General features: G+C 36.0%; 5 protein-coding genes across 7 annotated transcripts in view; 3 read left to right on the forward strand and 2 right to left on the reverse strand.

Moving 5' to 3' along the window:
* Nucleotides 1–4,432: 4,432 nt before the first annotated feature.
* On the reverse strand, nt 4,433–7,600 carry LOC121260254 (mitogen-activated protein kinase homolog NTF3-like). Of its 2 annotated transcripts, XM_041162082.1 has the most exons (4): nt 7,302–7,600; nt 6,951–7,210; nt 6,352–6,778; nt 4,433–5,416 (listed from the first exon to the last, which is right to left on the reverse strand). In XM_041162082.1, the coding sequence occupies exons 3-4, from the start codon at nt 6,772–6,774 to the stop codon at nt 4,733–4,735; spliced, it is 1,107 nt and encodes a 368-aa protein (XP_041018016.1). In that variant the 5' UTR covers nt 6,775–6,778; nt 6,951–7,210; nt 7,302–7,600; the 3' UTR covers nt 4,433–4,732. The 2 variants fall into 2 exon arrangements, with proteins under 2 accessions (XP_041018016.1, XP_041018017.1); XM_041162083.1 differs by having other exon boundaries at nt 6,951–7,600.
* A 24,445-nt stretch (nt 7,601–32,045) lies between these two features.
* On the forward strand, nt 32,046–32,510 carry LOC121260090 (uncharacterized mitochondrial protein AtMg00810-like). The gene has a single exon (XM_041161943.1). The coding sequence runs from the start codon at nt 32,046–32,048 to the stop codon at nt 32,508–32,510; it is 465 nt and encodes a 154-aa protein (XP_041017877.1).
* Nucleotides 32,511–34,201: 1,691 nt separating this feature from the next.
* On the forward strand, nt 34,202–37,589 carry LOC121260092 (transcription factor bHLH110-like). Its single transcript, XM_041161944.1, has 7 exons — nt 34,202–34,326; nt 35,264–35,942; nt 36,244–36,375; nt 36,481–36,546; nt 36,708–36,773; nt 37,195–37,260; nt 37,461–37,589. Exons 1-7 carry the CDS (start codon nt 34,202–34,204, stop codon nt 37,587–37,589), a joined length of 1,263 nt encoding a protein of 420 aa, XP_041017878.1.
* Nucleotides 37,590–45,032: 7,443 nt separating this feature from the next.
* On the reverse strand, nt 45,033–54,811 carry LOC121261612 (phosphatidylinositol/phosphatidylcholine transfer protein SFH12-like). Of its 2 annotated transcripts, none has more exons than XM_041164059.1 (15): nt 54,535–54,811; nt 54,113–54,222; nt 53,486–53,747; nt 53,165–53,264; nt 52,715–52,981; nt 52,533–52,610; nt 52,336–52,437; nt 52,207–52,256; nt 51,967–52,066; nt 51,755–51,850; nt 51,382–51,504; nt 49,823–49,946; nt 48,595–48,989; nt 45,307–45,381; nt 45,033–45,219 (listed from the first exon to the last, which is right to left on the reverse strand). In XM_041164059.1, the coding sequence occupies exons 2-15, from the start codon at nt 54,138–54,140 to the stop codon at nt 45,208–45,210; spliced, it is 1,812 nt and encodes a 603-aa protein (XP_041019993.1). In that variant the 5' UTR covers nt 54,141–54,222; nt 54,535–54,811; the 3' UTR covers nt 45,033–45,207. The 2 variants fall into 2 exon arrangements, with proteins under 2 accessions (XP_041019993.1, XP_041019992.1); XM_041164058.1 differs by having other exon boundaries at nt 48,595–48,992; nt 54,535–54,808.
* Nucleotides 54,812–71,512: 16,701 nt separating this feature from the next.
* The window catches only part of LOC121260844 (probable isoaspartyl peptidase/L-asparaginase 3), a 4,098-nt gene continuing 3,521 nt past the window's right edge, over nt 71,513–72,089 (forward strand). Inside the window, 1 exon segment of the mRNA XM_041162890.1 lies at nt 71,513–71,662. Coding sequence (XP_041018824.1) covers nt 71,606–71,662 — 57 coding nt within the window. The 5' untranslated portion in view covers nt 71,513–71,605.

The following is a 72,089-nucleotide window of genomic DNA, read 5'->3' on the forward strand; positions in this document are numbered from 1 at the left end:
TTGTATTTTAGACTATAATGATATATTATAATATATAATATAGTGATATATTATAGTATATTATAATATATAGTGATATAGTATTAGTATATTTACTAATAATAGTGATAATATATAGTTATTTATATATAATATTAAAATTTAATGTTATATTAATTAGAAAATTATCATATAATAAAAATTATTTTATATATAATTATATATGTTACATAAAAAAATTATATATAATATAAAAAATTATATAAGAAATATTTTATATGATATAAGAATTAAATATATATATATATATATGAGCCGATCCGGTCCGGTGTTAGAAAAATAAAAATCAAAACCGGATTGATTTCAACCGATTTTGAAAAAAATGAAACTGGTGTCAGACCAGACCAAACCCACTAATTCAATTCGGTTTGGTTCGATTTACCAGTTCACCAATTTTTTTTTTTCATTTTTTCACCCAAGGTATATGAATAGGAATGAATAGTATTTTTGTTTGACACTTTTATTCCATTTATGCCCTTGTTTGACTGGTTTTTATTACAGTTTTGTCCTTGACAGAGCATCATGAACAGTAAATTTTCGTTTACTATTTTTGTTTTCCTCATATGTCCCTCATTTTGTGAGCAAATGCCAATTTTTTTATATAAAAAATCATATAAAAAGTATTTTATACAATATAAAAAATAAAAAAATATATATGAACTGATCCGGTTTGATTCGGTCTGGTGTTAGAAAAACAAAAATAAGAACCGGACTCATTTCGACCAGTTTTGAGAAAAATGAAATCGGTACTGGACTGAACTGGACCAAACCAAACCCATTGGTTCGGTCCGGTTCAACTGCTTTTTTTTTTTTTTTTCATTTTTTCACCCCTAGTTATATGAACAGGATTGAATAGTATTTTTGTTTGACAACTTTTATTCCGTTTATCCCCATATATGGTTGGTTGTTATTACAATTTTGCCCTTGACTGAGTATTATGAACAGTAAATTTTTATCCACTAATTTTTCTCCACATATGTCCCTCGTTTTGTTCGTAAATTCCAATTTTGTCCCTGTTTCTGCTTTTCTTCTCTCACTCTCACCTACTACCAGCCCCATCGTAGCCGTCAAACTCGTTTCACTCAACCATCATCACACATAGAGAAGAGCTTAATGGTGTGAGGCGGTACGACTTCTAGTTCGAGGTCAGATGAACAGGAAAACGACTGTGGCAACACGGTCTCGCTGAGTTCAACCACAGGCTCTTGCACTGAGAGCTTCTTCTACATACAGTCTAGCAGTCATAGCCCAAGGTCACGCCCAAGCCCCACCTCCCTTAACCAGTTTCTCCGTCGATGACCAAATCGAGCACCATCCAGACCAAACACCCCTACTCCCTCAACCAGTTGGAGCCCAAGGTCATGCCCTGGCTGCTCGCGGTGGTTGGAGGTTGTGCATGGCGTCGCTGGAGCTACCGAGAGAGCATTTGCATGATGTCTTATACCTTTCTAATTTTAAGCACATTAATTTTTATAATCTATATATGTTTGAGAATGGTAACTACATATTTTCAGTGGTCCCGAATTAATGAGCATTAATTTTAAATTAGTGCCTCAAATTAATCATATCTCCTTATGCTTGGAAGTTATTTCACCAACTCACAACATATTTTATGGACACTAATACATATATATTATATAATTAGCTGCTTGCTACCTATCATCACATTGAAAACTTCATCGTATAGGCAAAGAAGGCCCTCAGGTGGCTCTTAAATTCCAAACAACCCAAACAATTAGAACTACCACCCGGAATTGATCAATTGGGCCAAATTCTACGAGTCCAAAGAAAAATTCTATTCATCAACTTCACATCATATATTATACATAATTTTTTTCTCTTATAAAATGTGTAGTATATGAATGATGAGTATAAGAATTCAATTAATTTAGAAAGAATAAAAAAAATTAAAAACATTTTAAAAAAAAATAAATATATAGTGTGTGGTGAATAGCACACACTTAAAAGGGGAATTGACAAAACTGAGTTTGGCACATGCATATGCAGGCCACGACTATGACACTAAATGAGTGCAATACTCTGTCTTCATCTTATCAACTTGCGTGACGCATTTGTTAAGGTTCTCTAATCGGATGGCATAAGATCTGATCTCAAATAGGAGAACCAATTTCAAAGTCCCACCTCCTGTGTGTGTGTGTGTGTGTGTGTATATATATATATATATATATATAACTTGGGTGGCGCATTCATTCTCCACGTTATAAACGTAAAAAAAAGGAGAAAAAAAAAAAGAAAAAAAAATGTAGATAATAATGACATAATGTCTTTCCTTTCCCAAAGTTGGAACCAAAAAATGCTCTTAAAATGTTGTTAGAATTACTATTCCGATAATTAGTCTGTTCCATGATTTTTGAAAAATGTTGCAACGAACTAGCTAGATGTTAAGAGTCATGAGATTATCGAGCAATCAGTGATTTTACATTAAAAAAATAATCTTAAGCTCGAACCCAAATTGCTTTTAACTCCCCTTTACAAAGAATTATATGAATTTAATCATTTAGTATGAGACAGACCCCCTTAATTAGTGATACCATGGAATAATAGTCAAATGAAAATATAGGCTTACTCAGATCATCTACTAATCTTGATGCTATATTAACCTTTTGGGGTCAAACCCCCCCCCCCCCCCCCCCCCCACACATATATATATTAAAAAAATTTATGGGTCCAACTCATTTCATAAAATCGGTTTAATAAGAGAAGATTGTTCATTATTTATAAACATACTCAAGACCTTTATCGACATGCAATATTGATTTGTTTTGTTGTTTATGGTGAAGGCTAAAAAAAAAAAAAAAAAAAAAAAAAAAAAGAGGGGGGGGGGGGGAAGAAAGCATTAGTAGTAGTTAAGTGGGAGAGTTACAAGCCAGATTGACAAAGTACTCAAGTAAGGAATTCTGATACATCCCCTAATGCACATAAGGTCATCGATTCAATTTCATCTCGATCGTGAGAGATATAATTCAAGGCGCATGCAAATCCATGCCAATCCAGTCGTGTTTTGTCGTTAACATTATCAGCACGTGCCTCATCTTGTGGTTTAGTATTGCAAGCAAAAGATTTTTTATTTTTTTAAAAAAATAAAAATAAAAATCTCCAAATTAGTTTAACTGTTCGCATTAATTTGCAATTTCATCATTCAATGCACTCTTCATTTTTTTGAAAGTCAATGCATGGTAGATGGGGAAGCTTCCATTTGGCGAGCAGATAATATATATATAATGGTTATCTTCCTAGTTATTTATTGCCCATTTTTTAGTTCATGCTTCGTATATATCTCCTAGGATAAGAACATAGACAAAAAGAGCCGATCTAAATATTGTTAGAATAAAATATTATTAAAATATTATTTTTTAATATTATTATTATTTTAAAATTTAAAAAAGTTAAATTATTGTATTTTGTATGAAAATTTATGAAAGTTATAATGATGAGATGAGATGTGTTGAAATGAACTTTCAATCCAAACAAAGCCTTATAATTTTGGAGCCACTTCACCTTCAAATTCTCAATCATTTCTCATTTTACATCCTAAAGTAGAAAAAAACTTAAAGTTAGGTCCAGATAGTGAGTTGAGATAAATTGAGATGAAAGTTAAAAATTAAATAAAATATTATTAGAATATTATTTTTTAATATTATTATTGTTTCGGGATTTGAAAAAGTTAAATTTTTTATTGTATTTTATGTAAAAATTATAATGATAAATTGAGATAAAATAAAACGGATTAAAAATGTTTCTCAATCCAAACTGAGCTTATAAACTGTGAATATGTTCAACTTAATTTTCACTAACCACCAATGTTGCTAGAGTTCTTGCAAGTCAGAAACTACACAATAGGCCGAGAAACAGAATAATAAATGATGCTAATTTTTTTCTGGTGAAGGTTCTTAAATAAGTCAGTACCTGACACTTTTGCACACAATTCTTATTGATCGAAATAGTATATCCCACAAAACACAATTACATTATAATAATGACGTATATAGAGGGAAATATTGATCAAAATATTAATATTATTGTTATGTTTTCATCTGCAGAAGAGAACAGGTGAAGATCATCAGCTAATTGAGTGGACCCTGTGATCACCAGGCTGGTGTGTACATTGAAGTTCATCCAACACGAAAGTTCAAAATGGATAAGGAAAAGCTGAAAAGATAAATTCCTATTAGTTCATGGACCTATATGGACAGATAAGAGAATGTTGGAGTCTTCATCATTAGATGGAGAGGGAAGCTTCTTTTAAATGTTAATCACAAAAGACATGCATTTTCACGTTCATGATTGCCCATGAGAATCCGAACGAATCCTTTCAAAATGATCGCCTGTGAGAATCCAATTTTCCAGAGAAAGGAAGTATAACATGGCTTGATAAAACTTATAATAAGTATTGATGCATCTTTATTTTTAAAAATGTTTTAATGGTAGTGTCATACATGCATCAAGAATTACAAAAGTGCAGATATTCTAAACTACAAATAACAAGCATTAACTATTTACAAGTTACAAGATGCATGTCTCATACTACAAAGAACTCAAACTTATAAGTAATACCTTAACCACAAAATCTTGGTTCAATCATGAAGTTTAGGAGCACACTTCTCAGAGCCATGTTTCCTGAAGGACCAACAGAAAACGACAGGCCGGTCAAGGGTACATTTTACGAAAGTACCTATGCAACGGCAGATGCTGCTTCAGGATGGTAAAGCAGCATCTCATTCAACATCATCTCCCTAATCATCTGTTCCCCCAAAGTTTCATCTATGTCGAGATTAATTGGGACCTGGGCAGGAGGATTGTTTCTTGGATCATACAGGCCTGACATGTAAGGGTGTTGGAGTGCCTCAGTGACAGTAATTCTCTTAGTTGGATCAAACACAAGCATCCTTTGTAACAAGTCTATAGCCAAAGGATCAGCTTGGGGGTATAAACGGGAAAATTGCATCCCCCTTGAAAAGGGCAGTGATTTGATGAACTTCCGGGCCTTGGGATTGTCAATGAATTCAATATCAGCTTGGTTTTGGCTGCCAAGAACATTGATAATCAATTTCAGCTGGTTGAGGCACTCTGTTCCCGGGAAGATTGGTTTCCGACCAAGAATTTCAGCAAAAATGCATCCCACAGACCACACATCAATGGAGGTTCCATAATTGTCACAGCACAAGAGGAGCTCTGGTGCACGGTACCAGCGAGTGACAACATACTCTGTCATGAACTGACCATTGCCTCCACTAGTTCGTGCCAGTCCAAAATCACATATCTTTAAGTCACAATTAGCATTCACAAGGAGGTTCCCAGGCTTCAAGTCCCGATGAAGGATGTTTGCTGAGTGAAGATATTTGAGCCCTCGAAGCAACTAGTATGTGTAATGCGAGTGGTCAATTAGTAGTAAGAACATTGATAATCAGAAATTAACTAAAGCTTTATATGGTTAGGGACATATTAGATATTAGCAATGCAAGACCAAGACCAACATTCCTCAGAGCATATTGAGTAAGATGCATAGAAGAGAATGCAGGAGGAATACTAAGAACCACTCAAGTATTGCTTGTTTGCATCATATTGGACATTAGCATTACTACTAGAGGAAGCCACTCTAGGAGCAGAGGAGCACTTGTTAATTAGTCTCCCAAAAAACAAAAATAAGTGAATCACAAAACCACCTGGTCTTTACAGTGAAAATAGGAGCATGTAAAGTAAAAAAAGCACACTTTTATAAACAAGGCTGAATTGTAGAACTGTGTATTGGTCTACTTTTCTGAACTACTTTTCCAAGAAAAAAAAAAAAAAAAAAGTTGTTTGAACTACACTTGCACTCCTACAGCATTGTAATATTATTGTTTTTTCCCTCTATAGTAGCTCCTATAAAGTATAACAGGAATCCAATGATATAAGAACTGAGCAAGGACAATCATCAAAATCATGAGCTATCATGAACCTTGATTGTAAAACAGTACTTGCTGCTTTAACACCGATATGAATCTACATGCCAATTTCAATTTCATTGTTCCTAGCACTTAGATGCCCAAATTTAATTACAATCGAATATAATCTGTCTCTATTAAATAAATTGCAGCAGAGAATGCTATTACAATTGGTTATTTTTATTAACAGCAGCATATACTTGAGCAAACTGGTACCCATTTACAATGTATATAAGAATGCAAACGCCAACATTAGGCCCTCAAAATCATGTACTTATTCGATTAAAAAGATCAAATTAATACCAACCTATTGGGAAGTCTAGCTGAAAGGACAAAAATACCATACACTTCTTGAGAGAGAACTTACCTGAAACAAGAAATATTTGCAATGATCACCAGAAAGCGGCTGTGAGGACTTAATAATCTGATGAAGATCAGTATCCATAAGTTCGTAAACCAAATACACGTCCTTGAAACTCGTCCGGTGAATAGGCATCATAACATCCTTCAAAGCAATGACATTCTCGTGTCGAATATGTCTAAGAAGCTTCAACTCCCTCAGCGTTCTCAGCGCATCAATGCGGTTCTCAAAGACATTGTTGATCTTCTTGATGGCAACTTTCTCGTTGGTTTCCCTGTTGATGGAGGAGCACACTACCCCATATGCCCCTCTACCTATGGGTTTGATCGGCACGTACTTGGTGTCGATCTCAAACAACGTTTGCCAAATTGAGTAGTAATGCTTCCCTCGTTGCCTAACTCCATTCGGAGGCTCAACCAGAGTCGCCATTGCCCTATAAATTCACCACCCCAAAAATTACAATTTACTCAGCAGCAATCAAACCAACAAAAATTATGACTAGTTCTTGGAACAACGATCCTATTAACGACAATAATCACTGATAGTCCTAGTTATAGCAATCTATACATAGATAATTATAAAAGAGTTCAAAATTCGATTCTTACTTGCGGATTAAACTTCGGCGGGGGTTTCGAATTTCTGATCTTTTGCGGTTGCCTTGTTTGCGGTCTCGCTTTCTCGTCGACTTTTCTTTCCTTACTTTATACTAAAAATTATTACTTTTAACTTTTTCCCACCAAGAAAACATTCTCAGATTACAAATCCGTAGAGCATTCGAGGCAGGAACCATTCCTGAGCTTTCACATCATTCTCGAAGCCAGTTTTCCGACAACGAAGCTCGGGATTTCACGCAATCCACGAATCACTGGATCCGAAGCAAATTCACCCACCCTTCAAAAATCACTTTCTTTTTCATTAAAAAAAGCAAAAAAATCTGGGAAAAAAAAAAGATTGACCTTTTAGGAACTGGTGATGAGCTCAGATGCAAATAGATCAGATGGGTCTGGGACTTAGGAGTGGTGGAATCGGGTGAGAGAGAGGCGAGGAAGAGATGAAAGAGAAGACGAGATGTAATTTTAAAGAGAACTAAGAAAGGTTTAGGGGAAGGAAATAGTACTAGAGGGTAGTGGTGTGAAGAGCCAACGAAGGAGAGGAGCGCAGCGCAGTTTACACGGCAATGCTTTCCGTGCAATGTAGATAAACGACAGCCACGGATCTTCCTTTGCTGTTTTTAGGAAATATCACCTCACCTATCTTTCAAACTCTCTTTCTTTCTTGCACAGACAAACGGTCAGGTAAATGGATAATTATATGTCTAACATAATTATATATTTCCTTTCATCGCGCCAAGCCGTCTCTCGTTCTCGCGCGCCTCTCATCGGCTCGATCAACTGACGGCTCACTCCCTCCCTTCTGTATAAATCATGGAATCATCAATCATGTACTTAGTTCTGGTAATTTATACGCAGTAGTTACTATTTATTCTTATATTTTATATTTATAATTTTTTTTATAAAGTATAGAAATATTTTTTATAAAATATGAGATACTTTTTATAAAATATAGAGTGTAAAGTGATGAATAGTAACTGATAAGAAAAATTTTTCTTCTTTAAAAACATAATTATTTTTAAATATTTTCAGATTACTTCGTTAAAATTAATAAAGTAAGATTATTGAGTTAGATTTATGTTTAGTGAAAAAATCAATAAATATGTTTGTGAAAGGATAAAATGTATCTATTTATTCAATTAAGCACTATACTCGTATTTTATTTCGATTTTAGATGTGACATTATCCATAATCTTGAAATCAGTTATTAGAAAGAAAATTAAATAATTAATTAATAAATAATAGCACATGAACATGAACATGAAGAAGAAATGCAATTGGAGAACATAAAAGTTATGGTATGGTGGCAGCTTGAAGCCGAGAGGTTGGGGGGCCGGGGCAGGCAAAAAGGGTTGGAGAGGGATATGGCTGGCTTTAGGAGATCAAGCTACAAATGTATAAGGTAAAGAGCCTGGCTGACTGACTGACTTTGCTTGCACTTTAGTTCATTTGGTTCACAAAATTCATTAATTCAATCATTCAATCAGTCTCGTGAAGGTAGATTTTGTACCAATAACTTGCTTTAATTTCCTCCTCAAGCAAGCAAGCAAGCGGTGCAGCACCACGTGTGGACAACATCTCACTACTATTCTAACACAAATAATTCAGTGGGTTAAGGCCGGCTGGCCTCTTTGATTTTTCTTCATTTCATCACCAACTTTAGTACTCTCTTTTAATTTAGTCTCTCTACTCAATTCGGCTGACCCATGATCATTAACTTTGACCATCTTATATATAATGTACTAATTAGGAAAATTTATTTAATTGGGCCATTAATTATGTTAATTAAAACACTTTATTTAACAAAAAAAAAAAAAAGGTTTTAATATTGCTATAGTTATTTGGCATGCACATGATGTGAATATTGCAACCTTTTTTTCCTTAAGATTCGACCTAAATGATCAAATAATTAATATATATATATATATATTGGATTATAATTTGGAGTAAGATATTCGATCTAAGATTATAATATATATATATATATATATCACTTCAAGAAAACTGTTTATTTGTGGTCAGCTATTTTTCGTAAAAATGACTACTTGTTGCCAAAAGTAGTCTATTTTCATCACAAATAGTCATTATCGTCGCAAATAATCCGTTATAAATATTTATTTTTCTTGTAGTAATGTTGCTTGATTTTATCATGCATATATCTTATTATTAATTTTTTTTTATTTTTAATATTTGAACTTATTGTCAAGATCTCAATGCATGACTAATTGCATTATTGTTTAGGGATTTTTTTCTTGGGGTAAGTTTAATTTTAGGGTTACTAATTCAAGTAATATTAGGTAATTTTTGGAAACTAGGCATTCAGCAAAGTATTATACTATGTGAAATATTTGTTATAAGGAATGTGTGAAAAGGGAAATGTAAGGAATGTGAAATCATGGGGTTAGAGCGTTTATCTTTCCTCCATGGATATAATGATAGGATGGGCCCATCACTTACATTTGAAAGCAATGTTTCTGTAATTGGTTTCTTTTCATGATGTCCGTGCAGCAAGAAAAGTGTCACATGCAAAACATGCAAAAACCGACAAATAATATGCCATGAAATATAGAAATGTCATTCGAATTAATTAATGCGTGATTCACAAAATATAAGTAAAGGATATACCCCAATATTGGAAGATCTTTACTCCAATAAATAGGGTTAATAATGTAATATTTCATTTAATTGATTGAAGAGTTTTTTACAAAACATAGTTTTTGCTCAAATAAGATCGATTATTTTATTATGTGAAAACGGCTTCCAATTGGAATAAAGCCCATATATGGTAATGGGCTTTATGTTGGGCCTATGATCTGGGAAGCAGCCGATTGCACTTGACTTTCAAGTGATAACAAATTGTGGTAAACACAGTTTGGGCTAGAAGTATAATAGTGTGGAACAAGTTGTCCCATAAATGATATAACCATTTGCCAACAAATAAAATAAAATAAAATAAAATAAAAAAATAAAAAAAAAACCTTAGCTACAAATGAATAAAATTAAACTCACAAATTGATATGGTTTGATGTGGTAAGTCAGATAAAAGTAGATCTAACGGATTTTATAAAACTAGCTACATCAGTTTGTGAGCTTACTTTGTTTAATTTATTTGTGTCTGTAGTAGTTCTCAAAAAAATATATTTATAATTTGATGTGAATGACACACGTTTTATACTATTGATATTATAGAAATTGATTTACAGAGAAGATTAAAAATTGTAGATAAAATATTGTCGCATTAAATATGAGTAATACTATCCATCATTCCTTTTATCATCATCTTCCTATCATCCCATTAAGCTATTATGTGATATTAATTGATTGAAGATGATTTATTATGTTTAACTTGTAGGCCAATCATTTAATATCACATCATGACATGTTGAGCAGATGAGAATAAAATGGTAATGATAGCCTTACACTTCATTTACTACTACTTTACTACCTAGCTTATTTTTTTTTCCTTTTGCTCTTTGAATATGGACTAAAAATCTAAGAACATGACCTTCTTGCATAATCTAGAAGAAAATAAATTCAATCAAATGACATAATCATGTAAATTGATTAAAAATAAGTTCAATTTATAAAAATTGGCATTTTTTTCCTCTAAGTCAATTTTTATAAAATTGAATTTATTTTTAATCAATTTACATGATTAAGTTGGTTGATTGAACTTATTTTCTTTTAGATTATGCAAGAAGATCATATTTTGAGATTTTCAATCCAAATTCAAATAGTAAAAAGAAAAATAAAATTGAATAGTAAATGATCAGTGATAAAGGAGGTGTAATGATATTATTACCCTAGTAAAATAGATGATAAATAAATATTTTCTTAAATATATAAAGAATGTCTTTTTCATGTGAGCTTGTTAATTGAAGACTAAAAACCTAAAAAAAAAAAATTATATATTTACTGTATATTTGCATCAATGAAAGAGTTGCTAATGCACTTGTAGCTTGTTCATGTTGTTCAAAAAGTGGTAATGAATGATATTTGTATTACTTATTTCATACATCCGACATGTTGACTGACACTATGTGTCGACACATGAGTTCGAATAATATTGTGAAACCCATACCATGTCTTTGGTGAATCTCTCTAATCTATACATTCCTGACAGTACTGTGATTATATGCTTTTTTGCTAAAACTAGGTAATTTATACCAGCAAGCATTGACAGGGATTGATGGCATTTGTTTATCAATCAAAATCATGATGGTCCAATGAATGTATGCAGCCTGCCGAATGAATACAAATTATTTTTCAATTGATTCCCTGAAAAATATGCAATTAATTACAAATTAATAAGAATATAATTGCCTTTAAGCCTGCAGCTAGCAGGGGCAACCTTAGATCAAAACCCCCCACACTTTTTCGGTGCTTATCCGCTGAAAAAATATACAACTTTCCATTAATTTTTTATTATTAAACTAACTTTTTCTTATTAAAAAAATTGAAATATTCTATATGCAAGCAGCTTGCTTATTGATACAGTTAGGCCTGATTTAGATAGTGAATTGAGATAATTTATGAATAATAGTGAGATAATTGAGTTGAGATGATATAAATTAGTATTAGTTGGAGGGGCGCCCACGTGGGGCTGACCCCTCCATGCGTTACTTGTAACGTTACAAGTAACGTTACTTGTAACGTATCTTGTGTAACGCATGGCTTAAAGCCATGCGTTACACAAGACTATTGAAGGCTGGCCTTTAAGGCCAGCCGTGCATAGGAGGACTATATATAGTCCTCCTCAATTGTGTTTTGAGGATACCTATCCAGAAAAAGAAAAATAGAAAAAAAGACTCTCTCTCTTTTTGTTCTCTCTTGATAAAATACTTAGGCTGTGGATTTGTAAGTGTTACTCTAGTTCCATACTACGTAGTACACTTTCGCCACTAAGAGGAAACGCTTGGAGTTTATCAATCTGGAAAAACTCGTGGAGCAATTCTTGAAGCTGAGCTTGAGGTACTTTTTCCGCTGTGCATTCTAACATTGGTATCAGAGCTATTTTATGAATTGCTTCCAGTTTTTTTTTCTCGCATATGCTTGAGATTTGTATGGTGTTTTTTTTATCCTCTCTTTTTTTTCCTGTTAAAAAAAAAAAAAAAAAAAAAAAAAAAAAAAAAAAAAACGCAGCAGGTGGTGCTGCGAGCACCAACGCAGTGGTGCTGCGCGCACCACCGCCAGGCGCTGCTCGCACCACAGTGGTGCAGCGCGCACCATTGCGGTGCTGCGCGCACCAGCGCGGTGCTGCGAGCACCAGCGCGGTGCTGCGCGCACCTGCGCGGTGCTGCGAGCACCAGCGCGGTGCAGCGCGCACCAGCGCGGTGCTGCGAGCACCAGCGCGGTGCAGCGCGCACCAGCGCGGTGCTGCGAGCACCAGCGCGGTGCAGCGCGCACCAGCGCGGTGCTGCGAGCACCAGCGCGGTGCAGCGCGCACCAGCGCGGTGCAGCGCGCACCAGCGAGGTGCTGCGCGCACCCCCGCGGTGCTGCGCGCAACCCCGCGGTGCTGCGCGCACCCCCGCGGTGCTGCCCGCACCACGGAGGCGCAGCGCGCACCGGCGAGGTGGTCGGCAGCACCCTGCTGCTTGGACCGATCACTTCCGCCGCCTGCGGTGCTGCGTGGGAGGCTCCAGGGTGCTGCTTCGAACGGCTACTGTTCACGTGAACAGTAGCCGAAGGAGGGAAGAAGATGACCATTAGGTCATCTGATTTCCATGGGCTTGGGCCTCATGGCCCGGCCCACTCTCTTTTTTTTTTTTTTTTCTTTTTCCTTCTTTTTAAATATGGGCTGGGCTTGGCCCAATATTTTTACTGGGCATTTTTTTTAAAACCCACCTTTGTTCAAGCCCATTTATTTAAAAAAAAAAAAAAAAAAAAAAAAAAAAAAAAAAAAAAACAGAAAATAAAATGAGGGGATGAAATTTGCTCTAAGATATATTGTTATATTAAATGTGATTTTTTATTTAATTGTTTTTAGATTAAATGTGATCACATGTGAATATATAGTTATATTCATGCTATTTTTTTTTCCATTATGTTATATTACATGTGATCTTTTATTTAATTTGTTATATTAAATGTGATAACATGTATATGTGAATTGAACATGTGGATATGTGATTATTTTTATCATCTATAAATGTTAGGCTTGAATGTTTATACATTAGTCTTTATTGATAAAAAATAGAAAAATTCCCACTAAGTAGTCTTAGTTAGAAATGTCAGTGTAGATGATAGACTGAAAAAAATTGCAGTGACCCCAGTAAGAACTGTAAATGCACTGTATAGCCAAAAGACCACAGTGACCCCAGTAAGAACTGTAAATGCACTGATGGAACAAGAAAAATGGACTGTAATGGTCTTATATGAACCATCTTTGTAGACTGGCCCAACAGGTTACTGTGGTTGAAGTAGCTGTCCTTGTAGACTGGCCCAAAAGGTTACTGCGATTTTAGTAGGTTATGTCTTTACATGTGACTAGGACTAGATGACTACTTAAGACAGTGGGAGTATGGTTGAGAATTATGATTAATTCTCCCATATTTTTTGAATTTGCGCGGGAATTAAGTTAAAAATTTAATAATTGGATATTGTGGCGCAAGAGATGATTCTGAAGCCTAGCGATTTTTCGATCTTGCGACATGTCTAAATTATTTTTTTTAACTTGGATGGACGCGGCAGATTTCTTAGGTGTGTGTGTAATATCCCTTCTTTGCGTATTGTAGTGAAATGGCATCCAAGAGTATAGTTGCCGATTTAAACAAAGGGGAGAAATTGGATGGGGAGAACTATGACATTTGGCATCGGAAGATCCAATATGTTTTAGATGAGCAAGAGGTCTTGGAGGCCTTATCTCACTCCCTTACTGAGCCCGAGGAAGGGACCTCGGAACAACACAAAATAGATCAACTAGCCTATACTCAATGGGCTAAGAAAAGTCGGTGCGCGCGCATAATAATGTTAAGCAGCATGCACAATGATCTAATGTGTGAGTTCGAGGTCTATGACACTGCCCAAAGCATGTGGGAGGCTTTGAAGTTGAAGTTTGGTGGAACTTCAGCCACTAGGTTGCGTGGGTTAACCATGAGGTTTGACTCCTATAAGATGCGCTCTGACCACACGATGAAGCAGCATCTTAGGGCTATGTCAACTATGATCCGCGAACTTAAGTCGGCAGGAAACAACCTGACTGATGAACAGCAAGTCCAGGCAGTGATAAGATCACTGCCGAATTCTTGGGAGAATATGAGCCAGAACTTGACGCATAACGAGAATATCAAAGACTTTGATGATGTCTCGCGTCACTTGGAATTGGAGGCTGAGCGCCTAGAGGCTGCCAAGCCCAATCACACGGCCTATGTGGCTGATTCTGGTTCGCGTAAGGCATCAAGGCCTAAGCGCAAGAAGTCTAAGAATGGAGTAGCTGCTGGACAAATTAAGAAGGTGTCAGGAACTTCTCAGCGCAGCAAGAGGGGCAAGCGCGGGAAGAACAAGTCGAAATTAGAGTGCTTCAACTGTGGAAAGAACGGCCACTTCGCTCGTGACTGCACTGAGCCGAAGAAGGTACACTCTGACTTTTCTCGCATTGTTTTTGTAACTAGCCATGTGATGGTTGCTCACTCCTATCCTGTGTGGACTGTTGATTCAGGAGCGACCGAACACATAGCGCGAGATAGAGTTGGATTTGTTGAGTATCGCCGGATTCCAGCTAGGAGTCGTGATATCAAGGTGGGGAATGGAGCTAGCGTTGAGGTACTGGGACTTGGTACCTACAAGCTAGACTTGCGGGGTGGCCGCACTCTTTTCCTTCACAATGTGCTATACGCTCCCGAGATCCGACGAAACTTACTTTCTGTAGTCACTCTATTAAGACTTGGTTTTCGTATTGTATTTGAAAACAATTATGTTTCCTTTTATTTGGGCCATGTGTTTTATGGCAATGCTTTTCTACAAGACGGTTTTATGATATTGAATTTAGATTATTCAAATATAAATGAGTCAATTGCTTTTCTTTCTACATCTGATAATTTGGATTCATATAAATGGCATGCTAGGCTTGGCCATATAGGGCAAGATAGAATGACTAGGTTAGCTAGAGAAGGCCTTATAGGCAATCTCGCTAAGGTCATCTTACCCACATGTGAACATTGTCTAATGGGAAAAGCTAAGAGAAAACCGTTTGGAAAAGCCACAAGGGCATCTTTTCCACTGCAATTAGTCCACTCAGACATCTGTGGTCCAATGAGTGTGAGGGCAAGACACGGAGGTGTCTACTTCATCACATTTATAGATGATTTTTCACGTTACGGTCATGTCTACTTAATCTCCCATAAGTCTGAAGCATTGGAATGCTTTAGGCGATATCTAAGAATGGTTGAGAATCAGTTAGACAAGAGTTTAAAAGCTCTAAGAACTGACCGAGGACGAGAATATCTTTCTGAGCAATTCAAAAGGCTCTGTGATGAAAAAGGAATCAAAAGACAGTTGACGATGCCGAATACGCCCCAGCAAAATGGCGTGGCGGAAAGGAGAAATCGAACACTGCTTGAGATGGTTAGGTCAATGATGGCGCAATCAAACCTACCAATTTCTTTTTGGGGGGATGCACTTTTGACTGCTGCCTACATTCTTAACCGAGTGCCCTCCAAATCAGTAACTTCCACCCCATATGAACTATGGACCGGCGAGAAACCCAATTTGAGTAACTTGCGGCCATGGGGTTCAACGGGTTTTGTTCACAATCTTTCTCATAAGTATGGGAAGTTAGGCCCTAGAGGGAAGAAGTGTATCTTTATAAGGTACTCAGAACACTCTAAAGGGTATGTATTAATAGGTGAACAATCTGATGGAAGTGTGACTGAGATTGAGTCACGAGATGTGGATTTCATTGAAGATGAGTTTCCAAGTAGAGGAGAGGTTGATAGGAGTTTAGAACTTCATGAGATTGTAGAACAAGAAGAAAGTGCTCCAAGGAATTTAGTTGAGAATGAGGAAGAAATTCTTCAAGCTCCTACAAATTATTTGAATCCGAGTGGGAGCACATCACTTGTCAATCAATCACAACAACCTCAGCCGCGTAGAAGCACACGCGAAAGTATTCCCCGTCGTCGTTTTGAGATTGAAGGGGAAGCTTTTATGGTAGCTCCGCATGATGATGACGAGCCTAGGACAATTTATGAGGCTCTCTCATCTTCTACAAAAGATGAGTGGATGAAAGCTCTTAATGATGAGATTGAGTCTATGAAGATTAACCAGGTCTGGGATCTGGTTGATCTACCAATAGGACGTAAGACTATTGGGAACAAATGGGTTCTTAAGGTCAAACGCAAGTCGGATGGATCAATAGATAAGTACAAAGCTCGCTTAGTGGCGAAAGGATATACCCAACAGGAAGGTATAGACTATGAGGAGACTTTTTCACCTGTGGTGAGGTTTGCCTCAATTCGCCTGATTCTAGCTATAGTAGCAAACATGGATTTGGAACTCTACCAGATGGACGTTAAGACAGCATTTCTCAATGGAGAACTAGATGATGAGATCTATATGGATCAACCAACTGGTTTTGTGGTCAAAGGTCAAGAGCGCAAAGTGTGCAAGCTCAAACGATCTATATATGGCCTAAAGCAATCATCTAGACAATGGTACCTCAGATTCCATCGAGCCATTCTCTCGAATGGGTTTACGATGATCACAGAGGATCATTGTGTTTATGTCAAAAGGTCTAAGAAGAGTTTCATTATGTTGTCATTATATGTTGACGACATACTACTAGCTGGAAATAATAAAGGGTTGATAGTCGCCACAAAAGAGTGGTTATCCTTCAATTTTGAGATGAAGGATATGGGTGAAGCAGAATACATTTTGGGAGTTAAGATCTACAGAGATCGCTCAAAGAGACTTTTGTGTTTGTCTCAACAGACTTACATAAAGAAAGTCCTCGAGCGCTTCCTAATGAATGGATGTAAACCCATTGACACCCCTGTTGCAAGGAGCGATAACTTGTCTAAAGTGATGTGTCCTAAGACTCAAAAAGAAAAGGAAAAGATGGCTCGTGTCCCTTATGCTAATGCTGTGGGTAGTCTGATGTACGCAATGATGTGTACTCGACCTGACATATGCTATGCAGTTGGCTTAGTGAGTCGATTCCAATCAAACCCCGGACTAGCTCACTGGAAAGCGGTCAAAAGGATTATGCGATATCTCAAGGGAACTGCGGACTATGTGCTATGCTATCAGGGTTCAGATTTGCAGCTAAGAGGTTACAGTGATGCCGATTGGGGCAGCGACCTTGATGAGCGCAAATCAACCACTGGGTATGTCTTTCTGCTCAACCAAGGCGCCATTACGTGGAGCAGCAAGAAACAACCCTGTATAGCTTTATCCACCATGGAGGCAGAATACATAGCTTGTTCTGCAGCAGTTCAAGAAGCTGTTTGGTTACGGAGGTTCCTCAAGCATTTAGACATTGGCACGGATACTTCAGATCCGGTGACAATATTCTGCGACAGCATGGCAGCTCTCGCATATGCTAAGGACTCAAAGTATCATGGAAGAACCAAACACATAGATATCAGATATCACTACATCAGAGACATGATAGCGCAAAAGGAAGTGGTTCTGAAACATCTTTCTACGAGTCGCATGATTGCTGATCCCTTAACGAAGCCTATAGCAAGAGATGTCTTCGAGGCTCATGTTAGGAATCTAGGACTGCGTAGACTATAAATGTAATTTGTGTTCCAAATGACATAAAGATGTAACATTTCCTTTGGGATATTAATACAATATGATTCAGTTCTTGTCTTTATTGTATTGTTTTTAATACGCATACACAAGATATGTCAACAGGCTTAGATCGGCTCACTCACACGAGCGATCGCCTCTAGCGCTTAAGTAGCGAGTAGAGATGAGACATTGTGTCCCTAGGTACTTGTCCAAAGGGATAAGTTGGTTGACACAAAGTTATGTCGCCTTAGTGGGAGCTAAGATGAGGTCCATTGATAGGACTATGCATGGGTTACCCCACCATCCATGTAACCTGTAGTAAGCCAGATGCGAGTTCCTCTTTGACGCCTTGGAGACGTGCAAATTGAGGAATTCGGGTTAGACGCTTAAGGAGCGGCTAGACTAAGATCTGTACGGTGTTGATATAGACATATGCTCTTTGAGAAAGAGAAATCCACCGTAGCATGTGTTTCATACTATATGTGCTTATACGACCATATGAGTAAGTGAGTAAAATATTTCCCTCTTTCTCACTGTGTGAGTCTCATTTCTTAAAAAAATGTCCTTTACTTTTGACTATGTCACGAGATGGAGGTTGTGATGTTTGCTACTTTGACATGCTGTCTATGGCCATGATTGATACGGTCTAAAGAGGCATTGTTGGGAAAGCAGTTCGATCAAAATTGAGTGATATGAGTGTAAAGGGAAGACTATTCGATATCGTATCTTCGATAGTGTTTGCTGACGTCATACAAATGACGCTACATCTTGGTAGCGGCTAAAGGTTGTGAACACATTGAAATAGTTGGAGGTAGTCAAGCATTGTTCTGAGTTTTTTTTTAAACTCAAGAGGGTTCGAAAATGCTTGATCTTGATGCGATCGAATAAGTCTAGGACATGACCAGACACATAAGGGATGTTACTATGCTGGTCTTCTCTGGGAGAGATTTGGTGTATGTACTCCCTCCTTTCTACAAATGTGCTTGGTGGTCGCACGGCCTATTTATTTGTATGAACAAGATTGAGAACATTAGAGAGATGCTGACCTGGGGTCATGCCCACTGTGTGCGAGTGGGAGATATTAGTTGGAGGGGCGCCCACGTGGGGCTGACCCCTCCATGCGTTACTTGTAACGTTACAAGTAACGTTACTTGTAACGTATCTTGTGTAACGCATGGCTTAAAGCCATGCGTTACACAAGACTATTGAAGGCTGGCCTTTAAGGCCAGCCGTGCATAGGAGGACTATATATAGTCCTCCTCAATTGTGTTTTGAGGATACCTATCCAGAAAAAGAAAAATAGAAAAAAAGACTCTCTCTCTTTTTGTTCTCTCTTGATAAAATACTTAGGCTGTGGATTTGTAAGTGTTACTCTAGTTCCATACTACGTAGTACACTTTCGCCACTAAGAGGAAACGCTTGGAGTTTATCAATCTGGAAAAACTCGTGGAGCAATTCTTGAAGCTGAGCTTGAGGTACTTTTTCCGCTGTGCATTCTAACAATTAGAAATACTTTGAATTAAAATATTTTATAGAGTTTTAGAAAAGAAGAAATAAAAAGTTGAGTAAAAATATTATAAACTTAAAATAAGAATATTATTTTCAAATATTATTTTTGTTTTGAGATTTGAAAATTTTGAATTATTTTTTGTGTTTTATTTGTAAGTTTGGAAAAATTGTAATAATTAAGTAATGATCAGATGAAAAAATTTGAAATTGAAAAGTGTTTGTGTTTGTACTGTTTAGATATTGAAATGAGATAGGATGAGATTAGATAAAATGGAAGCATATCTCTATCCAAACCAGGCCTTATTGATCTACAAGCTTGCCGTACCAGCTAGTCTAAAAAAATTAGGATAGACTTTTTTCTCAAAGGAAATTTCATTTAACCCATCAATAAATGTGACAAGTTTTAATTTATTAAACATGTGACAATCACATGCTTTTTTAAGGGTTTAATTTAAAAAATAGATATATGTCAATTAATTAAAAATATATATATATATATACTCACTCAAGAGACGCCTCAATTTTTAAAATAGATTGAACACTTCAGAAAAACTCTGTTGTAAAAAATGTGTTTTCAAGTTGAAAAATATTAGTATATCGCTTGAGTTTGTCCTCTTATTTTGACAATTTATATATTTTTTATTTATTTATATTTTATTTAATGATTAAGAAAATAATTTTTAATATATTAGTATATTTTTTATTTTTTTAAAAATATTTAAATATATTAAAAAATATAAAAAATAAGATAAAAATAAAAAAATAAAAAATAATTTTATACTAGTAACACGCCTAACAGTCAAAGCTGGAGCAGTACTCTTTCAAGTTATATAATTGTATTTACTATCTACACTCATTACCAGAAATGTATTTTTAAGATGAGACACTTGCGACTACTCGGTGGCGACTTTTTTTCGCATTTTTACAGCGATGTTAGGACTTTTTACAGTGACTTTTTATATTGGTTGACTGGCAATATATAAGTGATCATAGCGGATATAATTAATACTTAATTTGATCCATCTCCCTAAAAAAATTAAATATATATAAAAATTAGAAAAGAAAAAAAGAAAAAAGCTGTGGACCGGAAGAGTATATATATATATTATATATATAGTGCGTCCAACGTGGATTCCAATCTGTGGCTGGGTATGCAAAGTGGATTAGACAGAGACTTTCTCTTGTAATTTTATATTCATGTGTCTTAATTAATTATGTACATGATCTAATATACAAATGGCTAGCAAATGGCATCTTGGGATGCCAATGTCCTTGTCAATATAATAAGTCTTTTATATAGCACCTTCATTTTGATCGATCATGCATGCCTAGCTAGCTAGCTAGCTACACGAGAAGTTGTACATTAATTCAATATTTTTTCCCCAACATATAGTTTAAATTACTAAACTTGATCAACCGATTATAATGCTTTAGCTTGTCACCGCAACATGACCAATTTTGTCGTCTCTAATTACTCTAGTACCGACAAAATTTAAGATAAAAGACAACATTTCTCTGTAGATAATAATGCCGAAACCTTAAACCTTGATTTGTTTAGATTAACACAAGTTTAAACAAAGCGTTGATCAAACTGTTTAAAGAAAGGTTATGATCTCTTAAGAACAGAAAAAAAAAAGAAAAAAGAAAAAAAGAAATTGATCAAGGAATGGATCAAGGGGAATAAGAAAAGGCCGGCAAAAGGCAATTGTCCATGATGAGCCTGAAAAAGAAATAAAGAAAAACAGAAAAAAGAGAGAGAAAAAGAAAACGAAATTAGGATTTGAAGTTTGGAGGTGACGACAAACTTCCCGCGGCCATGAGACCTTTTTTTTTTTTAAAGAGGATTTGATATATCTATAAAGGAATTATAAAAAAATAATTTTATAATTGATGTGGCTTCATCTGATCTATTAGATATATTTTATAATAAAAGTAACTTTAAAATCTGATAAATTACATCAAGTTATGTCAGTTTGTAAGATTGTTTTTGTGACTAGAATATTTTTCTTTTCTTAATTTGATGTTAGCTTTTTTGTGGTGCTGATGATCTGATTATAATAGTCCTTGTTTTTTGCTCTTTTCACTAAAAGACAGCATAGTCGACCATTCGTTTCCAATAATTCAGCAGTACCACGAAAACCATATATATATATATATATATATATATATATATATATATATAAAACCAGTACTAATTAATTAAAAGATCGATCAGTAATTGGCCTGCCCTCTTCCTTGTAAGCTAATCTGTCGGATTCATTAATTATTATAAGAAAATGATTAATTCGATCGATGAATTAAATACACCATGTTTCTTCCTAGCTACCTCATTCCCATTCCTATATATATATATATATATTATATATTTCTTGGTGTACATTTTGGCTTTCCTTTAATGTAACATGAAGCGTCACAATAATTAGTGTAATTACATAAATAGCATGCAGTTGAAATATAGAGGGTCTCTCCTTAATTGTTTGATGAATATATTACCATCATGGCCCGCGGGTATAATTAGAGATCAGCCACTTTTTTCTGTATGATGGTACGTAGATCATATTATCCTAAATCTAGGTTTACAAGTATACGGGGTCCCTAATTAATTATCGATTCATGAGATATATGGATAAATCATGTGTGTATATATATATATATATATATATATATAGTTAGTACTTAACCGTGCATTCATACATATACATTACATATATATGTATATGTATATATATATATATATATGTATGCATGTATGTATCTATGTATGTGTGTTTTTCTTGGGCATCCTCTTCTTGCAAGCCCATTTTTAAGGGTTAGCGCATAACTGTTCACCATGTTGAGAATGAGACTAGCTAGATGTAGCTCGTTGAATATTAGTTCAAATGAGTTGGACTTTAGATTGAGTGATCTCGACAAGGGAGATCTAAAGATTATATTTAGAAGTCACGAAGATATGAGGCAAGTAGGGGTGATGATTTGTGTTTGCAGGTCGTGTCAAGTCATGGACATTTGACTATATAGGTCAATCCAAATACGACCTATTTAAATATATAATAGGTCGTGTTGTATTACTCATTTTCCCGTTTAATAATTAAATAGAAATAGGTCAACATAATGACATGACTCATTTCAACCCGTTTCACGTAAATATGTTAAAATAACCAGCATAACTCATTTGACTTGATTAACATAATTTCATATAAAAGTTAAAATTTATATTTATTAGTAGCCACAATATTTAAAACAAACTACCTACTAAAGAAAAAATATCAATATTTTTTAGATTTTAAGTTATAATTAAACCAATATTACAAACCTAACAATAACAAATATGAGCATAGGTTCAGAATTACAATTTCAACAATAAAAACATAAGCATATTAAAAAATACTAATATTATAACCCAACAATAACAAAATTTAAATGGATTATTACGGGTTAAGCGGGCTGACTCGTTTATTAATCGTGTGTTAATGAATCAACTCGTTTTTACTCGAACCAATTTATATCAAATCAAAATCTGGTAGTTTCGTATCATGTTGTATCGTGTTTGTGTTTAGTTTACGAATCGTGTCAAATATTACCACCCTTAAATGCAAGGTGTATAGCTATTAAAGGCATAAAAGAGCTTAAAGGACAATAATAACTTAAAATGGAGAGAAAACCGCAGAAAAATGCTCGGCCCTAACAGTTCGTGATATTACTCAATGTTCAATCGAGCCATTGAGTACAACTACAGAGTTCGCTGATTGTTTGGTAGATCGGAAAGGCAAATCAATATAAGAACTAGTTGTGAACAAGTTTGCTGCTCTTCGATCGAGTAAACTTTTTGAATTTTATTATTTCCATATTTTATCGCACTAATGCTATTAGAATATAATTTTTAATAAATTAGGTTTTACCTAGAGTTTGATTAGGATTAATGTTAAAGTTTTATTTTATATTGAATTATATATTTGTAAACCTATATAAACGCAAAAAGTTATGCTACATATAATCACTTTTGTATATTCTTTGCGTACTTCACTAAAGTGATTAGTCAAAGTAATTATTTTATATTAAAAAAAATGACGCAGTCAATCACATAAATAGAGTGCGTAAGGAATACGCAAAAGTGACTATACATAAAATTTTTGAAAGGCAAATATGTGGTCATGAAATCAAAAGAAGCTCTCATATACATGGGGATATTAGATCAAGCGCATGCGCGATGGTATTGAATTTATATAATCCAAGTGTACGTACGTTCCACATAACTAAGTCATGCAATCTTTAGAGCACTCCGAATGACTCTTGTAAAATATAATTTTTTGTATAATATAAAGAAAATTGGTCAAAAGTAGCTTCCAATGGGTTTTTTTCATCTTTATTTTACATTTTACAACAGTAATCCTCTACATTTAGAGAATACTATTCACACATCTAAAATATTTTTAATTATTATCTCTCTCCTTTGATCTTTTTTCCCTCGCTGTTTTTGTTTACCAGTATTCTCTCTTATTCCAGCCCCTATATTCCTTGAAGTGAAGTTGTTCATCTTCAATTCCATCACCGAAAGCACTTCAAGCTCTTCTTTAAGAGGTGCTTCCACATCATTAAATGAAAACCCTGGTTCCCACCATGAACATATCTAAAAACATCGTTTAATTTAAGTAGCCTTTATCTTGAGGGGCCAGGAAGAGAGTTTGAGTAAATTACATGTGTTTCTAGTCAAATACTCAAGGACAAGAACAAGGACTTCTCCATTGTAGGTGAACCTGCCAATAAAACAAGAAAAAGTAAGAATTTGTAGATTGCTCAAACTTTTATAAATCGCTATTGGATAACTTTGAAAAATTATAAAAAATATCTCTGAATTAAAAACTTCTTTTTCATTATTAGAGGAGAATCCGCTTCTCCTGATTGTGACCAAGAAAATAGTTGATTCTCCATGATTCTAGCTCCTATCACTGATTCACCTTAATTCTAGGAGATTGCCTTTTATTGTATATATTCAAATTATTTCCTTGTTTATAGTTGTATAAATGAAGATCACCTCATAGCATTTACGCTTGAGGCATTTCCTTTACATGGTATTAGCCAGTCGGTGAAATCCTTGCCAAGACCTTCTTTCAAGCTTTCATGGCTAATTCTTCAATGAACCAACTTTTGCTCAATATGATGGTTCACATGGTGACCATCAAACTCACTCCCACAAATTACCTCTTGTGGTGTCGTCAATTTATTCCTTTACTTGAAAGTCAAGATTTAATGGGTTATCTGGATGGATCTTCTTCGGCGCCTTCCACTCAGATTCTCTAGGGTACTGATATGGTTCCAAATCCTACTTAAAAGAAATGGCACACACATGATCGGCTTATACTCAGTCTTATTTATGCCTCTCTCACTAAGGAATGTATGGCTGAAGTTGTGGATTGGTCTATTGCTCGTGATGCTTGGCTAGCTCTTGAAGCCTCTTTTCCGCACAGTTCTAAGACTTGGGAGATTCAATTGAAAGACGAACTTCAGCTGATGCAACTAGGCTCTCATGGTGTTGCTGAATATGCTCGTTCTTTTCGCTCTCTGTGTGATCAGCTTAGTGCTATTGGCAAACCTGTTGATGACACAGATAAGGTACATTGGTTTCTTCATGGTCTTGGATCTGATTACAAAATTTTTTTGAACTCAATGTTGTCACAGTTGTCTTTGCATTCTTTCACCAACTTGGTACCGAAAGCTCTCAGCCATGAGCTTTTCTCTCGGTCCTTTCATGGTGACTCATCCTCCCAGTCGGCTCTTGTTGTCCAACGAGGTTCTTCTTCTTCGGGTGCATCTTCTGGTTGCCCAAAACCTGCCTTCTGTTCGTTCGCTTTTGGAAATCTTTCCAAGACTTCGGGAGTTACCTGTCAATGGTGTGGTAAAGAGATGCACACTGCCAAGAAATGTCATAAACTTGGCAAGTGACTAAAGAAAGCCAAGGTGGATGGTTTGAACTGGCTGATTCCGAGTCATATACGAATACTGATGCTAATTCATGTATGACGAATGATGTTGCTGCCCTTGATAATTCTATTCCTTATACTGGTAATCAGCGGGTGCATGTTGGTAACGGTACTTCCATGCCTATTTCTCGCATCGGTTCAATTTCATTCATTGTTGCTTCTCATCCATTACCTTTGTCTGATGTTCTCCTTGTACCTAGTCTTACTAAAAATCTCTTGTCAATTAGCAAGCTTACTCATGATAACAATTGTTCAGTCACTTTTTCTTCTTATGGTTCTTCTTCTTCATCTGTCACTTGGCATGCACAACTAGGACATCCATCTTTTCGCATTGTTTCTTCTTTAAATAAGCATGGTGCTATTTCCCTTTCTCATAAGAGTATTATTGATTCTAAACCTTGTTTTGGTTGTCCATTGGGCAAAAGTTATCGTTTACCTTTCTCCAATTTAGATCAATGTTGTGCCTCTATATTTGAAAGGATACATTACGATTTATGGGGCCCCTCACCAGTTACTTCTCCTTCTGGATATAAGTACTATTGTGTTTTGATAGATGATTTTTTCCGCTTTAGTTGGTTTTATTCATTAAAACTTAAGTCAGATTTTTTTGACATATTTGTTCAGTTTAATAAGTATGTCCAAATTCAATTTGACTATACAATCAAATCTTTTCAATGCAAAGGTGGTACGGAATTTACTAATCATCGTTTTACCTTTTTTTCTCATGAGAATGGTATAGTTCAGTGTATCACTTGTCCTTATACACCAAATCAGAATGGTATTGCCGAGAGAAAGCATCGCCACATTACCGAAACTGGTCTCACCCTCATGTTTCATTCTCATGTACCTTTACGTTTATGGGTTGAGTCTTTTTCCACGGCTTGTTATCTCATTAATCGCCTCTCATTCGAAATTTTATATGGTTGCCCTCCTCGTTATTCCTTGTTACTATTACAAGAAATCAGGCATTTTTCAGTACTCAAAATCGTTGCAAATACCCCCAATAATTACTGCATTTGATCATTTTTGGCAATTTTGAAATCGCTGCATGTTCGATGAAATTAAATTGCCACTTTTGATCAATTTCAGCAATAAACAAAAATGCTCACAAAAAATTACTATTTTCGGTGATTTTAGTCTGTCGCAAATATTCCAAAAATCGACGGAAATGGCCTTCCCCGTTTACCAATAAATTGCTGAGAAAAGTTATTTCTAGCGAAACGTATCGTCACAAAAAGTTAATAAATCGCCGCACATAATTTATTATTTTTTCTAGTGATTTTAAAGTATCCTCGTCATTATGTATTTCCAGTAGGTAAGTTTCACCGCAAAAGATTATTTAGGCAATTTCATGTCACCGCAAATATGTTTTTGCTATGAAAAAATTATTTCTGACAATTTTTACTCGCTGAAAAATTTGTTTCAAAAAATAAAAAAAATGCAAAAAACAGAATACAGAAAAAATTTTATACACATCCAAGTTTTGTAGGCTTCACAATTTTACCTTACACTATGGATTGCACTAATATTCTTTTTACATACTCAAAAAAGATCCAAAGTATGAGCTACTAATATGACCAAAATTGGCATCGACTGTGTTTGACAATATACAGTTTCTAACCAACCAGAGAAAGCATTCTGCTTGATAGTTGTTCTCTCCAATACACACTATTTAGTATTTACCGTAATCCCCTTATGTGATCCTGCTTTAAGAATCCGTATGTTCTATAAGACCTATTGACCTCAACCTTTATAGCAAAGACCATTACATGCTATCTGCAACTACAATATACAATATCAAAGACAAATTTTGTAAGAAGCCATAAGAAATATAGTAATTATATTGGGAATTCCATAAGTTGTAGGAGCTCTCACCCAAAGCCACTCCAGGGTTGTGAAATTCACCCTTAACGATCTCTATCAGGTATGTCACGCATCAAAAAGAAAAGTTTGCATTCCAAGAAAAATTTGTCAAGTATAATAATAGCAAGGCAAAAATAGAATGGCAAAGTACACTCTTCAACTCAGGAGACAAATTAACAAATAAAATAACAAAATTCCGTCACGAAGTGTATGCCAACACATGCATGAGAGAGAGAGAGAGAGAGATGGAGAGAGAGTTGATGGCCATTACCAGAAGTTGTGCAGGCTACAGAAGATTCTTCATCAGTGCCTCCTAAACATGAGCATCTTCCCCAACTTTCTCTATTTGAGCTTGTATATGAGCAACATTCTTCATTTCGGCCATTAGTCTTATCCTACAAAATCATAACTCCAAACTTCTAGTGAAACTATAAAGAAATGATAAAACCTAAAATTCTCAAAAGTCAAACTTCTTTTCTGCTTCATGTCATGTTTTATGGTCTCACCACAAACATTGCTTAGTATTTATACCGTACGTACATTTTAACTAAAGTCAGGTACTTCATGTATGCATTTTATGGTTGCAACTAAAATAAAGAACCCACAATATTAGGCCATGCTTCTATCCAACCACCTTCAAATACAATTAGGGTGGAATTTACAATAGAAAGACCCTATATATTAATATATTTAATTAATATTTTATAATTTATCAATTCTACCATGTTGGATGTCCCACCTGCCCAACGATTTATTTTTATCAACTTGCAGGCCAACTAATTTTAGAAACTAGCCTCTTATAGAAAACAATGTCAGTTATGATTTAGGCATCTAACACGATCCGCAACATGCCTAGAAGGGGATTTAGAAAATTCTAACAAATCCTTGTTCCCTTAATAATTAGAGATAATGATCTTCCTAAGCAAAAAATACAAAAGACATCTTCTTGGTAGAACAAATATTTTGGATGTTTCCACTTTCATTTGATATTTCCACTTACAAGATGACTAAATTAAATGCATATAAAGTCATTCATCACCTCCTAAAGTTGCATGTTAGTACTGTCAAGTAGTTGATCTCATGGCCTTCAAACTCCAACAACTTTCAACATGAAACCTAAAGCTGTCAATGGTGATCTACCTATTCAGCCCAAAATTGGCTCATATATGATTAGCAGCCACCAATTCATGAGGAATGCAAAAAACTTTTGAGACTCAAATGAATGTAAGCCATATTCATGACAATCTAACAAGCTAACAACTATGTCCAAGCTTTTTCTGATATCAGGATTTAAAATGCATTCTAACTTGTCATGGCAGAATGCCACTACATAAGAATTTGAAATTGAGCAAACAATTGGTCTAAGATGCAAAGACACTGAAGAATGAAATCCAAAACTACTTTGACATCTATGAACTTTAGCTTATGCCAAGAATTCATTTTTTTATAAGTATTCATGCAAAACCCTTAGGAGTTTTGACCATGTGGTCTCAGAAACTGCCAACTAATTCTCAATAAAAAAATTTACCGATAAAAAAAAAAAGAAATTGCTAACTAATTCAAGAACAAAATTCAATGCCATGGAACATATTTGTTAGAACATATTTACTTGCTAATACCATAAAAACTCAAAGAAGCATATCTGCTAGAACATATGTACTTGCTAATACCACGTTCAAAATGTTCAGATTTGAATAAAACCAAAAAAAATAATCTATTTTTATCAATATGCTGGAAACATGAATATTAAAGAGAGAAAACATGAATAAGAAGAATTTCTTAGCACTTGCAGATGTTATTATCCTATTTGAAGTGTGTATGTGTGTGTGTGTGTATATCATTATATGTTTCCAGGCAACCAAACAAAGTATACATAGCCATAGTATCACAGCTATATGCCACTAGTTGATCAAGTTATATCATGAATGATATATAGTCATAGCTAGAAATTATGAAGCTTAAGCTGAAAGCTACAAGTCCAATTGCGATGTAAATTAGATAAAATTGGAAGATGAAGTGACACAAACATGGCAATTCATACCAAAACAGCGTAAGGTTATCAAAAAAAGATTATGCCTAAAAGAACTAGTGCATGGTAGTTAAAGCTCCATCTGGCAAGAATCTAGTTTCCCATCATATCTCAAGAGAAAGATAACAGATCAAGAGAAAGAAAGAGAAAAAAAAAACCCACAATTCCCTCCAGCTCAACTGCAACCAAGTATGATCCCATGCCAAACAATAGGACTTGCAGCCACCAATCTACATATATATAGATTAAACAAAAACACAAAGCATTACTAGAATAAAAAACTAAGGTTTCGAAACTTATATCAAAAGATTTGTAGAGGATTAAAACAATTATTTATATGTGGTGCACAATTGAAACCGACCAGAATATAGCTCGGCATTTGAGAGTCGCATTCTCCAATACTAAGGATCAAAGAAAAACTTGATCCCATAACCAACTGAAAATGACCACATTTATGTTAACCATCAAGCCGTTGGCGCTAAACGAAAGAAAGTCGCAACATTCAATTTGAAATGCAAATCTTTTTTCGTGAATCATTAAATAACTCCCAAAAATTCTTCATTTAAAAAACCCAGATTCTGTTTTTGACAACAACTTTAAACGCTTCCATAGGACAAAGCTGAACCCGAATAAGTGAATGGCAACAACCCACAATATAACTTGGGAAAAGTAAAGAAAGTGCAGAGAATAGTGACGGTTTATTTCGAAACAAAAAAAAAAAACAAAAACAAAAAGAGAGAAAAAGAGAGGGAGAGAGAAAGAGAGACCTCTAGGGTGTATTTGTATCGCTTGACCTTGCATGGAGGAGAAGGGGGCTCCGATGGAGGACTGGCGATGGTGTCGAGGTGGTGGCGAACAACACCCATAGTGGCGGCAATGTAGAGAAATCCAAGAGAGAGAGAGAGAGGTGAGGCCAGATTCGGGGGGAAAAGGAAAGAGATTAGCGACGGGCTGGGGGAGAAGGAGGGGGTGGCCGTCGAGATGAGGTGGTGGTGGCATGGTGGGTTCGTGCATGGCAGCATGGGTTGTGCGTGATAGAGGCTTGAGGGAGAAGACTAGGGATTGCGGAGAGAAAGGGGGGAGGTGGGGGGAGACAGGAGGGAAATGTCTAAGGGAAAACATGCAGGCCAATTAAGTTTTATTAGTTTTTTGCCGCGACATCATATTGCCGCAATAAATCAAAAAGTCACCGCTAAATATGAAAATCTCATTTTCAATGAAGAAAAATTGTTGGCACTGCTCACTTGCAGCGGCAGAAATTCACCGCAAATAGTCTTGTACAGTGTCTTATAAATTTGTAAAAGGCTATTTCCAGCACTTCACATATTGCTGCTAATAAACGTTAATTGGCCACAGAATACCTATTACAGCGACAATTTTCACCACAATAAATACTTTTTGCAGTGATTTTTCTATTCGATGGAAATAAGTGCCGTTACAGTGACAAAAGTTTTTTTCCATGAAAAAAAATCATCGCAAAAAAGTAGAAAAGTCGTCGTAAAAACTTAACAGTGAATTCTCCCCAACATTTTCGAAATTTGTGCTAGAATTCAACGGCGAATTTTAGTCATTATTTGTGACGATTGTTTTTGTAGCAATCTAAAAATCACTGGAAAAGACCTATTTTCTTGTAATGTGCGTACCTTTGGCTTCCTTTGTTTTCATTTTCTACGTGATTATATGCCTAATAAATTATCTCCAAGGTCCCTTCCTTGTGTTTTTATTGGCTATAGTCATCTTGATAAAGGTTTTCGTTGCTTGGATAAGAAAACTAACCAGGTCTCTATTTCTCGCCATGTCCAATTTTTCGAAGATTATTTTCCTTATGCTTCTAGCTCAACTCTTCCTCCTTTGGATGGTGCTAATTATGTCACTTTTGATGACCATTCTGACAGTTTTCTTTCTAGTGATACTTCCTCATTAGGTGTAACTTCCACTGATCACCCGGCCCCCACCTTGTGTGTTCCTTGTGTTGATTCAAGTATTCCTTCACCACCTCCTGAAGATTCTTCTTAGCCTTCATCGCCAGCGATAGCATTGGAAGTCATACCTCCTGTTCCTTCTTCCTTTAGTTAATTGGCGATTGTTACTCACCCTATGGTTACTCCTGCTAAGAATGGTACTGTTAAAGCCCGCACTCTTCATTCGTTATATGCTTTGTCTGCTCCACTGTGATTTCAGGTACATCTTGTTGTCAATGAGCCTCGTGGATTTAAGTCGGTTGTCAAGCATCCCAAGTGGCTTTCTGTAATAGATGATGAAATTGCCGCTCTCAAGCACAAAAACACATGACGTTTGGTTCCACTTCCGAGTGATCATAATGTTGTCGGTTGTCGGTGAATCTTTAAGACGAAGCTTTGAGTAGATGGCTCTACAGAACGTCACAAAGCTCATCTTGTGGCCCAAGGTTTTTCTGAGAAACATGGCATTGATTTCGATGAAACATTCAGTCCAGTTGTTCGGCCTGCCACTGTTTGAATTATTTTGTCCCTAGCTGCTATGCATGGCTGATCACTTCATTAGCTTGACGTTAAAAACGCATTTCTGCATGGTTTTCTTACAAAGGAAGTTTACATGGAACAACCTCTGGGATACACTGATCCCCAATTCCCTTCTCATGTTTGTTGCTTACAACGTGCTCTTTATGGTCTGAAACAGGACCCACGGGCATGGTTCCAGCATTCCAGTCAGTTTTTGCTTTGACTTGATTTTATTGCGAGTCGTGTTGATTCCTCACTTTTTGTGTATCATGGTCTTCATGGTGTTATTTATCTTCTCTTATATGTCGATGATGTGGTTATTACAGGCAATAATCAGTTTATGCTTCGTACACTCATCGATTAATTGGCACGAGAATTTTCAATAAAGGATTTTGGTGATTTACACTTTTTTTTAGAATTGAGGTCATTTGCAATGAAAAGGGAATTTTTCTCAGCCAAACAAAATATGCTCTTGATCTGTTGACTCAGGCAAACATGGTGGATTGCAAACCTATTTCCACTCCTTTTTTGGTGGGATCTCATCTAACTGAATCTAGAACTGCTCATTCTGATGCTACTCAATTTCGATCACTTGCAGGAGCTTTGCAATATTTGACTCTTACCCGACCTGATTTATCTTACAATGTTAACTCTATATGTCAATATATGCGTGCCCCTACTACTGATCACTTTCGTGCCTTGAAGCGTATTTTACAATATGTTAAGGGCACCTATCATTATGGCTTACAACTCTCGCGAGATTATTCTTTGACTTTGCTTGGTTATTTTGATGCAGATTGGGACGGATGCCCTGTTACCCGGTACTCTACAACAGGCTATGCTGTTTATTTCGATCGAAGTCTCATCTCGTGGTGTTCAAAAAAGCAAACTACTGTTGCTTGCTCAAGTGCTGAAGCCGAATATCATGCTCTAGCCTTTGTTGCTGCTGAACTTTCCTAGACACTTCAGCTTCTTCGCGAGCTTCATATCACATTCTCCTCCGAGATTGTTATGTGATAACAAAAGTGCCATCTTCATTTCCTCCAACCCAGTCACCAAGTCCCACTCCAAAACACATTGACATCGATTATCATTTTGTTCGGGAACTTGTAGCTCGATGAGTCCTCAATCTCAAGTTTGTCGCCTCTCATCTTCAATTGGCCAATGTTTTCACCAAAAGGGGTACCAAAATTACATTTTCTGTTGGATTGTGACAAGTTGTGCGTTTTTTCCATTTCACCCACGCCAACTTTGAGGGGGGGATGTTAGAGGAGAATCTGCTTCCCCTAATTGTGACTAAGAAGATAGTTGATTCTCCATGATTCTAGCTCCTATAACTGATTCACCTTAATTCTAGGAGATTGCCTTTTATTGTATATATTCAAATTATTTCATTGTTTAAAGTTGTACAGATTTATTGTATAAATGAAGATCACCTCATAACATTTACGCTTGAGGTATTTCCTTTACATTCATCATACTTTCAGCCACCAAATAGTTGTTTGGTGTTACGAGGTTCATGAAGGGAGATCAAAGAAGATTAAAGGTGGAAGCTTGAGATGCGGCAAAGGCATGGTACCAGGCGAAAGAAAGAGACGAACGCAAAGTGAAGATAAATAGGGCTCGTAATGCGTGGCTGGAAAATGACGTAGCTTAATATATATTCAATAAACGGTGTAGTTTTGGGTTTATACTTTAACAATTAAACGGTGTAGTTTTGTATGTAGAGAGATATTACAAATATCAAAAGATATGAAGATATTGTAAATTTAATGGTAGTTAGAGAAAATATTTGAAATGAATAAAAAAATATTAAAAAAAGAATATTTAAATGATATAGAGAAAAAATAGATAAGCTGATGTATAATCTATTGTAAAATTCAATATATAAAATAGAAAAAATGAGTTTTGGTGATATAATTTGAAGGACAAGATAAATGAACCATTGAGAGTACTCTAAGTAACCATATTGTATAAAAGCGATTGGATACCCTCGATCCCTTTGTAAGCAGCTGGATGGTTTCCAAAGGTGAGTTTAAGTATCATGCACTCGATCGATCGAGTAAATTTATATGTACATGAGTACCACTGTTTAAGAGTACCACTGTTTAAGATGTATGTAGTTATTAATAAGTAGGACGTACGGCCTCGATCCGCGGTGTGTAGGGAGAATAAACCATATATGTTCCCCGTAATCTTTTCTCTTTCCAATTGCTTGAGCCTCTAAACCAAATAAATGCATGCATGATCTATCTTATACGCCATGATTAGTAAAATCTTCTTCTAACTCTTTTAAGGCAGAGTGCGCAAAACCCATTATCGAATATAATACACAAGATATAGGGTTTCTAGAGCTACTTAAGCAGCCGCATAAAGTTTCCTATACATAAGAAGAGAATCAATAGTCGAGCGAGAGAGAGAGACAGAGAGAGAGAGAGAGGCAATTTATCTTTGTTCTCGATCCTATCTTCGTAAAGGCAACTTGACGCTTGGACTTGGAAGAGTAAAGAGAGAACAAAGTGAGAAGGCTAAAGGTGAAAGCTAGCCTGGGTTTGTCTGAACTATTTCTTTGAATAGAGTGAAAGATTCCTAGCGCCAGCAAATTCCATTTACCTTTCTCGGGATTTTCAAGTTGTTAAATACAAAACCTAATGGAGTCTGCAAATTTTCCTCATCTTCATCAGCTCCAAGAACAGTTTGCCGAGTATTTTACTTCAGCAAATCAATCCGGATATAAAGCTTCAATCACCCATGACTGGAACCCAAGCATCGTTTTGTAAGTATCTCTATTTATATAACATGGAGTACGTAATTTATCTTCTACTAAACTATTTAAATCCATGCAATATAAGTAAGAGTACTTTATATTATACACGAGTCTGAGGATTCAAGCTAGCGGTCTTATTTTCTGATGTATTCATGAGCATATCTATGGAGTATACATGATGTATCTTAGCTAAGAGTACTGATATTAGTAGCCGAAAATAGGGATCGGTAGATCGAAGGAAGATAAGCAATATCACTGTAGATCAGTTTATAGCTAGTAGTCAATAATTTTTCTTCCAGAGACCAAAAACATCGAGAGTACCTTTTCTTAAAAGCAAAAGATTAAACTATTACTTCTCAATCAAGCTAGTTTTATGCAAGAATATCGATCCCAGGGTTGATATGAATCAAATTAAGACCATTTTCAAAATTTAATTCACTGGTTTATTCGTATAGCTAGCTGAGATACTTGATTAGAATAGTGTTAGTTTCCTAGGGTTTATGAGTCTGGCGCGCTGACATGGCTTGATTGTTGAGCCTGGCCATTGCTGAGATAGGTGAGAGATTATTCATGCATGGTGACATAATATATATATATATATATATATATATATATATATATATATAGGTGTGCTGGAGCTACCAGCTCATTGTTTTTGGCTCTCTGTTTGGTGTGTGCCACGGCAAGAGATTTTTCTCTTTGCCATGCATGGATGATCAGGGAGATCAGTTAGCTTTGGGTGTATTTGTTCTCCAGGATTTTTGACAGTTTGTAATACTTTGTAGTCTCCCTGGCCTAGGTCCACTGTAAATGCAGTATGTCTAAGGCAGGTAAATCTTTAAGATCTCTTTCATGCTTGTTTTGCTCTATATTTCGCCTATTTGATTAGTTGAATAACGATGTTTCTCTCATGTACTTCGTTATATGACTGTAATGATCATTGCAGAAATGATAGTAACTACAATAGCTATCTGAGTGAGAGCGTCCCAAATTCAAGAGATTTATGGCCAAAGTACTCGGTCGATGAGCCTATTCTTAGATCTTCGGTGAGTCAAGACTTGAGTTTTTGCGATGCAAAAACTACTCAGCAATCAGCAAACGAAGAAATGCACCTTGCAAAATTCAAAGAAGAGATGCGACCTGCAGCAGGCACTTTCCCTAAATTGAGCGAAATAGTATGCGACCTCTCTAATGCAGAAGCATCACATGATCTGCTAACCCCAAAACATGAACAGCAGTGTTCTTCTGATTTATTTGAGAATCTCTGCCTCGGCAACTTCTCCGCTGGTGCTCATCTCGCTGGACAACAGCCTAATTCGGCTCGAGATTTGTACTCCAATACACAGAACTCTGAAAGTTTTGGAGGCGTAGCTGGATCCAACAGATCATATAATTTCAGTCATGTTTTCCCATCCTTTTCACCCTCGTATTTTTCTTCTTCATTAGCTTCAAATTCTCTAGGCTTGAACTTGCAAACATTGGATCTCTTGACATCCACCAATACTGGTGGGAATTTTAGCCAGCCTTCACACGATATTTTAGGTGTTCGTAAAGCTGGAAGTGTATCTCTAAGCCCGGATCACATGCATGAACTGGCTGATGGTCCATCAAACAGCTCTAACAAGGTGGGTATCTTCTTCTTCTTCTTGATCTTCTTCTTCTTCTTCTCCTCCTCCTCGTGGGTTTAGAGTTTTAGACCGAAGGAAACGAAACTCATGAGTTTACTGCAAAAGCATTTCGATTTTCTCCTTCAGTTTTACCTATGTTTTCGATCCGCTGAATAATTATTTGCTTAATACATGTACTAATAATTAGTATATTGATCTCTTTTCATATCTCTTATTTCTAGACTAAAAGCATATTAATAATATTTCTCATAATTTCCACGATCCATATTATAAACTTTACTCTCTTAAATTATAAAAGACGACAGCTTTCATGAATGAAGTTACAAGAGCAAAAAGACCTAGCCGTTCTGCTGATCAGCCAAAAGATCAGTCTCATGCAGAAGCTAAGAAGTCGCGATCAGTGTCACGATGCTCATGCCCACCACTGAAGGTGATTTAATTATTTCTTTCTTTAACTAAGATACCAATCTCAAGTCAAACTTTACTCCACTTTATATATAAAAAGTGAGCAGCGGAATTGGTTTTAAATTATTAGGTACGAAAGGAGAAACTAGGAGACAGGATTGCAGCTCTTCAAAAGCTGGTGGCACCTTTTGGCAAGGTACTATAAATATATATATATATATATATAGATATATATTCTAAGCTATTCATTCTTCATCAGAACCCACTAATATATATGTGCGTGTATTATAATATATATCTTAGAGGCCATGCTTCGATGTACTTTATTTTAATATATTTGCTGTATGGAGATGACAGACAGACACAGCCTCAGTATTAACAGAAGCAATTGGATACATACAGTTCCTTCATGATCGAGTGCAGGTGATTACTTTCTTCACCTTAATTTCCGACCATTGATTATATCCTCTTAATTAATGCATCATATATAATGAAGTAGTAATGCCCAGGATCGAATTAAGCTGCAAGCTGATCTAGCAATCGGGATGGAAAGGTTTTAGCTAGCTAGGGTTTGAGTACGTACGTTGCACGTACACTAGCTAGTGGAATATATATATATGATCCATAAATTAAAAAGCTAGGTCTCTAGTACTCTAGGATAAAGCTCCAAAGCTATATATGTTACTGTTACGTTTTAAGGTAAGTCATGCATGAGATCACTACATAAAATAAAACAACGCACTAGCTAGCTCTGGCTAGTGAACTAAATTAATAAAGGATATGCATTCTCTTGATCCCACTACTAGAACTAGTACTCAAAATGGTTTTGAACATATCTCTGCAGAACTTGAGCATGCCTTATATGAGGTCTTCCCGCAGCAAGCCCATAATTAGATCAGCCATGCAACCGGTACGATATATATATATATATATATATATATACACACACCACACACACACACACACACACACACACATATATATATATATATATATATATATAGATTCTCAGATATATAGAATACAATATTATTTCCAGAAAATAATCTCACAGCTTCTTACAAATTAATCTGAATTTTTTTTTTTTTTTTTTTGAAAAAATAATGGCAGGGTTTGAGCAAGGAGGGATATGGAACTGATCATGATCATCAAGCGAAGCCAGACCTTAGAAGTAGAGGGCTGTGCCTTCTGCCAAAATCTTGTGCATCATATATAACTGGTTTTGATGATCATCACTAAGGGCTTAATTGATCATGAGGCCATGGCCACTAAACTACTTTGAAGGCCAATAATATTTAAGAAGATTAATAATGCTGAAATCATGATAATTATATAACCCCCAGCACCTGCGCCCACTGGCTGGCTGTCTTATGGACTTAATTTATGCTCGTCCTTTTTCTTTCTTTTCGTTTTAATTTTTTATTTTCGTGGGCTACTCCTTGCACACTGTATTTCAATCTTTCTATATATGAAATTGTTCATGTAATTTAGTGGAAGAAGATTGGTCGTTCTTGAAGAATATATATGTTCCCTTTTAACTTGCGTTAAAGTATCACATCTTCCAAAAACCTTAACAGTACTTGATATGATGAATTAAATTAATTAATCCTTATTGTAATTAGGGGCGATAATATGTAACATGATCATTAATCATAACACGAACACAATAAGAAATTAGTGAGTTTGGATTTGATATAAATAAGTTCAAATCAAAATAGGTTGATCAGTTAAGACACGATTAATAAACGAATCAATAATGAGTCAACCCATTTAACCCAAAATTAACCTACAATAACCATTTAAATTTTATTTCAAATTAAAATTTTATTATTGTTGGATTGTAATATTTGTATTTTTCAAATTATATATGTTTATGTTATTATTGTTGGAATTGTAATTCTGGACATATGCTCGTATTTGTTATTGTTAGGTTTATAATATTGTTTACATTATAAATGAAAATCTGAAAAATATGAATATTTTTTGTTAGTAGGTATGTTATTTTAGATATTGTGGCTACTCATAAATATATATATTTTAACTTTTATGCGAAATTATGTTAGTCATGTCAAATGGATTATAGGAGTTAGTTCAAGTACATATTTACTTGAAACAAGTTGAAATGAATTGTGTCGTGTTAACTTATTTCTAATTAATTATTAAATAGGTGATACGACATGACACAACTCGTTATTTAAATTGATCGTGTTAGGATTTGAAGTTCTGGCCCGTTTAGCTTACTAAGTCGTGTTCGAGTTGATTCATATAGTCGAATGTTTATGACTTGATACGACACAAACATGACCTACGAACACTTATTGCCACCCCTAATTATAATATGGTATTATGAGATCTTTCATTGGTTCTTTGCTCCTTACATTAATGGAGCATGGAATTAATGATGGAGAAATTAAAGAAATTGTTGAGGGTGGTTCAAATCAAGGCTAAAAAAATTAAAATCAAGTAAGTACCGATTAATTGAATCGGGTGATTCAATTTGTTGGATCAAACAATTCTTGAAAAATTTTGATATAATATTTTAAAGTTGATAAAAAAGTATAAAATGAACAATATGAGTTTAAAATCAATTTTCTGTGACTACCTTCATTTATAAGAAAATCATCATGTCAGGAGAAAGCTAAATGAAGCCCGAAATCAACTTGAGAAAATGCAGTTTCTTGACTCAAGTAGTCCAGATCCTAGTGGTCTGAGTCATGCTAGAAGGGAAGTTCAGTTGTGGCTTGAGAGAGAAGAGGTGATGTGGCGACAAAGATCTCGAGTCCAGTGGTTAAAAGAGGGGCATCAGAACACATGGTTTTTTCATTCAAAGACATCCTTCAGGAAGAAAAGAAATTTCGTAAGGGGTCTTAAGGATGATAAGGGAACATGGCATGAGGGTGTGCAGCGTGATGAGCTGGTTGTTGATTTTTTCAAGAACCTTTTTAATACCTTGGCATAGGGGGATCAAGAGACTGTTTTGAGTCTTGTTGAAAGAAAGGTAACTGATGAAATGAATGTTGAGCTCACTAAGCCCTTTGTAGCGAATGAAGTAAAGCAAGCTTTGAATCAAATGCACCCTGCCAAGGCACTAGGGCCTGATGGCATGTCTGCTGTGTTTTTCCAGTCATACTGGCACATCGTGGGAGATTCCATTACAACTGTAGTGTTGGATACTCTTAATACTAGTAAGCTGCCCTCTCAACTCAATCATACACTTATAAGTTTGATTCCAAAGAAGAAAACTTGTGAGCTTGTTTCTGGTTATCGCTCAATAAGTTTGTGCAATGTGGTTTATAAGCTTGTTTCAAAGGTTATTGTGAATAGAATGAAGGGTTTTTTTTTACCTGTTATCATATCTAAATCTCAGTTTACATTTGTGGGGGGATGTTTGATTAGTGATAATGTATTGACAACTTATGAATTAGTGTGGCTTGAGAGAGAAGAGGTGATGTGGCGACAAAGATCTCGGGTCCAGTGGCTAAAAGAGGGGGATCAGAACACACAGTTTTTTCATTCAAAGGCATCCTTTAGGAAGAAAAGAAATTTCATAAGGGGTCTTAAGGATGAGAGGGGAACATGGCATGATGGTGTGCAGCGTGATGAGCTGGTTGTTGATTTTTTCAAGAACCTTTTTAATACCTTGGCACAGGGGGATCAAGAGGTTGTTTTGAGTCTTGTTGAAAGAAAGGTAACTGATGAAATGAATGTTGAGCTCACTAAGCCCTTTGTAGCGGATGAAGTAAAGTAGGCTTTGAATCAAATGCACCCTACCAAGGCACTAGGGCCTGATGGCATGTCTGCTATGTTTTTCCAGTCATACTGGCACATCGTGGGAGATTCCATTACAACTGTAGTGTTGGATACTCTTAATACTAGTAAGCTGCCCTCTCAACTCAATCATACACTTATAAGTTTGATTCCAAAGAAGAAAACTTGTGAGCTTGTTTCTGGTTATCGCCCAATAAGTTTGTGCAATGTGGTTTATAAGCTTGTTTCAAAGGTTATTGTAAATAGAATGAAGGGTTTTTTTACCTGTTATCATATCTAAATCTCAGTTTACATTTGTGGGGGGACGTTTGAATAGTGATAATGTATTGACAACTTATGAATTAGTGAATTACTTGAGGAATAAAAGGTGTGGTAAGAAAGGGTATATGTCTCTTAAATTAGACATGAGTAAGGCGTCTGATAGAGTTAAATGAGGCTTTTTAGAGAAAATCATGCTCAAATTGGGATTTGCAACTAGATTTGTTCATCTTATTATGGAATGTGTTAAAACTGTCACTTTTTCAGTTTTAGTTAATGGGAATGCTTATGGCCCCATTTTGCCTACAAAGGGCATTAGACAAGGGGATCCACTTTCCCCATACCTTTTGCTCTTTTGCACTGAAGGTTTAATAGCCTTATTGAGGGATGCTGAGGTTAAGAGAAATTTTATAGGAATAAAAGTTTGTAGAGGGGCTCCAATGGTTACACACCTCCTATTTGTTGATGATAGCATAATTTTCTGTCGTGCTGATGTTGATACAACCAGATTTATTCAAGGTTTGTTAGATAAATATAAAGTGGCTTCTGGGCAAAAGGTTAACAAATGAAAAACAACCATGGTTTTTTCGAAAAATGTGGATGCTATTAAACAAAGAGAATTGTTGCATTTATGGGGTGTTAATAATTTTCAGCAATATGATAGATATTTGGGGTTGCCAAATTTTGTTGGGAGATCTAAAGCTCGTGCATTTGAAGGTATTAAGACAAGGGTGTGGACCAATTTGCAGAGTTGGAAAGAAAAACTACTTTCTCAAGGGGGTAGAGAAATTCTTATAAAAGCAGTGGTCTTATCCATACCCACCTACTCTATGAGCTGTTTTAAACTACCATCGACTTTGTACCGGGAACTTAAGATGATGATGGTGAGATTTTGGTGGGGGCAATGAGTAATGAGAGGAAAATCCGTTAGTTAAGTTGGGAAAAATTATGTGTCTCAAAGTTTAGAGGTGGGATGGGGTTTCAGGATTTACAAATGTTTAATATGTCTCTAGTGGCTAAGCAAGGGTGAAGGTTGTTACAAAATGAAAATTTGCTGATGCATAGAATCTACAAGGCCAAATATCACCCTAACTATACATTTTTCCAAGCTTCTTTAGGCCCTAATCCATCCTATGCTTGGAGGGGTATTTTTTAGGCAAGGAGATGGCTTTTGGAAGGATGTAGATGGCGAGTTGCTAATGGAAAAACATTGAAGATTTGGAAGGACTCTTGGTTACCTGAGCCTAGACTCTTACAATCTGTTTTAGATGGCAGAAATGGGAAAGTTGTTGATGAAGAATAGATAGTGGACAGGTTGATTGATGCTACTACTAAAACATGGATTGCACAGCCGGTTAGAGTTCTCTTTAATCCAAATACAATAGTGGAGATCCTCAAGATTCGATTGTTACCAAATCAGGTTTTGGATAGATGGATTTGGGATAAGGAAGCAAATGGCAAATATTCTGTCAAGAATGCTTATAAGCTGATTCAGAACACAGTGGATAAATGTGATGGGGAAACTTCTTTGCAGATGCAAGATAGAACTCTTTGGAGGAGGAAACGGTACATGAAAGTTCCAAGGAAGATTAAAAATTTTGCATGGAAGGCTTGCAAGGATATATTGCCAACTATCACTAATCTTAGGAGGAAAAAGATTGTTGTGGAGACTCAATGTGGTTTCTGCCATGTCCATGAGGAAGACATTAGCCATGCTATGCTCACATGTTCTTCTAACTATAGTTTGTGGCAAATATTTCTTCCAATGTTACAAAATTTTCATTCCTCTTTAACTTTTATTGATACTGTGAGAATGGTTATGCTGCAAGGAAGTGAAGTTGAGTTAACTATGTTTTTTATTATGTGTTAGAGTTTATAGCATAGACAGAATCAGTTGTAGATGGAACATAATTTGATACAACCTCCTCAAGCAGCTGAACATGCTTTAACACTTTGCAAAGCTTTCAATGATGTGCAAACGACAACAACAAGGGATTTATATAAGTTTTCTAAATGGCAAGCTCCACCAGATGGGTATCTCAAAGTTAATGTAGATGGTGCAGTTTTTATTAATTTGAGGAAAGCTGGAGTTGGGATAGTCCTACGGGATATGAGTGGAGGGATTGTGATGGCTGCAAGTAAGAATGAAGAGGAAGTGGATGAGGCATCTACTATTGAATCCATTGCTATGTTGAGAGGACTTCAACTATGTCTCCCACTTGGTATATCGAAGTTAATCATTGAATGTGATTGTCTGAATATAGTTCAGGAGCTGCAGTCAACAGAGGAGTCATTTGCTAGTGCAGGTAACTTGTTCAATGAAGCCAAGAATTTAATGAGGCGTTTCCAGGAAGTTCGAGTTCAATAACAGGATAAGGAATAAGGTAGCTCACTTTCTAGCTAGATATGCATGGAATGTTGTTGATATTAATGTCTGGTGGGAGCAGATCCCTTCTTTTGTTAGTCATGCACTATGGTTTGATACTAATTGATGTACTGTTGCTATTTGAATGAAGTTTTGTTTATCAAAAAAAAAAAATCATCATGTCATGTGTCCGAATAGATTAAATAAGAATGCAATTAATGAATCCTCAAATGTCCTAATTATTTTTCATTTGTCTCAAATATGCTCATCATTTACAGAGAGAATAAATCTTTAAGTTATAACGTCATAAGTATTTTGTGCATAATCATAAATCTAAGATAGTAAGCTGTCCTCTTCTCTCTCTTAATTTCATATTTTTATCCTTCGAGTCTTCTACCATTATACGAATATAAAGATAAAAAAAAGTTAATATACATTTAGTTCTCTCATTTATTCATACAAGAACAAACAATAACACATGCATTTGGAACCCCAATATTCTAAAAATTAAACATTGAACGGATAGGAATTAAGGGTTTGAGTCGGTTTGAATCAACCATTTATGTCGTTGAATCGAATATTAATATTGCATTGAAACAGATTTGGTTTTAGCCAATTCAATTTGAATATGCTGATTATTTTAATTAATATCAGTCAAACCGTTTAATTTCTAGCTAGCCGACCAATCAAGGGTCAAATTAATCCAAGAGCAAGAGAGTCATCAAGAATATAGTCAAGCTATTTACGAGATTATTTAATTTAAAATAAATGTTCAAATAGCAAGAGAGTCATCAAGAATATAGTCAAGCTATTTACGAGATTATTTAATTTAAAATAAATGTTCAAATATTTATGCTAACTCACCAATCTAGAAAAAAAAAAAAAGGAGTATAATGATTTATAGGCCAACTCAATATGAAACTTGGTGTATATCTCTATAAATAGCTGTCCTAGTCTGTTATAAGCATCACTTGTTTTTTTCATCAAATGATTTCAAGCATGATCAATCAGCGCAATTTGGCTGAAAGTGTCAAACTATAAAGAACGTTTTGAATGGGATAAAACTTAAAGCTAGCTTTTGCCCTTCAATCATGGGAAAAGATGACAAAGGGAAATGAGGAAGAAATTTGGGCTAGAAAATAATCTCCAAGGGAGAAAGGTAAATGAATAGTGGATGAGTGCGTGTGTGTGTGTATCGACTATTAAAAAAAAAAAAAAAAATTGTGACGGACTATTTACGATAAAATCAGATTCATTTTGGCAGGAAATAATCATTTTCGTTAAAAATAAAGGCTCACAAATAAGCAATTTTCTTGTGGTACATAGAGCTAGAATTTTTTTTCCCCTTTTTGTGAGTAGAGGAATTTGACTTACTAATCAAGCGATATTATGTTGTTGTGAGCATATATTAATATTAATTACTCAAAAGTTTGCCGTGACCATTGAGAAAACAACAAAAATAAATTAATTTGCATGGTTTAACGAAAGCAACATTCAATTTCCAGTCATAATGACAATAATTGCAATATTAATGATGGCCAAGAATCTGACCATGAGAAGGGTGCTCTTCATTCGAAGCCACAGATTAATGTCATAGCCATGACATCTATGGCTTCTAAAAAGAAGACAATTAGTAGAGAACCAATTGTCATAGCTAAGATAGAGGCATAGTTCCAAACTCATGAAGGCCTCTGAAAAAAAAGCAATTAGTAGAGAACCAATGCATGACGAGAACGATGATGATGATGATGATGATCATTAATTTGGAGTGATCATGGAGAAATGCTCGCAATTTGGCTGAGCATATATGAATGCTATCAAAATTGAATAAGGTTCTGAATGGTTGCGATTTAATATATATTTTTCTACAAAAGGCGCAGTACTACCTGATCTCAAGGTAGGAAATCTGCTAGAATGCAGTCGAACCAGGACATCATGATCATGGATCAAACAAAATTTAAAGACTCAGAAAAAAGCTAAAGTAGTAGTCTTGCAAGCTTTCTTGGTTCAAAAGGGGGAATGGAGATTTGATTAGTTTGCATTGTTTGGATTGGGAGTTCACAAGTTTCAAAAACTTCTTGTTTTCGATCATCCCTGGAGTCTAGAATAAATGAGTATTCCTGAATTCTAGGGAAATTCATGAACCCAGTTGGTGTATCTCTATATTGTAGTCCTTCACTATCTTGTGGAGCATCATTTGTTATTTTTTATCAATTTGAACTTTTAAACATTGAGTTGCTTTGCACTCTTGTTTCTTCTCTTACCCTGCTTTTAGCAATTGTAGACTCATGGGACGCCAAACTTTATTTAAGATATATACGACTGTAAAATGAAAGTGCAAATTACATAATCTACAACAGTTTTTTATTTTATATATTTTGCAATGGAACAGTGAGTACATTTGGATGGTTTTGGAGAAATGATGTTGGTCTGCTGAGCAGCTTTTGGCGTCCAGAATATCTTCCCTCACCAGCTGAACTGCATTATATTGGAAAGTTAGAAAATCAGGCCAACTTAATTGATAAGCATAAATAACATAGCAAAGTTATGGTCTTGGTAACATACCAATTTCTTCTTCTTCTTCCTTTTGTCAAGATAAGCCATGAGCTCCTCTTGTTGGGCAAGAGAGTCCTCTAAAGCCTTTATAGTAAAAACAAGAGTAATTTATCAAAAAAAAAAAAAGAAAACAAGAGTAATCAAGACTCTAAATAATCAAGTTCTGTACTTTAGAATCAGATGAATATTATCATCATGGCTGTAAAAGCATCTGCAATAATCTAAATATAAATGTAATATAAATTACTAATTAGTACTTCCAAGGTTGGATTTGTTGTCAGTTTTGACTCCACGCATTCTACTCAGATCAATTGAGCCCTTATTTCATCAATAAAATACATAGTGTAGAAGCCAAACAAGTAGTGAGATGCATCACCCGAAACTTCCACAACGACCAGAGTTCTTCAACAACACTTGTAGCTCCCACAGCAATTCCAAAACTTCCTCAGAAATTATCATCACAGATTAGGCAAGTAGACGAGTACAAGCCATCTTCCACAACAAACCCAAGGTCCAGTCAAAGCAACACAAGAATAACTCCTAAAGCAACTTCCACCAATCAAGAACACACACCGGTGCACAATTTCCACCACAATAAACCGGTGAAAAAATTAAAGCAAAATGTTCATTCAGTACCCCATATGTTACTTAGTCTTCTGTTGGCCTGAGTTCATGGAAATCCAGGGAAAGAGCATATTAGTGAACACATTGACTACCCTTCTTGAATCAACCATATACAACCTATTGTCCATCTCTCCTTAAATATAGTAGACAGCCACCATAAAACTAATTCTAAAAATTATGCTAGTAAGAGAACCATACTGGAAATTGCTAGACAACCATTCTAACTAACCTTCCCAGGATGAAGCAACCTGATTAGACTATTTTTATCACAAAGGAGAAACCATATCTACTCAAAAAACAAACAGGAGATAATGCTGCCCCTATGGCATTACAATTTTCTCATGTGTTAAATACAAGTTGTTCATTTTCGATTTTTATTTAAGTTTTACTCCATGGAGTTTTTTTAGAACATCGAATTAGTCCCTCAGTAAATTTTCCATTGGTGAACCATTAGAGATCATATAAGCACCATTGGCAATTTGACACACGTGACTTGACTGGCCACTTGCATCGTGTATGAAAAAATGCAAAAAATAAAAAAATAAAAAATAAAAAATAAAAAAAAAAAAATAATAAAAAACTTTAGTAACTTAAGAAAAAACAAGTGAATGACCAATTTGTAGGTATAATAAATTCAAACTTTGAAGATCAATTTGTGATTTAGCCTTAATTTGATTGTGTGAATGACTTTGTCCAAACTATTGAGACAAGAGACGTGAAGCACACAGCTCATGGCAGAAAGAGATACCAATAGGGGTGAGCACCGACTTAGTCGTAGTCGGAGTCGGATTCGGATTCTCCTAAATCTGACTCCGACTCCGATTTGTGTAGGGTCTGATCTGACTCCAACTTGTCGGAGCAGAGTCGGATTTGGACTTTCAGGTTTGGGCTTTTTTTAGCTTCATATTTAGCCCATTTTAAAAAAGAATTTTTTGTGGGCTTTCAAATTTCAGTTTTTCCCAAAAACTAAAAACTAAAACTAAATCATTCACTATTAATTTACTTCTATACTAATATCTAACTTATTTTTATACTAGACTTATACTATAATGTCTAATTACTTGTTATCATACTATAGTATTACATACTATTTTTAGTATCTAATTACATGTTATTATACTATAATATTACATGTTATTATATTATACAAGTGTCTAACTTATTTATAACTTACAGTGTCTAACTTATTTCTAGTGTCTAATTACATGTTATTATATATTAGTATTACATTTTATCACTTATAAAAAAAAAACAGTATTACATTTTATTATACTAGTGTCTAACTTATTTCTATACTTGATTATGTATGATTGTAATGCTATGATTTTACATATACTAAACTATCATTATTTATTATATATACTAGTATAGTTATATAGTATATAATTATATTAGTATATATGTTAAATATATAGATAAATACATATTTTTATAACATATGTATAATATTTGAGTCGGATTTAGAGTTGAAATCAGAGCATAAAGTAAGATTGGATCGGACTCCGACTGAAAAGTTAAAAACAAATCCGACTTCGACTCCGTTTTGTCGGAGCGTTGAACCGGAGCGGAGCCAGATTTTAGGATTTTTGCTCAGCCCTAGATACCAATACATATGACTATTGACTACTGAGTGCTAGACTATTTAATGTAATATATATATATATATATATATATATTTTAAACTCTTAACAAAATAATCTTCACCTTCGATTTAGGAGTGTTCAACACTACTAGTATGCCATGAAAAAGAATCAAATGAAAGCAAAACAAATCAATTTAATCTTAGAATCTAGAACTTGTCATGTTTGCTCTATCTGAACCTCTCAAACAAATGGCTCATTCCAAACTGTACCTTTTAAAAAATTAATTTATGTCTACTTGTTGGCAGCTAGAACTTAACAAATACAAAATTCTGCCTTGTTCATAAACAATCTTGAAAAAAAATTGTCTCGTGATAGAGTTGAGATCCTTTGGCCATCCTACCCAAATGAAGTGTCTAAATGAAGGGGTACAGTTTATATCTGAGTAGGATGGCCAAAGATTAGAAGTTTTCCTTGGATACCGTTAGGTTAGTGCCATAAAAAGTACTTGCTTTTGAAAGCAAACATCAAAGGAGACAAAATTATTATCTTATTATGTATAAAAAAATATTAACATCAAACTAAACCATTCGACCATGCATGAAAGGTAATTTCATCTTTTTCTATTAGATTAACAACGGTTTTTGGTCTGAAAGTAACAAACACTGAAACTTCTGATTAGGCTATCAATGACCAAAGTTTATGTAAATAAGTGATGATGAAGATATAGTTAATGTAGAAAAATGTAATTAACCCACTATTTGTTTGGGAACCCAAGCATCCAATAGTTTGATTTTAAGCTAAACGCCAAATAAATCTTTTGGAAAAGAAAAAATTATCCCATCTTAAGCTTTTGGATGATGATCCTTGATCCCCAGCAACCACTGGTAGAGTTACCAAACATACATTCCCCTTTCTTATTTTCACTCAATAGAGAAAACAAAAGAAGATTCTGCTTTTGAAATATAAATTACCAAAAACTTAAAACAAATAAAACCTAATTCTCATGCAGATTATAGCTTTTGCTTTTCCCTCTTTATGGCCGGTTTATTCTATTTTTAATTTTATGCATAACATGGGAATTCATGCATACCTTCTTGGTTTCCATAAGCTCTTGCTCCAAGGCATCAACCCGTCTTACAGCAGCATTCAGCATTTCTTCCTTCTCAGCTGGCATGGCATCAGGTTTCAAACTCAAAGCGTTCACTTTATCTTCCAATTCATTTATGCATTTTAAGACAGACATGTACTGAGTGCCAGAGATGGCATTGTCAGGAAACTGGTGGGAAGGTTCCTGGTCTTTGAAGATTGGATCAACACAGTAAAGAGGATTGGAGTAGATGGTAGCTTCTGTGAACTTCTTGGGCATGTTGCGTGTCAATCTGACCATGGTGACGAAGCCCATAAGAAAGGCCATAACACCAGTAAAAAATTGAGAACTGAATCCTTCGGGAATGTTGCAAGCATCATGCATGGCAAAACAATCTGCTGCTGGAGTTATAGAAAACTTGTATGATTTTTTTTTTATAGTAATCTAGTATATTTTCTGGATTAGAAAAGGTAAGACAAACAAAAGACAGATAAAATGTCGCCTCAAAATTATTTATGCATTAGTAAGGCAAACAAAAAAACTTCTATTGTAAAAAACGTAATATATATAAGAAAAAGATCCACATACGGACAATTGTAATCTACCATTTTTATTTACGTGGAGGGAATCTCTATCAGGAAAACGTCTATATCATCAACTTTTAAGAAGGAAATGATAAGACTCCTGATAATGAAATGGTAAGGATTAATGAACCACAGCATCAGACAAAATGGTTGCACATAAATCCTCTGACTTTATAATTTGGTGAGACTGCTTATTGGAACCTATCATATGCAAAATAAGTAAGTGTTTCTGCTAGGCCCCAATTCTTAGACTCTATGCAATTCATTGCTAGCATGTTGTGAGAGGAACTGTAAACCATCCAATATGATGATATCAGAGCATTTCGAAGCACCGGGAAAACTCAAGCTAGATGGAGGAACATGCTTAATACCAAGTCAGCTTCTTCCCCCTCCTCATTCATGAATGGTCTCAGAAGTAATTCACGTTTCTACTAATGTAGGGAAAAAAGTGCCCCTTCTTACTTCTTTCTAATTCCTTTGTTTAAATTACAGAGCAAACTGTACAGGAAGAAAACAAGAGAAGGCAAGCATGATAGTCATTTTCAGATCAATGTAGTTACTTCATCACCCTTCATGACATGATAACAGCCAATAAATACTTTAAAAATGAGTATACATATATACAATTGTAACTGTAGGTGATGTACCTTTCGAAAGGGAAAACCGATTGTTATCTACCATCTGTTGCCAAGTGAGATCCACAGTTTTATCAACCATTGGGACAAATTCTTCTGACACATAGGTTTCTTGGCGATTTCGTGGTATCAGGACCTGTGGAGATGAACTCTCACTTACACTAAAAAATGGAGGGAATTTAGAGGAACTGGGTAGAAGAAGGAAGGGGGCAGGGGGGATATGAGTGAGCATAAAAGATAAAGAAATTGACGAAATTAGTGGAGCACATTTATTATCGAGTTTCTCAATAACCTCAGACTATAACCCATGGATAGAGCTTATGTGTGTGGCTATCATTAAAAAAAAAAAACACCGGACGAAGGAAGAAGCTCCTCCTCCTCTTCTCACTGTTGAAGCCATCCCCCTCTATTTTGTCCCTCCCTCTCTCTCTCTTTTTATTTTTTTTCCCTTCATTTTCCCTTCATTTTCTCATTTTCTAAGCCATTGGAAGCCAGATTAGGGCTTTTAGGACACAATCTCTCTTTATGCCCCTACACCATTGAAAGCATTGTCCCTCACTCGCCAACCCCCAGCATCATCTGCTTCCATCTGCCCATCCGTGCCTGCAACGCACTATCTCCAGTGTGCTTGGCCACCACATTCCATATAGTTGCCTTGTGTTCTAGCCCACTTTATTGGCTTATAGCCCTGTTATGTAATTTTTTTTTTCCAGTTCTCTTCCTGTTTTTTTCAAGCAAAATAAATCTCACATCTGCACAAAATTATGGCCCTTTTCAGCTCACACATCCCATCTAGAATCTCCTAGTGTTTTGCTCCCCCACCCCACTGAACACTGCCACCTTTTGACTGACGCGTGGGCTACACATGCCGCCATCGGCAAGCTTGGCTCTAATATGCCACTACCTTCCACCACTGCACTGTACTTTTGCCAGGAGCTATATGCAATTCCTGCTGCTGCTTTTGCCAGAAGATACCTTCTTCTACTCCTTATCCAAGTACGCAAGAGAAGACCCTCATTGACCGCCTCAACACAAACAATTCCAGTGCTCATTCTAGTGATGATAAATCCTCCTTCAACCAACAAAACAGGCATTGAGGCGGCCTTTTTCTCGACCACATGTTGAGAAATAATGGGACCAGAACTATTTTGTTCCATTGCCAGATGTTTTTTATTTATTGCACTGTAATGTTTGTTTTGCGGCATTTGTTGGGTCTCCCACCCCCTCCAATTTTGCTTTTATCTTTGTTAATCTAAGTGAAGACAAACAAAGAATTCCACGTGGAGATGAGCATTTTGAGTCCGCTGTCATGCTAGGAACACATAGAGTTCTAGCCTTTTCTAAGTCAGGCATCCATCTAGAAAAAAGTAATTCTAAGAAACTAACACTAGAATGAGGTTTTCAGGTGCTCACAAACCAACATATCCCAATATAAAAACCTTGTGTATGCATTTATCCTCACTGGCAACATCGGACAAATGAATGCCACTCGTGCAAACTATTACCTAGCTGCTGACACTGACAGTTTTTTTATTACTAAAACTATTAAAAAGGAAGTCTGCTATACTTACTTCTTCAGGGATAGTAGAGAGTTGAGAGTGCTCGACATGCTCCCTTGGAAGTCTAGAAGATAAAGAATGCATGCCATCTACATGTACATCTGGAGCTGCCTCCACACCGAATGAGTGATGACCCTGAAAATTAATATACGCACACGCACACGCACACACACACGCACACACATATAGGCAGTATATCAATGAGCAGAAAGATTGAAAGCCAAAATAATTTAGAATCTAGAGATAATCTGGAACCAAAAACATTTCAATACAGAGGTACATCAACAAGGGAAAAAGTGAGCTGATGTATGATAGTTTTGCATCTCTTTAAACAAACAAGGAAAAAAGTGGAACAATAGATTCATGATCAAAGATCAGGCAAGACCTTAGGGTATACTATCTCATGCTCAGATATTGTCTTCTCTTCGACAATTTGAATATCAGGTTTCTTTGTACATTTATGAACACCATTCTGAACCATCTGCAGGCCCATATATCAAATAAGTGGGGTTGCTAATTCTAGTATAAACGAGGCAAAGATAATCAATCACACTGCAAATTACATAACACAATACAGAAGAGAATTTTTCAAATCACATTTAAGATCTCTGGATCCTTCCATGGGCCCTTATCAGAATACATGCAGCCTCCTTGATCAGCACAGGTACAAGTGCCTCCTAAAAATTCTGGCAACTCACTGGTTCAACAAGACAAACAATTTATTTCAAGTACAAGAAGAAAAAATAACAATAAAAAAAATAGAGTACATAATAGATAAAGATAATATAAAACAAATATGATATAAAAGTGCAAAAAGATTACTCATCAGAGAATTACCTAGCATCAATTATTTCAAGCAACTTGCTCTGGTATTTATTGCCAAGAACCTGGTGAATAATTACCATTTACGGATTAATATTAGCTAGATTACTCTAAAAGTGGATTATGCATAAGGTGTTTCCTTACATGGATTTTTGCTGCAGTCTTAGGATCAAGGAAAGTCTTTACAGTGTTCCACAACATTCTGAATCCAGAGCCAGCATTGATGATGAACATGCGATTCAATGTCTGCAATGAAGAAACCAATTGACATGGCATCAATGGTGCTTTTATCCTCCATATAAATGCAAGGTTCATAGACAAACAGATCAGAAAGAAGTTACCTCAGGATAATAGTCACCATCAATCTTTTGAAGGCGAGTAACAAGTTCCCTTGCAGCTTTGTTGAAATTTTTCAGTCCCTGTGAAAACGTTAATAAAGGTCTGTAATAAATTCTCTCTCCCTTTTATTTTTTTTCTAAGAGATTGGTCTCTTCTCTAAATGGTGATTATTGTTCTCACGTACCACTCCTTCCACGTCCAGGATGGTTGTACTTTGATCAATGTGCTTTTTTGTTGCAATTGAACAAGCAGGAAACTTTATGGCAAATGTCCTCTCAAACTCCTTTACATGGTTCTTCACATAGCGGTCCATGTTTGTGACTTGCATCAGCTTGGCAGCATCTACTTTCCCCAATCTCTCGATGTACACAGGTCTTCCATCCTTATCTACTCCGTGATTCCCTTGAGGATAGTATTCCAGGACTTCATTGATTTCCTCAAATTCAAAATCCTTGAGGAAAAAAAAAAAGAGCAAGGAATGAAAAAAGGAATGCAACTCATTCAGAGGGGAACACTATTTCTAAAGTAAACTTCTTCTTTGAAGATTTCTTTTGAAGTATAACTAGAGTAATGAATTGAATTAAATAGATAATAAAAAAACTGTCAAGCATTATACCCATTCTACAACAATTACCTCCATAACTGTGTCAGCACCAAATTCATTCCTCCACCGGAGCATGTCAGACCACATATGCTTTGTTTTCTCAATATCAAATTTTCTGGCCTTCAAGAATCTGTATTGTCAAAGTTTTCAAATCACTTGATAAAGAAAATAAAAAGGAAAACTTGCAGTTTACTTGATAATAAAGTACAGTAATTATGTTCATGTCCCCTTTAGAGAAATAGTCTTTACAAACTGTTGAATCATGCTATTTTATTTCTCTACAGCGAAGGCGTGGAACTGCAACCATGCAAACATCAACAAAACTGATGATGGAAGAAGAAAGTAAGCAACCTGAGCATCATATGATAATCATCGTGCTTTGCAGGCAGAAGCTCTTCCAAAATAAGTGCTTGACGGAAAGCATCCACAGCCTTCAACTCCTCCGCATCATGCACGTCCTCAATTTCAACTGACATGACTTTACTACTTCTCCTAACCCTTCTTTTCAAAGAATGCCTGAGCTTGGTGGAGGCATTGATTGCTTTCTTCTTCAAAGACCCAATTCTAGTCCTCTTCTCATCGTCGATGTTCTCAACATCAGATCTTTCAAGGACTGTAAATCAGTACGTATAACCATCATATATGAGCCATTCAAAAAAGCAAAAGTACTTGTTCACGCTCCTAGTCCTGGGGACTTAGCGGAGAGTAGCACACCTCAATAAAATCACAGGAAAAGTCTTCCAAAAAATATATATTACAATTATTTATGTTCTTTATCTTCTTCCACATGGGTTGGTGTTCTTATTCTCTACTTACTGTGTATTTGGGCTGCAACACTGCGCTTTGAATAAAAGTGTTATTAAAAAAATATTTGGATTGTTTTCAGACGGTGATATGCATCGCATTATCTGAATCGCACAGAGAACTTCTTAACAAAGAAATGTAGGAAGAAGTATGAAAAGATTTTAATTAGGCTACCTGGTTTGGGAGAAAGTGGTCCAGACATGGTGTATCTGCTTTGTCTGGGAGGGCAGAATTATCAAGCACTCATATCGCAAATGCCAGAACCGAAGCCCTAGCCAAAAGCCCTGCATATTAACACATTCCCACAAATATCTTCTCACCATTTTTTTTTTTTTACAGAAAATAAGAGTAAAAGTAAAACCCGAAAACCAAAACGTTCACACAACCATATTCTCCCTTTCTTCAATAAGAAGAAATAGGATAACATATAAAGTTTCAATTTTTACCAAAAATCCAAAACCCCAAGGACTCAATCAAGCAAAATAAAATGATTTTTTTTCTTTTACATTGAAATTCAATCAACCAGTAAATAAATGAAAAAAACTCATGATTGTGTGGACTCGGAAGAAACAGAAATGGGGGGTGGAGAGAAATACCTCTGTACAAGCTTGGAGGAGGGTTTCTGGGCAAGCGAGAGAGAAAAATATAGTATAAAAGACCGTACGATTCTCAGAAATGAGCGTTCCTTAGGAAATGGCGGAGGTAAACTGTGACAGTTGTGACATAGAGAAAGTGAGTAAGGTCGAGGAGAGAGAGAATAGATATACTCTTGACTGGGTCTCATCGCCATTAGCAATCTGTGATTGCTTAGAGAGAGAGAGAGAGAGAGTTGAGCGACAAACAAGGCCGCTCCGTTCAAATCCCAACGGATATAACGAGACACCATTCTAAACGGCTGTTCCCTTTCCCGGGAAAATTCTTTCAACGAAAAGTTTTTGCGACGAATTATAGATCTTTAGTCGCGTTAGGATAAATTCCTTGTAACGCAGTACTTTATTGAGATGACGCTGATTTCATTCTAACGCGATATTTAAGTTGTGTTTGGATGTTAAAGTGAGTTAAGTTGAGTTGAATTGAAATAATAAAATATTATTAGAATATTATTTTTTAATATTATTATTATTTTAATATTTGAAAAAGTTGAATTATTTATTATATTTTGTATTGGAATTTAAAAAAGTTATAATGATGAGTTGAAATGAGTTGAAATGAGTTGATGATCCAAACGAAGTTCTCGATTATATTCACCAGCAATGCTACATCTATTCTTGAAATGTGTAAACATCATGCAATCGCTTTAAAATAGAACAGAGTTTATTATTAAAAAATTAATTTTTTTCAGATAAAATTCATATTTATTCACTTTTTAAAGTGATTACACTATATTAACGAATTCACAACCGTAACTATATTTTTTTATATTCACGAGTGACGCATAATGAGATTGAAAATTCTATTTAGCAAATTGCTTTTTAAAAAAATAACATAATAAAGCTTTGTACTTGGATATTCTTTTCCTTGGATGATTGCTTTTAGATTTTCTCATGAGTTATGTTATACTCTACTTACACTTTTTCACTTCCATTATTTTGGCAACTCAATCAGAGAAGTGTAGTAACTACAATTCCGTACACTATATTGATTTGGTATTGTTCATCAACCGTCAAATTGACGAATACTACGGAGTCAATACATTAAAATAAGAATAGGTTAAAAGTGCAGTATATATAGTTTTTCTTGTCTTACTAAAGCAATTTTATTTTTCCACTGATATTAATATTGATGCAGTTGCTCATAGTGTAATTGATAGAATTCAAGTTTTTGTTGCCAAGGAAATTTTGGTTGAGATGGATAAGCATTTTGATGTTCTAATAGATGAGTTGTACTTAGATTGTTCCTTCTTCATAATCTAAATTTAGTTGAGTTTAATATTGTTAAGAGGTGGTTTGAATCTAGTTGAAATAGCGCCTTTACAGTGTGTCCGCTCGAGCAGTAGTTCTTTAGCTCAAGTGGAATGCAAGTCAGTGACTTCGCTCGATACTGCTCAAAATTTAGCTCGAGCGAAATCCAAGTCCGAGAGTTCGCTCGACACCCACTCGACAGTTAGCTCGAGCGGGGTGCGAAAACTCTACGTTCGCTCGAGTGCCGCTCGACTACTCGCTCAAGCTAATGTTTTCAAACTAGGGTTGGCACCGTTTCCTATAAATAGGAAACAACACAATTTACTTTTATCCGTCAGTCATTTTGAGTTTTGAGAGGTAGTGATATTTGAGAGTTGTGAGTGTACGAGAGTTAACTTCTTTGAGAAGAAGTTTTGTATTAAATCTCTTGTACTCCATCTTTGTTTATAGTGAAATATCTGATACCGACCCCGCTAGTGGACGTAGGCTCACATTGAGCTGAACCACTTAAATCTTGGTATTCTGTGTGTGATTGTCATTATTTTCTTTTATTTATTTCCGTTGCAATACTTCAAATCAGTCTTTGATATCCAGTTTATCCCAACAAACTGGTATCAGACTGTGGCTCTGTGCGAGATCTGGAGGGATAGCTATGGCTAAATTTGAAGTGGAGAAATTTGACGGACAAAACAGTTTCAGTTTATGGCGCATCAAGATGAAGGCTTTACTGCGACAACAAAGTTTGTCAAAAGTATTAGAAAATAAGGTGTCTGATGATTCTCTGACACCTTCAAAAGAAGAAGAAGAAAATGTACATAATATTATTCTTTTGTCATTATCAGATGGAGTTTTAAGGGAGATTGTTGATGAGGAGACTGCTATTAGTCTTTAGTCTGCACTTGAGAGTTTGTATATAAAGAAATCTCTCACCAACCGTTTGTATTTGAAGCAACAGCTCTACCCTCTCAAAATGAAGAAAGGTACTCCTATCTCTGAACACCTAAATGAATTTAATAAAATTATTATAGATCTGATGAATATTGACATTAAGCTTGAAAAGGAGGGTCAAGCATTAATTGTTTTGTGTTCATTGCTCATGTCATTTGAAAATTTTGCGAATTCCATGTTGTATGGTAGAGATACAATTTCCTTGGCAGATGTGAAATCTGCTTTGAATTTTAAGGAATTGAGGAATAAATTGAGTGTGAAGGGCATTGATGAACAAGCCAGTGGTTTGTTTGTTAAGGGTTCCTCTTGCAGGGGTAGATCTAGTGACAGGGGTTCAAAGAAGTACAGAGGTAAATCCAGAGGCAGTTCACAGTCAAAGTTTAACAAGAAAATGTTATATGTCATTATTGTCATAAATTTGGTCACTACAAAAATGAGTGTCCTAAACTGAAAAACAGAGAGGAATGCACTAGTTCCTCTAATATCGTTAGCGTTGCTGATGAAAAGTCTAATGGCTCAGATATTGTCTTAGCAATTAGCGACTCCAGTAGTCGCTTAAGTGACAAGTGGGTCATGGACTCAGCTTGTATGTTTCACATGTGTCCCAAGAGGGACTGGTTCACTAATTATGAACCAGTCTACGGTGGTTCCATTCTGTTAGGGAATGATATGGCTTGTAAAATTGCTAGGATTAGTTCAGTTAGGATAAAGATGTTTGATGGGATTGTCAGAACATTGTCTAATGTCCGATACATCCCAGATTTGAATAAGAATCTTATTTCTTTGGGCACTCTTCATTCTTTGGATTTTAAGTACACTGGTGAAGGTGAAGCTATTAAAGTAAGTAATGGCTCCATGGTTGTGATGAGAGGGGATAAGACAAATGGTCTTTATTTCTTTCAGAGCATTATAGTGACAGGTGCAGCTATAGTGTATGTTTCAGATGTCACCCATTTGTGGCACATGTGTTTAGGTCATATGAGTGAAAATGAGATGTCTATTCTGAGTAAGCAATGTTTGTTATGTGACCAGAAGATAGGGAAACTTGATTTTTGTGAACATTGTGTGTTTGGAAAACAGTGAAGGGTTTAGTTTTCTACAGGGGTTCACAGAATTAAAAGTACTGTGGACTATATTCATTTTAATCTTTGGGGTCCATCTTCTATTCCATCAATATATTTGTTAACTTTAAACAGTGGGAGGCTTTGATTGAAAATCAGACATGCAAGGAAATAAAGCGACTTCGAACTGACAATGGTATGGAATTTTGCGGAGGTGAGTTTGATGAATTCTGCAAAAATGAAGGTATTGCCAAGCACCGCACAGTTAGACATACTCCACAGTAAAATGGGGTAGCTGAACGGATGAACAGAACTCTCTTGTAGAGAGCCCGCAATATGCTTTCTAATGCAAGCTTGTATAAGGATTTTTGGGTTGAAGCAATCAATATAGCTTGCTTCCTAGTCAGTCGTTCTCCAGGCACAACTATTGGTTTGAAAACTCCAAATGAGGTATGGTCTAATACTCCTACTGATTATTCAAATTTGAAAATTTTTTGTTGTCCTACATATTTTCATGTTAATGATGGAAAACTTGAACCAAGGGCAAAGAAAGGCATATTCATTGGATATGCCAGTGGGGTGAAGGGATTTAGGTTGTGGTGTATTAATCCTAAATCACCTAGGTTTGTAATCGATAGGGATGTTATGTTTGATGAAAAACCTATGTTTAAACCAAGAAATGAGCTAACTGTGTCTACAAGTAAAGAACGAGATATTGGCAAGAAAGTGGAGTTTCAGGTGGAAGCACCACAAGGGCTGCTAGGTGGCACCCAAGATCATGCTATTACAGATAAGCATGATTCTGATTTTGATAGTGGCGCACATGGTGAGCATGACTACAATATAACTACTGGTAGACAGAGGAGGCAGATTAGACCACCTCAGAGATATGCTCTTGCAGATATGGTGATGTATGCTCTTATTACAATAGAGGACATTGTTGGTTAGGAGCTTTCCAGTGATTTAGAAGCTGTCAAGAGTAAGGAATCTGCACAGTGGTGCGTAGCTATGATTGAAGAGATTGAATCTCTTCACAAAAACCAAACATGAGATTTGGTTATGTTGCCAAAGAAGATGAAGACTGTTGATTGCAAATGGGTTTTCAAAAGAAAAGAGAGAATCCAGGGTGATACAGATGCAAGATACAAGGCACGCTTAGTTGCTAAGGGCTTCAGTCAGAGAGAAGGCATCGACTTCAATGAAATTTTCTCTCCAATTGTGAAACACAATTAGATCAGAGTGTTACTTGCTATAGTAGCATTGTATTACTTAGAGCTATAACAACTTGATATTAAAACAACGTTCCTACATGGTGAGCTTGATGAGACCATTTACTTGCATCAGCTAGAGGGGTTCATTGTTGAATGTAAAGAAGATCCTATGTGCAGATTGAAGAAATTATAGTATAGTTTGAAGTAGTCTCCAAGGCAATGGTATAAAAGTTTTTATTCCTTTATGATTGATCATGGTTATTTGAGGAGTAACTATGATAGTCATGTTTATCACAGGGAGTTATCTGATGGGTCTTTCATTTATTTACTACTTTATGTTGATGATATACTTATTGCTGCTAAATGCATATCTGACATTGGTTTGTTAAAAACGCAACTCAGAAATGAATTTAAGATGAAAGACTTAGGTGCTGCAAAGAAGATTTTGGGGATAGAAATTCACAAAGATAGAAAAGCTGAAAAGTTGTACTTGTCCCAGGGAAAGTACATTGAGAAAGTTTTTCAGAGATTTGGAATGTCTAATTTCAAATCAGTAAGTATACCACTTGCTATACACTTTAAACTTTCAGCTTCCTTATCTCCTCAGACAAACAAGGAGAAACGGTTCATGGCTTATGTTCCTTATTCCAGTGTAGTTGGCAGTATAATGTATGCAATGGTTTGCACTAGTCCAGACATTTCACAGGCAGTGAGTGTTGTTAGCAGGTATATGGCTAATCCAAGTAAAACTCATTGGCAGGCTGTGAAATGGATACTCAGGTATTTGAGAAGGACTTTGGACTTTGGCTTAATATTTGATTGAGATGTTGATTTCAGTTCCAGAGTTACTGGTTATGTTGATTCTGATTATGCTGGGGACTTAGATAAAAGAAAATCATTGACAGGTTATGTTTTCACTTTGTGTAGGTCTGCTATTAGTTGGAAAGTAATACTGTAATCCACTGTTGCTTTATCAACTACAGAGGCAGAATACATGGCAGCAACAAAGGCTGTTAAGGAGGCCATTTGGTTGAAAGGCTTGATCAGTGACTTAGGACTACAGCAAGATGGGATTTCAGTATTCTGTGATAGTCAGAGTGCAATACATTTAACCAAAAATCAACTGTATCATGAGAGAACGAAGTACATTGATGTCAGGTATCATTTTCTCAGAGAGATTGTTACAGAGGGTGTTATAGAGATTCTGAAGGTTGCTACTTCTGAGAATCCAGCAGATATGATGACAAAGCCAGTTGCAGTGTACAAGTTCAAACTTTGTTTGGACTTGATTGGTGTTCGAAGTTTGTGATTCCCTTAGGGGATTTGGTGGAAGGGGTCGGTTCTATGGTTAGAGGTTTTTTGTGTTAGGCTTGGTAGAATTCAAGTCAAAGTGGAGATTTGTTAAGAGGTGGCTTGAATCTAGTTGAAATAGCGCCTTTACAGTGTGTCCGCTCAAGCGATGGTTCTTCAGCTCGAGTGAAATGCAAGTCAGTGACTTTGCTCGATACTGCTTGACATTCAGCTCGAGTGAAATGCAAGTCAGAGACTTCACTCGACACTGCTTGAAATTCAGCTCGAGCGGTATACAAGTCCAAGAGTTCGCTCGACATCCACTCAACAGTCAACTCGATTTGGGTGCCAAAACTCTACGTTCGTTTGAGCGCCGCTCGACTACTCGCTCGAGCCAATGTTCTCAGACTAGGGTCGGCACCATTTCCTATAAATAGGAAACGTCGCAATTTACTTTTATCCTTCAGTCATTTTGAGTTTTGAGAGGCAGTGATATTTGAGAGTTGTGAGCGTACGAGAGTTAACTTCTTTGAGAAGAAGTTCTGTATTAAATCTCATGTACTCCATCTTTGTTTATAGTGAAGTATCTGACACCGACCCTTCTAGTGGACATAGGCTCACATTGAGTTAAACCACTTAAATCTTTGTGTTCTGTGTGTGATTGCCATTATTTTCTTTTGTTTATTTCCGCTGCAATACTTCAAATCAGTCTTTGATATCTGGTTTGTCTCAACAAATATGAACTCGTGTATAAGGTTTTAGAGCATTAGTGGTGGACTCAACAAAGTTTACCAAAATTTGGGTAGAGAATTCACTTTTATAAATTTAGCTAGCTAATTTTCAACAACATCAAATAACAGACTCTTCAAATCTATCACTATTCTATTAAAATATTGATTTTGGTTTTTTCATTTAGTTTAATTCTACTTGTAATTTGAATATTTATTTGTTATTAAAAAAGTACACATTAATTTTCTAACGTTCATATTATCCTTAACGGATATAATTTTCTAACAGTTTTTTTTAAATGGTTATATTCTTTCAACTGATATATTTTTTCATTAACGGTCATATATTCACAACAGATATATTTTTTTCTATAGTATTTTTGCGTGGGAGGAACAACAGGCAGTGTGAAGATAATTGTTTACGGTTAAAATAAATTTTAGGCTAAAATTACTGTTCATTTATTGAGTCCATTATAATGGATTTTTGTGCAATCTAGCTAAATTTTAATCAAAATTTGACTAAATTGAGTCCACTACTAGTGTTTGGCTAAAGTAATACCAGTAACCTCATATTGGGGTTTTGCAAATCTTAAGAAACAGAGTTTATTATTTATCTTGTAATTGGTGTGCTCGTACCAAAGTCCAAACATTGTCAATATTCAGGAGTGTCCATCACACGCATGTCTCATCCAAACATTATAAGCATTCATGTACCATTTACGTTATATTATAGGAAAATGCTTTATCTCCTAATAAAACATTTCAATGATGAGTGATGTACTTAATTTCTATACAAGTTTTGTCATACTTTTACTCTTAATTTTAAGCTAGTTTGTGTTTAATTTTCTTATTTATTAGAGTTTTTATTTATTTTGTTTATTTTTGTTTAGGAATAAATAAATTAAAGAAGTCATGGAAATTGAATAAGTCATCAAGAGAATAGAAAACGTTCATTTCTTGAAATTCCTACAGTACCATTCGGTATTTGGAGGATAACTTTTTCTAGACAACTCCAATAAGGGCAATTTCGGTTGTATATAGAAAGCCAAGAGATAAAACCCTACAACTTTTGTGTTTAAGCCTTAGCAAAATACGAACATCTTCAGAGAGGAAACGGCGCATCAAGTAAGAGGTCGAAAATCTACAGAATTGGAGTTCATCAACGATTAAGATTCTCGATCTACATACAGTTTCTTCTTAACTCTTTCATCTTCTCTTTATATAATTTTCATTATGAATTCCAAGATTATTATAGTTTGTTTTTATTCTATCATGAACTAATTTCTATTGCTAAGGCTACTATGTAGCCTCTCCATGACAATCCTAATTCTTATTTCTATGTGATCATAATTTTATCATTCTTTTGAGTATACATCATTGAGTTTAATGCTTTCAATTATTTGGCCATAGTTGAATGATTTGTTGTGCATGTTAATTTGAAAGATGATGCATGTAGTTTAGTTTCATATGATGTATGCCATGAATTGAATGAAAGACAGGAATGTGCCAACGTGATTTGTACGGCTTTTATGTGGAATATTATTAATCTTAATGTGCTCAAATGCTTTTAAATTCACATAGACATATCGCAGGTTATTGTATGTTGAATAATTTTAATTCTACTTGAGAGAGGGTCTTAAATAAGTTAGAATATTTCACTGTCAAATAGGATAATAATTGATTGATTGCATGGTCAGGATTTGGGATTGGATTCGTTAGGTGAATTGGATGTCTTAGTGTTTTCTTCTTTGGTGAAATCTTCTTATTTTCAAGTGTTTGGTCAATTCTTCATTTGTTGATTTAATTTAATTTGCTTCTGTTTTTCAAATTCAAATCCACCACTTTTCTTATTTTCAAACAACTTAGAATTAGAACAATTTCAATAGTTAATAGGTAAATAGTCCTCGTGGGTTCGACATCTTTCTTATCATTATATTATTTGGTATGATTTCGTGCACTTGCAAAAATGCACAACAATGAGTCTTGATAACTTTTGTTAATTTAGTGATTAAGTGAGTGTTTTTTAATAATGTTGTGAATTTTTTAAAATGTTAAAAATGATTAAAAAAATATATGAAAAGAAGAAAAAAAAAATGCACTAATAAGGAGAATCTCTAGGGAGCCGTCATCGGTGGCTGTAGTGCTACCCTATATTATATGTCTATCTAATGCAGATGAATCCTATATTATATTATATATGTCTATCTAATGCAGAGGAATGCTATTCATTATCATTTTTACAATATCTTGCATAATCGTATAATATGGTATTAAATTATTGGAAACAATTTATATATATGTTCTAGTTGTTGGAAAATTATTTGATATCACGTCAAAAAATGTGAAAAAATAAGAATAAAAATGATGATAAATAGAATTTGTTATCTATGCATGTGGTAAGACTATTAAGTCTCAAAATTAGTCTTGGATCCAAAATCCAACCAAAGCTCCAATTTGACTTCATTCAATATGTCAAAGGTTTGTAATGCAGGTGAAAAAAACCACGCAACTTAGTTTAAATAGAAAAAACATAGGTTTTCTCTTCAAATATTATAGTGACTATTTCTTTTTCTAAATGTTCATATCTACAAAGTAATTTTATTTATTTTTTAAATCAAACTTGTCTTATCTTATATTCATCAACCACATTACAGACTTTTTTCCTTTACAATTAAATGATTTATCTCATTAGGACCCTCCTCAATCCTGCATAGCTCTTCATCCCCATGCAGTGCCATCTTTGCTAATTGATGAGCCACCATATTCCCTTCTCAACGAATGAACTCAATTGACCATGCACGGCTCTTTTGCTTGAAAAACTTGCTGATATCTTCTATGATCTGTCCCTTCCATAATTTTATGAATCAACCACTTGTCCTAAAAGTTTAAGCTAATGGAAGATGTAGATTTTATTATTTATTTTATATCTTAACACTCCCTTTCACGTGTGGGCCAGACTCCCCTTCAATAGATCGCCAACACATGAAAATTTAATTAAATGAGATAGAGTGTAGAGTCAGGATTCGAATCAGGACCTCTACTTTGATATCATGTGAAATCACCACTTGTTTCCAAAAGGTTAAGTTAATGGGAAGATGTAGATTTTATTATTTATTTTATATCTTAACAGATTCATCTTCTTCTTCAGATTTCACAGCCTTAAATGACCTCCTTTGCATCCCCCCTAAAAAAATTACATCCAAGAATCTCAACTCAACACACATCTCCATTGTTCTCTACAGTGTTGCATTCTGCCATGAAAGGTGAATTTACATAGCTTTTTGCAGTACACAAAGCAGCAAGCTGGATATCTCCCCTTGTTTGTTCTTACTATAATCCTCATCCCCACTTTTTTGTTCTTTCAAATCGAGAGCCCCATCCAAATTAACTTATATCTATTCCCATCAGGTCTTTCCCACACCACCCTTCTTCTAGTATCTTCACCATATTTCTTTCTATCCACCTTTTCCTTACTCATTGTATAAAAGCCTTCAAGCCCCGTAACTGTTATCTATACAACCATAATAGGGCCAGTAAATTTATTTTCAAAGACATACTTATTTCTTCTTATCCATATATTCTTCATTGTAACTGCCACCCTTTCCAATTCTTCTTTTTTCAACTTCTACACATATCTATCCACAACTTTTCAAATCCCTACCATTACGATTGTCATTTGTTTACAGGGCTACTTTTGTCACCCCACACATCGGATACTATTGGGCAACTCCACAGTGCATGTATAACAGATTCAACTTCAGTTGGCATATAGGGCATTTTGGATTTGTAGTGAACTTCTTCTTCCACAGATTTTCTTTTGAAGGTAAGATGTTGTTGATGGCCCTCCACAAAAAATGCTTAGCTGCTCCAGGTATTTCAAGTGACCACAGTTTTTTCCATTCATCAACTTCCTCCCCCTTTGCAAATGGACCACCCTCACCTACCTTTTTTCTTTATTGCACCACATAGTAAGCACTTTTCACAGAGAACCTTCATTCTTTTAGGGGCCCCAAATTTGCTTGTCTGCAGCCCTATACGCCTGATGGGAATAGAGCAGATGACCTTAGCCTCCTCCATAGCAAAAATTGTTGTCACTTGCTCCTCTCTTCATATCCCATTTTCTCCATCAATAAGTTCACTAACTTTTGAATCAACGTTAAGGATTCGAATGGGGGATTGAACACAGTGAGTTGTATGTATTGGCAACCACTTTTGATCCCAAATATTTATAGACTTAGCATTCCTTACTCTCCACAAAACACTGTCCATCAACACCTCCAATCTTGACCAAATATTTCTCTATATTAGATAAGGGTATTTCCCCAATGTAGCCTCCAAGATCTGTGACTTTTTGAAGTATTTTTCCTTAACAATTGTGCCAGCTAATGACTGTGGATCTTTTAGCATTATTCACCCTAGTTTTGCCAACATGACCCTGTTAAATATTTCCATATCTCTAAAACCTATCCCACCCTTCACCTTTGCCCTTCCCTTGCTATCCCACTAGAACCTCGCCCACATAGCCTCAATCTCTCTACACAGCTTCTTTGACAGTTGAAAAACACTCATTATGTACATAGGAATTGTTGTAGTACTGCCTTTATCAGTACTTCCCTCCCCACCTTTGACAGTAACTTATTCTTCCAATTTTGCATCTTCATCCATATCCTCTCCTTAATACTTTGAAAAGCATATTTTTGATTTTCCAACTACATCAGGGAGGCCCAAGTACTTTTCATAGTTGTCACATGCTACTGCCCCAATTTCTTCAAAAATCAGCTTTCTCATAGCCCTTGCTGTATTGGGACTACAAAAGATTGGTGTCTTCTGTTTATTTAATACCTACCCCGAAGCTTTCACATAGATCCCAAGGATTGAATGGATGTTTTTCCATTCTTCCTTCTTAGCTCTGCAACAAAGTGCATAGTCATCAGCAAATAAAAGATGGTTTATCCTAGTTCCCCCTCTACTCGCCACAGTCTCCCTTATATCATCCTTCATTTAAACTTTTAACAGCAACTGACTTAGTCCCTCAAACATATAATAAAAAGGTAAGGGGATAATGGATCCCTTGCCTTAATCCTCTTGAAGGAAAAATATTCTTTCTAGGTTTGCCATTAACCAAAACTGAGTAGCTTATTGAAGAGAATCACTTCATTATCAGTGTACTTATCTTTTCACCAAATCCAAGCCTTTGTAGCATAGCTTCTGAGAAAGACCATTCTACTCTGTCATTGGCTTTTGACATATCTAACTTGATAGTCATACTTACAACTCTTCCATTCTGTTTTGTCTTCATGGAGTGTAGCATCTCATAAGCAACCATTCTGTTATCTGAAATTAATCTGCGAGGGATAAATGTACTTTGATTTGAGAATATGATCTCAGGTAATACTTTTTTGATTTTGTTGGCCAGAACCTTAGACATTAGTTTATTCAATATGTTACATAAAGTAATTGGCCTAAATTCCTTAACAGTTGTAGGATTCTTCACCTGGGAATGAGAACTATAAAAGTGTGATTTAAACCCATACTCATGTTCCCTCCATTTAAGAATTCATGTACAACTGTACAAGTTTCCTCCCCACAATTTGTCAATGGTTTTGGTAGAAACTAGCTTCAAACCCATTAGGGCCAGGAGACTTAAAGCTAACATTTGTTTAGGGCCATCACCACCTCTGCTGCTGTGAACTCCCTTTCCAAACCCCTCACTATACTCTTTGTTACCTAGGAACAATTGACTCCACACCCCTTGCAATACTGCTCTTGCAGACTGTGAAGATGAGTAGATCTAAGAGAAGTAGTTCAAAAGGCATCCTCAATCTCCAATTCCTCACTTACTTGTCTGCCTTGTGAATCTAGGATTGTTCTAATAGCATTTTTCTTCCTCCTCTGATTGCACAGGCGTGGAAAAAGCTTCGTATTTCTATCACTATCTTTAGCCAAGTCTCTTGCCCTTTGTTTTCACCTCAAATTTCCTGCTCCAACAAGGAACATAATTCCCCCTTCGGCTTCTTAATCTCCATGTTTTCAGGCCCTCCGTATCTTGGCAACATTTCTCTCAGACTTCTCTTTTACTGCCTCTCCCTTACCATTACAGAGTTCCTACACATCTACTCAAGGATGATTTGCATCCAGATAGTAATTCCTGGACTTATTCATGTGCCCAATAGTAATCTACAAAGTAATCCTAAAATAGTTTATACTCAACTAGAGAAATGAGTTATAAAGATAGTGGACTTATATAGGGCCGTATTCGAGCCAAGTTGGAGTGAGTTGAGGCTTTATGAGCCGTATTGGATATCTCAAATCTGGTTAGAGTTCAGCTTCTATATAGTGTCGAACTTGAAAATTCAGCTCAAGTTTAACTCGAAACTTGAATTATAATCAAGCGAGGTATTTAATTGAGCTTAGCTCAACTAGATTATATAATATATATATATATATCTTTTAAGTTTCTTATTTTTTGATTTTATATAATAATAATAATAATAATAATAATAATAATATATAATAATAATAATAATAATAATAATAATAAAAACAAATGAGATAAGAGATGAAATGAATCAAATTTGTAATTTACATTTTAGTGAAGTGTCAACATTATACTAATACAATAGAATAATACTAGTATGCCCTCTCATTTTGCCTCTCATTTTCCAGCTTATGTATTTAATTTTTTTTTTTACTTATTGATTAAGGAAGTGACTATTAGTATATTGATATTTTTTAAAAATGTTTAAGATTTTAAAAAAATGTGAAAATAAAATAAAATAAAAAAAAAATTTTGAGTTTTACCTAGGCTGCATGCCAGCGATCACTGTGGCGGTAGCCCAGCATTACTCAATACAATATCACAATTTGTATATAGATATCATAATTATCATGTATATGGATATCTACACGTATGCGCAACATATATAATCTACTATATATGTATGATTCCTACACTTCTATAGCATATTTTTTTATAATATATATTGAATACACACAACGAGCTTAAAAGCCGAGTCAAATTTTATACAAGTTTGTTAGGATCATTAATCGAGTCAATTTGAGTTTATGTGAGTTATATCGTTTAATAATCTATCATTATTTCAATTTTATTAACAAGCTTGTTAACGCTTAAAATAGCGCAACGGCCGAAGGGAATAAAGAGTTTTATTGACCTCTAACACTACTCGGGCCTCGATAGGTGCTGTGTGGAGCACTGACAGTTATCGGGTGCTGCCATACAGTGTCTGTGGTTCATCTATGGCAGCTAATAGTAAACAAATACAGGAAAAATAACAAGACGGAGACATACATATTTATGTGGTTCGGCGTAATACCTACATCCATGGGAGTTTGAGGAGGGGAGAATCTACTATAATGTGATTGCTTTACAATCTCTCATGGTCATTTCCTTACTATAATGAAAGCTCTATTTCTGATGGAAACCTGTAGTTTGAGCCACGTGAGGTTGAAGAAGCTGAAGGAGAGGTCCCCTTTGAAATAGCATGTCACCATTTATCTTAGTCCCTTGCCTTTTTACGTCACATCTTCCCTCCTTTATATCACATCTTCAATTTTCCTCCTGACACATTTTTCTTTCTTACCTTTGTCTTTCTTCTCTCTCCCTATGTTATCTTCTAATGGGGACCTTTGATGGGTTGGGCTTCTTATCTGTGGCCTGGAATATTTTATCCCTTCCAGTTGCCCGCGATTTTTAAGGTCAATTCATTCTGAAAGAAAGCCTTGAGGATCTTCATGATAAGATATGTGACAAAAATAGTCTGTAGTAGGAAAATATGCTCCGGGAGCGTGTCCCTAGTCATCTGTTCTGCTTGCGTTAAGAGATTCCAAACGCGTGAATATGTGGGAGGTAGACTTGGTCATGTAAGGTGCGAGCGCGAAGCTCAGCCTTCCTGGGCGTGAGGGTGGTTAGGCAGTCAAGTACTTGCCTACCTATTTGGGTGCCTAGGAGGTCAGGAGATGTATCTACTACATTAGGTGCAAGTGCGGAGCTCAACTTTTATGTGTGCGAGGGTGGTCGGGTAGTTAAGTGACTTGTTCGCCTATTCAGATGCCTGGGAGGCCAGGCAATTTAAACTTTCTGCCTTTTGACTCATTATGAAAATTGTGATAAGCTTGGGCAGCTGAAAACTAGACTCTCCTCTTTGGCGTAATAGAGGTCGAGCAATTTGTAAGACTGGACTCGCGCTTCACTATGGTAGAGGTCAAACAATTCATAAGACTGGACTTGCACTTTAGTACAATGGGGTCGAGTAGTTCTAAGACTAGACTCGCATGTTGATGTGGAAAGGTAAGTATCCATCTTTTATTTTTATGTACGAACGTCTGTCGTTAACGAAAAGCATATATATGATGTTCTCATTTTCGATGGTATTGGTGGATCTTTCTTTTCCGATGCGAATTGCTGTTAACGTTTCCATTTGCCTTTAGTGTCGGAGTTTGCTTGTGGTAACCCACACGAAGTGGTTGGAGTCCGACTCGTTCTCGAAGATAACCCAGGCCAGACAGTTGGGGAGATCGGAGGCACGTTAACTTCGAAGGCTCGTTCCATTGATAGATGGAGGTCAGTAGACGTCAACTTGAACTCCTCGGTCTTTGAGTTTGGATGGAGGTCGAGCAGGACGTCAGCCTAGACTCGCCTCGTTGACCTTTCGCCATGCGAGGAGGGGGCTATGCAGACGTCAACTTGAACTCGCCCGATTCGAGTTTGGAGATTGAGGTTGAGCAGGACGTCAGCCTGGACTTGCCTTGTTGGCCCCTCGCAGATGGCGAGGAGGTGGGGTCAAGCAGAACTTCAGCCTGAATTCGCCTAGTTCAGTCTAGATAGAGGTTGTAGGATGTCAACCTGAACTTGCCCTAATCTTCGAGTCTAGATGTAGGTTGAGCAGCAGGCTTGGACTCGCCTTGTTGACCCCTCGGATGGTGAGGAGGTGGGGTTGAGCAAGACATCAGCCTGAACTCGCCCCGATCTTTGAGTCTGGATGGAGGTTGAGTAGGACGTCAACCTGAACTCGCCTTATTGGTCCCTAGCGGATGGCGAGGAGGTTGGGGTCGAGCAAGACGTCCCTAAACTCGCTCTGGATTTTGAATCTAGATGGAGGTTGAGCAGGACATCTGGACTCGCCTTGTTGGCCCCTCGAGAATGTGAGAGGTGGGGTCGTTGAGGCGCTTGACCATTTTACAAGCCAAACTGGTTAGAGTGGATAATCTCCAATCACAAGGAGTTTTACGAACCTGATTTGTCTCGTAGGAGTGCGGCGAATAGGGCTATAATCGATCCGAGCCGAGTCGAGCTTTTTGGGTTATCAGTCTAGCTAGACTCAAATTACTTGAGTTAAGTGGCGAAATACATGCCGTGTACTATCGCAGAACCCCAACCGTCGCAGAAAGCACGCATCAGCATTGGACCCGTGCCTGGAGACACGAGAACATGCAATCAAGCACCTGGGGGAGATATGAACTGATGGAGCGGATCCCGGGATTCCTGTGAACCGTCATGAGGGAGTGAAATCGTGAGCAAGAAGACGCGGTTGGAGAGTGGTTTGAATTCTCACCACATGTGCATGGTGGGAATTCACGGGGTACCATGAAGGACGTTGCCCCCACCTTAGCCCAGGGAAGAGCAGGCCCACAACAGGGCCCATCTCGCCATAGGTCCCGGGGGCCTCAGTCGGCCAGGGGGGAATAGAGCCGAGGTGAAGGCAGGGTTTGGCCAGAGGCCTAGAGGTAGAAGAACGGGATGTGGGATGTGCACTCTTTAACGACAGTACATTAAATAACCAACGAGTCCAACACACCATGCAAGGACATCCCCTACCCCCGAGAGTGTTTGGTGGCAAGATGGACAGGGTAAACACACACAGACCATGCCGCATTAAATGTGGCATAATGGAAAGGCAAAACACACCATAGGCCACACATTAAATGTGATAAGATGGATAGGGCAGAGCACACTACGCAAGGCCACACGCATTAAATGTCTCAGGGCAAGGAGTGCCCATTGCCAAGACTACCTGGTGACCCAACACGTAATTATTGACAAGCATGCCTGGGACCACACCCTCAGTATAAATATCCTCTCACTGGGGAAACTCTCTTACACACCATATATACTTTCAGAATCTTTCATTCTCTCTCCCTGTATACCACAAAGTCACTGACTTAAGCATCGGAAGTACCTCATACCCCCAAGCCCCTCCGTTTTCCTTCGTGTGTTGCAAGTCTAGACTACGGGAAGCTGGTCGAGCCGGGTGTACAAAACACGATATCAACACAATCAATCTTTGTAATGCATATTGGTTTTGTTTCCATTGAAATGTAGAGAAGTTTAAGAAAATCAAGAAAATTGCTTGCCAACATCCATTTCGTTTTATGTTTTTCCTTTATATAAAAAGGAAAAGCAGAAAAGATCATATTTATACAATTAATAAATAAATAATAAGAAGAAGGAAGTCAAAAACTCCAAAACGTTAAACTCAAGTTGAAAGAAGCAGCTCTCCACTTCCTCTCCATGGCTACCAAGAACCTGTTCTTGTCTTATACATTGCTCCTTACGTTACTTCATCTGGTAACTAAGACGACTACGAAGTATAGTCTTTCGCTGCCTGTTGCTTTGCTTTATGTTTGGTTTATGAGAGAATTATGGGGAGAGAATGAAAGAAATTTTGGGTTGTTTTGTTTAGATCTTAACCCAGTTTAACCGAATTAGAGTAGCCAAAAATTAATGCCGTAAGTATCGGAGCATGCTTTTCCAGTATCTTTTAACCAAAGCCCGATTCTCCATCGGGCCTCTTTTCTAGGGTTCTTCGGCGGCCAAACCAATCGATGGTTTCTTTTTGATGTTCCTGCTTTCTTAGTATCCTTTTCCCTTTTCTCGCTGTTTCGTTGCTGAGAAAGTGGAAGAAGGGAAATAAAAGCGACTATTTTTATCGTGTGTTGCCCCTTTCTTTTGTTTTTAAGAAAACGAACAAAATGGCCAATTAGTTGAGGGTAGA

The sequence above is a fragment of the Juglans microcarpa x Juglans regia genome, chromosome 4D (assembly GCF_004785595.1).
Source record: "Juglans microcarpa x Juglans regia isolate MS1-56 chromosome 4D, Jm3101_v1.0, whole genome shotgun sequence".
Taxonomy (NCBI): domain Eukaryota; kingdom Viridiplantae; phylum Streptophyta; class Magnoliopsida; order Fagales; family Juglandaceae; genus Juglans; species Juglans microcarpa x Juglans regia.

Coding starts and splice junctions, on each gene's coding strand:
- LOC121260254 (XM_041162082.1), bottom strand. CDS start 6,774: ATGGCGACTCTGGTTGAGCCTCCGAATGGAGTTAGGCAACGAGGGAAG. Junction 5,417..6,351: donor GCAAATATTTCTTGTTTCAG/GTAAGTTCTCTC, acceptor TACACATACTAG/TTGCTTCGAGGGCTCAAATA.
- LOC121260090 (XM_041161943.1), top strand. CDS start 32,046: ATGGTGGATTGCAAACCTATTTCCACTCCTTTTTTGGTGGGATCTCAT.
- LOC121260092 (XM_041161944.1), top strand. CDS start 34,202: ATGGAGTCTGCAAATTTTCCTCATCTTCATCAGCTCCAAGAACAGTTT. Junction 34,327..35,263: donor TGGAACCCAAGCATCGTTTT/GTAAGTATCTCT, acceptor TGATCATTGCAG/AAATGATAGTAACTACAATA. Junction 36,774..37,194: donor TCCTTCATGATCGAGTGCAG/GTGATTACTTTC, acceptor ATATCTCTGCAG/AACTTGAGCATGCCTTATAT.
- LOC121261612 (XM_041164058.1), bottom strand. CDS start 54,140: ATGTCTGGACCACTTTCTCCCAAACCAG. Junction 53,748..54,112: donor ACCACTTTCTCCCAAACCAG/GTAGCCTAATTA, acceptor ACTGATTTACAG/TCCTTGAAAGATCTGATGTT. Junction 52,611..52,714: donor TCCTGGACGTGGAAGGAGTG/GTACGTGAGAAC, acceptor ACGTTTTCACAG/GGACTGAAAAATTTCAACAA.